The sequence below is a fragment of the Drosophila willistoni genome, unplaced genomic scaffold (genome assembly GCF_018902025.1).
Source record: "Drosophila willistoni isolate 14030-0811.24 unplaced genomic scaffold, UCI_dwil_1.1 Seg569, whole genome shotgun sequence".
NCBI classification, from domain to species: domain Eukaryota; kingdom Metazoa; phylum Arthropoda; class Insecta; order Diptera; family Drosophilidae; genus Drosophila; species Drosophila willistoni.
Window position 1 is genome coordinate 16,664 of NW_025814490.1, and position 72,089 is coordinate 88,752.

Genomic DNA, 72,089 nt, shown 5'->3' on the forward strand with positions numbered 1-72,089 from the left:
TCTGTTACAGTTGCCCCCTTTCGATTAGCCCCACAGTCCCATCAATTCTACAATTGAGCCATCGCTAGTGGCGGATGACCACACGCAGCCTGATGCTCATTTAAATCAACCGGATCCTGCAGAAACGACCGCTACGCCCAAGGATACCTCTGACTCTCAGCATAACAACAAACCAGTATGTCAGGCAGGCTTGGCAGTCTTGCCGCCTCCAACACCCGACGCTGTCCTTAAAAACCCATTACGCCAGCCCAGCGGCAAAAAGGAACCGGTAACCGAGATGGACGCCCGATTAGCCTCAGTAGAAGCTGAGATCCGTGACGAGGACTTGAAGCCAGAACAATCATCTAGTAAGGAACAGGAGACATTAGAGCCGGAACTTCAAGCTATTCTTGACGCGGAAATCACTAAGTTCGTTTCATTGTTTTGAAGACCGATCGAAACATGAAGCAGAGGTACTATCCCCGTAATCCGTCCCAACAACAAATTATCAACGAAACAGTAGACGCACTGCTGAAGGAAGACCGTATTGAACCATCTAAAAGCCCTCACGTGTCACCAATCGTGTTGGTAAGTAAGAAAACTTTTGATACTCGCATGTGTATAGACTTTCGGCAACTGAACGCTCAGTCAGTGCGTGACGCATACCCCTTGCCTCATATACACCATATCCTAGAGAAATTGAGGAACGCGAAATACATCTCTACTCTAGATTTAAAGAGTGGGTATTGGCAAATACCCTTAGAGGTCAAAAGTAGAGAGTGTATAGCTTTCACAGTGCCCGGACGCGGATTATTACAGTGGAAAGTCATGCACTTCGGCTTACACTCTATAGCGTGATTGGACCCGAAATGGAACCACATGCCTTCGATTATCCAGACGATATCATCGTAATCGGAAAGGCGCTCGAGGAACACCTCTCACACCTGCTTGAAGTCTTTCGGCGTCAAGCCAATTTAAGAATCAACCGAGACAAATGTCGTTTCTCGACGGTGCTGAAAGAGTCATTGCTTACGCTAGTCGACGTCTCTTGAAGGTGGAGGAAAACTACTCGACTACTGAGAAAGAATGCCTAGCAATAGTCTGGGCCATCAGGAAATATCGTTGCTATTTGAAAGGCTATTGCTTTGAGGTGATCACGGACCATTTGGCTCAAGTGTGGCCAGATGGGAGTTGGAGTTGGAATAATACGAGTTCGAGATACATTATAGACGAGGTAAGCTGAACGTGATTGCCGATGCCTTATCGCGACAACCTTTGGACAACTAGTAGAACCGGAGTGCAAATGGTGGCTAAAGATGCGGCAGCACGTCACGGAACACCCTGCGGATTTTTCAGATTATATATTCGAGAACGGCCAGATTTATCGCAGACGAGACCCCCATCCAGATGACCACGATTCTACACCTTGGCAACTATGCGTTTGGCCTAGAGTGTCGAGACCAAGTACTACAGGAATGTCACAATGTAGTGACGGCTGGCCACTTGGGGATCAGGAAAACCACTTTGCGAGTGACCCAAAGATACTTTTGGCCAGGCCTCTTTCGAGATGTCGCGCATTACGTTAGATGCTGCCTCACCTGCTTGCAATTTAGACCGGCGCAAATGAAACCAGCGGGCAAAATGCTCACCCGTCAAGTCGCGGAGTCTTTCGATACCGTGTGTACTGACTTTATCGGGCCTTTGCCACGTTCTAAGCAAGGTAATACGATGTTACTATTTTTCTTGGATTTATATAGTAAATGGGTCGAGATGGTACCACTTCGTAAGGCCACTTCAGTCGCTTTGGAGAAGGTATTTCGCGAAAGGATCTGGGCCCGATTCGGCAATCCTCGCACCCTCGTGAGCAATAATGGCACCCAGTTCACTAGCAAGGTTTTCAAAAACTTTTCCAAAACATCCGGAATTATACTACAGCATACCGCCCCATATTCTCCATAGCAGAATCCTACCGAGCGCGCAAATCGAGCCATCAAGACCATGATTGCACAATACCTGGAGAATGGGAAAAACACTTGGGATCAATGGCTTCCAGAAATAACACTAGCGATCAACTCAAGCGTCAACGACACCACCTGCTTCAGTCCAGCTTACATCATATTAGGTCGGGAACCCGTATGCCCGGCGCTCTTTATGACCAAGTAACGGATGTCTCCGGTAACGAACCCCCTAGCCCCGACGAGCGCGTCCGACGAATGGAAGATATTTTTAAGCTCGTACATGAGAATCAACTGAACGCTACCCAGAATCAAAAGAAATACTACGACCTGAGACGACGCGACTGGCGTCCAAACATCGGGAGCATGGTCGTGCTCAAGCATCATGTGCTGTCTAATGCCAACGAAGGGTTCAATGCCAAACTGGCGCCTAAGGGCCCGTATAAAATAATCAAGTTTCTTTCCAGCAACGTCGTTAGACTTCTTGTAGCCCAGAAGCGTGAGCGACGTACCGCCGGTCTGGCTGATATAAAGGCCTTTAATAGTGACGACAACGAACCACCAGAACTCGGTCTTTCTGAAGACATCGGCCTCGAGACACCTCACCTCACCTTACCCACGGCCCGCACGAGGCCACTGATTAACGATCTTTCAAGAGGGACCACTTGTTGGTGGGTGCGCCTGCCCAACGTCCCCCTTCCTTCTAACGAGGTGCTCTTCGCACCGATGCTAGGCAAAAATTATCTTAAACATTGTATCATAGCTTTAATCATAGCACTTTTGTAAACCGCACTCATAGGGCCTCGTTAGTACACTCAGAATTCAGGGTAGTTTTAACACTCTTTATATTTCACAGCAGTATGTCACAGCAAGGAGAAGACGACAGCGACCGCGAGGCCCACATAGCCCGGATCGTCGAACAAATGATTGCTGTATGTGAAAGGGAACACGGCCCTGTCATGCCCGGCCCACCACAAGCGGTAGTCCACCGGAAGACCCAGTCCTTCTCTGCCGCGTGGAGTTGGCCCCGACCGACATCCCGACCGAGCGACCTGCCGGGGGCAAGGATCTAGAGAGCGACAAGAAGCCACCCGACGAGGCTCAACGAGCTTCCGCCTCGACCCGACCTGAGCGCGCTGTGATACTGTCGGTGGTCGAACTCTCTCCCCCGGCACAAAACATCGGACCCTCGGAGTCTGCCGGCCCTGTTCGTTTGGAAGATTCGACGGTATCCACTGGTCCTGTGGGGCAAACCTGCCCGGAAGAGACAATCCAGAGTCACCGCCGCTGATGACTATGGATTCAAGTCCAACTCGCCGTCTCACCGTGTCTAAAGCCCGCCCAGACCCAGTTCCGCTCACACCGGACACCCCTCCGCGGCCCGTTTGTGAGTGTCTGGTGTCTCCAGAAGTCGTGGAAGCAGCCATGCCAGACACACCTCTGCGGCCCGTGTATAAGCCGATAAGCCCCCCAGCGAACACAGGTGTTCTCCTGACAACCGTCAGGGTCAGTGAGACACAATCTGACAACGAGGAGACGCTTAGACCTCTCCGGGACCGTCCTCGACCATCGCGCGCCCCGGCAAACGACACCGCTACTCTGCCAACTCACGCCAGCCCTAGACCAATGTCGCGAGGCCCTTTGCGCCGATCTACGCCAATTTATGTGCCGGAGGCCACCGCCGCGGCGTCCAATTATGTCCTCACACCACCAGAATGGCTCGTCGACACCCCGGGTAGACGAGTACCCGCTGAAGTCCGAGATCGGGTGGCGGTACTCCGTCACGATGGACCCCGCACAAACCACCGTTTCCTCATGTGGGCGGATGATCAACTGTTCCGTATCGACGTTAAAGTACACGGGCGAGTCACGATCCATTTCGTCCGTTCGAAATAAGGACACCGTGTGACGAGTCACATTATCATTGCAATTTAAACTACGCTCATGTAGGGCCCCTCTTCATTTTTACTTTTATTTTTTAATACGCCCATGGAGGGCACATTAAATATCCCAACATGAAAACTAACTGTAGTTCTTTTTTTTAACGTTTAACACACCCGGCATTATTTCTTTATTTGTCACCGAATCTATGTATACCCTTTCCCTTCCCTTTTCCTTGGCCACTTCACTATTTGAGTGGAGCCGAAGGATCAGCGGACTTCGTCAGGATGAGTTATTCTCCTGCAGACGAAGTCAGTCGCTGGTCTCTAGGCTCAGTCACAACTTTGCCAAGCGGGCTTCGCTTGGCAGACGAGATCAGTTGTTGCAGTTCCTCTTCACCATCCCTTTCTAATAACCACACTAACATTTCCTTTCACGCCTCCCTTTCCCAGTCCAACAGGCAACGGATCTTGGCCAAGCGGGCTTCGCTTGGCAGACGAGTGGAAATTGAGATCAGTCGTTGCTACTCCTCTTGGACTCTCCTCCTACTCCTTTCGCTTCCCTTTTCTCCCCTTCATGTGATCTCAGTCCCCTATCCTAATACTCATCAAGGTCTCCAGATCAAATAAATGTTCTGTAGACGGGACTCTGGACTGAGAACTGTACCCCAGCCAGAGCTTCCTTACAATTATCAATTTGTTGGTGGAATAATTGAGTGTGCAATTGAATTTTTTTATAAAGTCAAGCCCCAGGATTCCGTCACATGGGATGCCTATTCCACTAAGTTTTGTCCGTCTTTGTATGTCAACTGTATTGTCTTTTCTTAATATTTTTTTTTTGTTTGAGTGATACATCAGCTCCTGTGTCTAATAGTAATTTTGTTGTCCCTACATCGTCAAAGTTTAAAGTTATGTAGCTATTAAGGTTGAAATTTAAACTATATATTTTATTTGTTCGACTTTTTACATCAGAGGACTTTCGGAGTTTTCCGAATTTCCTTCTATGTTTGTAAATCTGACATTATTATTTTGTTGTGTTTTAGGAGGATAATTTGTATTTCTATTGTTATAATTTCTTCGATTATAATTATTACTATAGATTGTAATTCCTAGTATTGTTATAGTTAGTATTATCATTTGGGTTTCTATTTTGGTAATTGTTATTATAATTTCTATTATTATTGTACGAGTTCTTATTTGTGTAATTGTTCCTTTTTTGCGTTCTTGCCATTTTGTTTTAAATTCATTAATCTTGCCTCTGCTACCTGAACTGTTTCACCCTTAATTTCTTTCTTTAATGTTTGTATTATACCATTTATAGTATTTTCATTTGTTACTAGTAGTCTAACGTCCCCTTTTAGTTTTGTTTTTATGAGTTTAATAGTTGTTTCTTCATGTTCTGCTTTAATTTCATTGATTATTTCCAGTGAATCTATGAAACTTTGAAGTGTTTCTACTCCACCATAATACTCCTGAATCAGCTTAGAAGCTGTATTAAGAAATTTAATCTTTGTTTGCACCATCTTTGGTTTTGTATTATCTTGAATGTCTTGTGGGTTATCTTTTACAGCTGGTTCTTCTGTGTCTTTTGCTACTAGAGGTTCAAAAGTTGCTTCTATATAGTATCGTTGTGGCCCCTACGAAACCAGGACAAAGTTTGTTACGCGCGAGCCCAAGCAGACAACTGACCACCTCCCACCCGACCGACCGAGGGGTGCAGCCGTATAACGCACGGCACGAATCGCGTGGACAAAATACACAATAGAAAAGACAGACAAACAAATAATACTATAGCTATCTATTAACTAAATGGGATAGGATAGATGTTTTAAGCATATTAATAGAAAACTCTGAGCCGATTACAGGGGATAGAAGGTTGTAATCAGAGCAGATGACCCTAAAAGGTTCATGCATAGCCTAGTAAGAAGAACAACGACTCAGGGATAAAGGTATCAAAGGATGTCTACTCCGTCTACATGGTACCGACAGATTCACCTGAGCTAATAACTCAGGCGAGTCGATATCACCAATTAGGAGCTTGTGCATAAAAATGACACCAAGCATAATTCTACGGTTAGTTAGGGACGGAAGGTTAATCAAGAGAAGTCTACTAGAATACGAAGGCAAATTGACATTGCGATCCCAGCTTAAGCCACGAAGAGCAAATAGCAAGAACTGCTTTTGAACGGATTCTAGTCTAATCTGGTGCGACTCATATTGAGGTGACCAAATGCAAGATCCATACTCTAAAATAGGACGGACAAGCGAAGTAAAAAGAACTTTAGTTGTATAGGGGTCATCAAATTCTTTTGACCATCTTTTAATGAAACCCAGGACACTCATGGCCTTTGCGACCGTGGTGGAAATATGGGTGTTAAAATTTAACTTATGGTCCATAAGTACGCCCAAATCATTCATATTATTTAGACGTTCTGAAGGGCTGTTGTTTAGAATATAAGTGACCAGTTGAGGAGAGTTACGAAAAAAAGTCATTACCTTACATTTGGTAGTGTTAAGATTTAGTAGATTAAACTGGCACCAGGATTGAAAGTTTTCAAGATCAGCTTGTAGCCGACTAAATGAATCTGTATCTTTATAAGTAAGACAAAGCTTGACATCGTCAGCATACATAAGCACACGCGAATGAACAATGACTGATGGAAGATCGTTAATAAATAGTGTGAAGAGCAGAGGGCCAAGATGACTACCTTGAGGTACACCAGAAGTCACAGAAATGGAAACGGAAAAAGAAGACTTAAAAAGTACCTTCTGTTTTCTATTTGTTAAATATTCTCGAACCCAAGAAAGGAAAAGGGATGGAAACCCAATGTCGCTCAGCTTAGAAAGTAATAGGGTATGATAAACGGAATCAAAGGCTTTGCTGAAGTCAGTGTATATGACATCAGTTTGTTTACCATTTTTGAACCCCTTGATAATTATTGATGTAAATTCTAAAAGGTTAGTGGTTGTAGATCTACGTTTCACAAACCCATGTTGAGATGGCGAAATAATAGAGCTGCAAAAATGTTGCAAATGTTAAGCCGCTCCAGCCTACCAAGAGGCACACAAATATCAAAGAGTGAATTCAGAGTATCATAGAAAAAACGAACAGCCGAGTTCATATCACTACAATTGTACAGATAAGACCAATCGGTAGTAGCAATGTTTTAATTAAGGCTGACAAAGTCAGTCTTACGAAAACACCTGGTTAGAGGTAACTCATTTGAACCAAGTAATGGTGAAAGCAAGGGCAAATCAATTTTTAAATTTAATGTAGGATGAAATTTGTCTTCTGGAAGAACAAATGGTTCGATCCTAGAAACGTCACAATAAGAAGAATCCAATACAAAAATAAGATCTAACGATTTTCCATTAAAATTTAAGACAGGATTGACTTGGGATAAAGATAAGCCTAGAAGGCCATCAATAAAGTCATGTGACAAAGAGGGCAGCAACGTGGTAGATTCATCTGTTAGTGACCATGCTAAAGCGGGTAAATTAAAATCACCTACAACTATGAGCATGTCTTGACTCGAAACTAAAGAGGAGACAAACTGAATTGCCTCTAAATGATTTAAATATACCACCATGTCTGACAATGGTGGAATATAGGAACAAGTAATGAAAGCATTAAAAGATTTAAAATTTACTTTAACACCGACAAACTCAATCTCCTGGGTACTAGAAAATTGAATCATTTCAGATGAGAAAGCAGCATCAACAGCTATCAGAACGCCACCACCTATGCGAGAAATCCGGTCACGTCTGAAAATAGAAAAGTTTGTGGAAAAAACCGATGCATCAGCAATATCAGGTTTTAGCCACGTCTCTGTGAAAGCTAGAATGTTATGCTCAAAAGAAAGACTATCTACATAGAGATTAGGAAGTTTAGATTTCAGTCCTCTAACGTTCTGGTAACCCAGGTTAAGGGACGAAGCTAGTTTTTTGACACACCAGCAGATGCTGATGTGGCAGGAATAGTATTAGTTGTTGTTGTAGGCAAGCGAATCGGTTGCCGATTTTTCTTTTTTACAGTATATTCCTTAACTATTATATGTTTAGGCCAAAAATCTTCTCGACATATAGTGTCGAAGATATTGGCAGAAACACTAATTTAAAAGGACGAAATGTCCTAGAATAAGAAAATTTAAACTTCTCCACCGCAATATTCGAGACGTTAACTTTCTTCCGAATATAGGCTATTACATCATCAGATGTGACAACAGGGTCTAGCCTAGAAACAAATATATGTTTCTTTGGTGGTAACGTTGGACAAGTCACCCACTGCAGCAGTCAACTTGTTTACGGGGCCCTCGATACTTTTAGAACTATCGGCAATAAGGTAATACAGGTAATACCGGTAATTCATTACTAATAGCATTCACAACCGGGCTCTTAAACGATATCAATTGCTGTACATTCTCGAGTTAGGAGTGGACGGTGCATGAGACCGGTCGGGGACGATAAGAGAGCTGGCGGATCCGGATACAGATACAGAAACACCCCAAGGACTGGTCCTTTTACGTTTCGGAGACTCATTCATAAGGAGTTTATTAAAACGTGCCCTTAAAGTGTCAAAACTATCTCTAGTCCGCCTCATGAAAGAGCGCATCTCATTCTCGAACTTCCGGGCAAGCATCACATCCATATTTTAAGCCACCACCTTTAGCAGTAGACTCCTTGATTCTGCCTGTGTAACCTGCACACTTAACGTGAACCGCATTGTCACAAAACCAACAAAGAATATAATCATGGGAGTCAACCGCATTAGTGGCAACTATGCAATTATTTTTTGAGCAGACAACCATTTTATCAAAAAGTTTAATTTAATTACAAAAGGAAATACAAAAAAATAAAAAATAAAAGTTCTAAAGGTAAAAAATCTGTATATAAGAATATACTGACCAGTTCTGACACAAGGGTTAATGTGCAGAGTAAGGCCTTCATAACTAAAGAATAAAAAAAAATGAAAACACAAAAACAAAAACACGTATCACAGAGTCGCGGGTAGGCAAAAGACGAGAGCGCAAATCAATCAAGAATAGAAAAGAGCGGGAGAGCGCGTCAAATTGAACACATGCAACAACAATTTGTACGCAAGAGCGCGAGAGTTAGTTAAAACGGTAAAGACACAAAAGCAAAAGAGATAAACAAAACAACAACACCGCTAATGCAAGTATTGTTGTAAGTTTTGATTTATTTAAATTTAAACAAAAGCGATAGCAAGAATTCGCGAAATGAAAATAAAATTCGGATGTTGAAATTATTATTAATTAAACCAATAATTTAAGAGTTATGTAAAAGTATTTAATCGCGAGAAAAAATAAAAGTTGATAAGCGCAAAAAAAACACGTCCGTCCTCTGCAACGAGTGAAAGTAATTGATTATTAGTTGTTTATTTAAACTGTATATTAGCTCAGTGAAGATTTTACTACTTTGGCACTTGTACGCTTTCTGAAATTTTTTTTCAATATTTCCCTTAAAATAATTTTGTTCTCTTAGTATTTCATTTTTTTTTCTTCTTTATATTGTAATATATAAAAAATTTTGATTCTTTTTTTTTCTTTGTTATTTTTTTCAATTTGTTTAAAATTCTATTTTCTAATATTTAATTGTTTCCAAAAAAAAAAATGATGTAATTTTTCTTATAGGGTATTTAGACTTTGTTATTGGGCAATTTTGATCTTGTGGAGCTTGCTGCGATCAGAAAGCTTTATGTGTGCTTGCAAGCTTCGTGAAATTTAGTTGAGCTTTTTTTGAACTTTATTGAAGTTTTTTCAGAAGCTCGCTTTGATCGTGACAAGCTTTACACGTGTGTTTATGTTGTTTGTGCAATTTTGAGTGCACATGTTTGACATGCGCTCTTCGTTAGGGTATGTTGGGGTATATAATGCCGATTGGAATTTATTATTTAATTGTATATATATATATGTTTTTTTTTGTGCATTTTGTATTTTAGTGTATATATATACACACTTTTTTTATTTTCTTATTATTTTTTGTTAATATTTTTTTGTTTCTGCATCTGCTGCTGTTACTGGTCGCTGCATATGGCTCTGCCACCCCCCGGTTTGGTTCTCTGGTGCGCTTTTTCCAAGTCATCTATTTTGTACCACAGCCTGCATCCTTCTGCCCAGGGTGATGGAGGATCGTTGTTAATCTGGGCCAGTAGTGCCGCCCGGTGTTCTCGGAAACGGACCTGGTGGCCGCCTCGACGCTTCGGCCTTAGAACCAAGGGGATGGCCGCCTTCTATTAAATCGAATTGGGTGGGAAGGTTACTCAATAAATGTATGTGGGTATTAAAAAGGTTCCCTTGACGATAAGTTCAATGTTCTATAATTGACGGGCAACTAATTAATATTTTGTACAGCGAATCAAAAGTGAAATTGAAATACCAAAGAAAGCAACAGCAACAGCAACCATGCTGCAAGCAAGAGTATTTCGGTTTATCTATGCATATTGCACTGGACTTTGTAAGATTCATACATATATGTGTTTATATATATTTGTTTAGTAGAAAGCGAATCAACTACAGCGTCAACTACCATTTTTAGCACGCACGTAAGCGTTTTTTGAAATTGTTATTGTTATCATAAATTCAATTGTCGTGTCTCTCTCTCTCGCTTTGGGTTTGTGCTAGGGGCATGATCAGGGTTATAGTGGATGGAAAAAGGATCTAGATATTAGATCTTATATTGTTGCCGCAAAGTATGCAACAATAAACTTAACAGCAAAGCAAAGTAAATTTGTATCTTTCGTCTTAAGCAAAAGCATTTGAACATAAAACCGAAACAATGACAAACTAAGAAAAGAAAAGTTCCTGAAAACCGAAAATCTTTTTACGATCTAATAAACGGCCCCAAGAGAGAATTCGCCTACATAGCTATTTACAAAGTGAATAGGGAATTCCCGGAGAGAAGGAAAATAACCCAATCTTCATTCGTTGAATTCAAAATATGAACTGATTTTATTTACAAAAGTACGGAGTTTATATAGGAAATCTTAGGCTCTAGGAGGTAACAATTGTTCTTAAGGAGATCTTATTCTAGTACGACTCACACCCACGCATTCGGGGGTTGAAAAATTATTATTATTTTAGGCACGGCGTCGGCCACTTGACATCCTGCCGTTGTGATCGTTTGGGTTAGTTTACAATTACAAGTGTTTTTTCCCACAACGCGTGTGGCTGATTGTAATTCTAGTCATATGCTAGGTTAGTTGTTTGTGCCAAAGTACAGTTCTATTATATTTTCTTTAGTGCATCTGATTTGGTGAAGCCGCTTCAGATGGACACGGTGTTTATTCTTAAACATTCTGCGCGGGGCCACCAAATGGGGCGAGTGGGATTTATTTGTATAGTATGTAATTAGTTTTTTATTTAAGCGACCTTTAAATTGTTAGAAAACCATGCTTTGCCTCCGCTCGCCTCTCCTTAAACTCGTTCGAACTCCGCTCGCCTCTCCGATCTGCTCCTGCGGCCACCTGCCACCATCCTTTTCGTCTCTGAAACTATGTTGATGCTCTTCTGCTAACGTGTTGCCTCTTTGCAAATATTTCATTGCTCTTCTGCTGTCCTTTGTTGGCTAATTGCAACTGTTTCATTGCTCTGCTGCTGATCTTTGTTGCCTACTTGCAACTACATACAGCGTTTGCAACGATATTAGTGTACATACACACTGCCGAAATTACTACAGTTGCTCCACTAGCCAAACTGCCTTTAAGATTGGTTAAAAACTCTCCCGCCGCTGAAGATACTACAGTTGCTCCACTAGCCAAACTGCCTTTAGATTCAGACGCACGCATTTTTTATTTATTAAGCAATAATATTTTGCTTTAATTGTATACTCTGTCTCTTACCACTGGTGAGGGAAAACAAGAGTTATTTATTTTGCTACCTTTAGCTGATCTTATCATAAGAATTCAGACTTTAAGGAGCTGATTGAACCTCTGAGTCTCTTACCACTGGTGGGGGAAAACTACAGAGTTCTTTTTTATCGAAGGACCAAACATGATCCATCCGGCTCGAAGGACCAAAATGAATAGGGAATTCCCGGAGAGAAGGAAAATAACCCAATCTTCATTCGTTGAATTCAAAATATGAACTGATTTTATTTACTAAAGTACGGAGTTTATATAGGAAATCTTAGGCTCTAGGAGGTAACAATTGTTCTTAAGGAGATCTTATTCTAGTACGACTCACACCCACGCATTCGGGGTTTGAAAAATTATTATTATTTTAGGCACGGCGTCGGCCACTTGACATCCTGCCGTTGTGATCGTTTGGGTTAGTTTACAATTACAAGTGTTTTTTCCCACAACGCGTGTGGCTGATTGTAATTCTAGTCATATGCTAGATTAGTTGTTTGTGCCAAAGAACAGTTGTATTATATTTTCTTTAGTGCATCTGATTTGGTGAAACCGCTTCAGATGGACACGGTGTTTATTCTTAAACACAAAGTATAAGTATTTTTTTTTTGATACCCTTGAAAAAAGGGTATATTAATTTTGGTCAGAAGTGTGCAACGCATAGAAGGAAGCATTTCCGACCATATAAAGTATATATATTCTTGATCAGCATGACGAGACGAGGTCATATAGCCATGTCCGTCCGTCCGTCCGTCTGTCCGTCCGTCTGGATCAACGCGAACTCCTTCTAGACCGTAAGAGCTACAGAGCTGAAATTTGTAGGCTTGTATATACAGCAGGCGTTGTATATCTCGGATTCAGCCGGATCGGATCACTATATCGTATAGCTCCCATACAAATGACAAAGTCACGAACAGTGACTTTTCTTAATAACTTCGTTATTTTCTGAGCTATTGTCGTGAAATTTAATATTGGTGAGTTAATTACACATATAAACGACTATGCCAAATTTGATCAAGATCGGTTGACTATATCATATAGCTCCCATAGGAACGATCTCTCGAAAACAGTGACTTTTGCCAATAACTTCGTTACTTTTGACGCGATTGCTTTCAAATTAAACATTTGTTAGTTTAATATATCTGTTAATGACTGTGCCAAATTTGATAAAGATCGGGTAACTATATCATATAGCTCCCATAGGAACGATCGGTGGAAAACAGTGACTTTGATCAATATCTTCGTTATTTCCTATGCTAAGATTGTAGGCCGTTCTTTCGGACACATTAGCCCTTTTAGCTTAAGCGTTTTTCCACTTTGATGGCTATAGGTAAGGAAAAAGTTACCAATAATGTTGCAAGGGTATACAAACTTTGACGCGGTCGAAGTTAGCCCCGGCCCTCTGGTTTTTACATGTCGAATAGGAAATTCATCTTTAATGGTCACGCACGTTTGCTCTGCTTGGCCACTTATTGGGTGAGGGTGTTCAGTTTCTTACCAGCAGTCCGGACAATAAGCAGCGATCCAAGCTGCCATCGATCAGTAAACATGATATTGAGGCTGTACTGCCGCGTGGAGTACATGCCAAGGAACAGGTCCTGAATAGCATGATTGTGATGCGTGTTGGCAATTTTCTGCAAGATCACACTCTACAGTTATGGCGGATCAAGCTATAGTTAAAGGATTATTCAAATTTGCTTATTTTTTTGCAGATTAAATTCCGTGATCTACGCGACACGGATAGCAACTCTGTAGAGTTGGCCGTAAGAAGAAGGATAAAAAGGGCAGTGGCACATTTGTGCCAATTGCCTATGGAGCCTTGGCTATGCTGGCCGGTAAAGCCTTGATTGTCTTTAAATTGGCGCTGGTATTGGCATCCATAATTGGCATCAAGAAACTATTGAGTGGCGGCGGCGGAGGCAAGGAATCCTCTCATGAAGTTGTTGTCTCCTCTGTCGGCCATTCGGGCTGGGGTCGGGACTTTGATAAAAAGTCCTTTTTGGCCTACAGCGTCTGGAAGCCGGCAAAGGATTCGGCGGGCAAAGAGAAGAAGCCAAAAGAGGTTTAAGTAAGCGCTAAATTAAATATAGTTAATTCTGCTTTAAATCACAAATAGTCTCAATATCGTAAGAGCTAAAAAGGTTGAGGTTTTCAGGAAACAAAGGCCGTCTTGTGGGCAATCCATTTCCCTATACAAACGTTTTCTAACATAAAGGCTATGTCAATTTAAATAAAGTCAACTGTTGTATTAATGTCATTGTAGTGCTCTGTAATATACAATGTGAAAACTAAAGGAAAATTTGATGAACAAGGAGAAATTATATGAGAAGAGCGGCGCTTTAGTATTCAACGAGTAAGGGCATTAATTCGTGCTACGGTTAGGTTAGAAAGAATTAGGTTCAAGAATTGATTTGAATCGAGCAGACTTTCTATATGATTGCACCATCGACTACAGGTTGCATCGATTAGTTTTGTGGCATTGTGGCTTATTGAAGTTTGCTGATAAAATGACTGTTCTGTGCTGCCTTAGTGGTAAAGTTGGGGACATTGAATTGCAATGTGTGTGTGCCAAAGAAGTGAGCAACATGCTCCACCAGCAATGAATCGACCTCAGATTCACAAGCTTCCACCTCTTCTGGAATATCATCGGTTTTCACCAAGGCAATGCCCTCTGTCAGCCTCACATCTTCGTTTTCCCTATCAAAGTAATGCAGAGCACGTTCCTGTTCAAATATTATCATGTGACATCAGGAATGACAGAGTGAAAGAGAGAGAGAGAGGGAGAGATGGTGGCGTTTACCTTCATGCACAACACCATCGGTCGCCGTAATCCTTGACCATTTTGCGGGCACTCGTCAATAGACTGTCTGCCTCGGAGGCAGCTGCCGCCGTTGAGGCAATCAGCGCGAAAAGACACAAATTTAAACATGATTGTAATTTTTTTGATATTTGTTTTTGCTCAAACACTAATGACACAACGGAGAGATGCGAGTGGTATATTATCCTTTTAGATGTTTGCACTAGCTGAGCGTGCTTTTGGCTTGATTTGCTTCACTTGATTGAGTGGCACTGCGCTCGATTGGCTTGTTCGATCTGTCAGTCAGAAGACAATCCGTAAACTGTGAATAAAAGACTCCCGCGGATCCAAATTTTATTCCGCAGAGTTTTATTCCCCGCCAGCAGAGCAACGACAGCAGCAGCAGGAGCAGCAGCGACGACGCAAACAGAAACAGAAACGTTGGACAAAATAAAAATAAAAAAAAGACACCGGCATTGATGATGCGACACGATGCGAGTGCTTCACACTCTCCTACCAATCCCCCCACCAGAATTGAAACAGTAGCCGAGCTTAGAATTTAAATAAACAGCCCGAAGAAGACGTTAAGAGGAGGCGCATCGGCTGCAACCAACCTGGCCAAGAGCAAAAGACCGAAACCTCCTGATAGAGGCCGGTCGACAGTGCATATGCGTCGCAGTTGCCGTTGTCGTTGTCGTTGGCAGAGCCGTTATTTTGTTGTTTATCAAGACACTAAACCAACGGTTAACAACTATATGCCACACACACACTGACACACAGATTGACACACACATGCTAACAAAGTGTTAAGGGAGAAGGTAAGAGCCATTAATTGTTTTAAGCTTAGCTGGGCAATTTATTTCGATATTATTGGCATTCATTTGACAGCTTAAAAAGATATATGATGGCACTTATAGGCAAATGGTTTTTTGTTCTTTTTCTGCTAACATCATGGCATACTTTCAATGCTTTTCAATGTTAATCTCAGTCATAACCACAGCAGAAAGTGCTACTCCATTTACAATTGCAGGCACGTGACTTTGTGGTATAGGGGAAGGAGGGTGGCCACAGCGCAGAGAGATGGGTGGTGGCTAATGTGGAGAGGGTAATTATCAATTGAACCAGCACCAACCACACCATCCACACTAGCAGCACCACTTATGAATTTGGCTGTGTGTGTGTGTGTATATTGGTCGAAAGCAACCACAAGTGCGCAGCCATCGTATCTCGAATTGGAGTAAAATAGAAAATTAACTAGTTTGCAGGCGGTATGAAAAATAAAACAAAATACAAGATGAAAAAAAAAAATTTGATTTTAACTTTGCTCTTTATTTGTGTTTGTTTTTGCCTCACATCTCGCTCGAACTCGAACACTCATAATGTGTCGGTGTGTGTGTATCTGCAGTTTTGTATGCCAATCGCCATCAGTTGCACATGGATGGATGGATGGATAGATGGCTTGTTGGATGGTTGGATATACAACTTCAGTCGGACACGCAGATACAGATGCAGTGGAAAAGTATTTCATTGGCTTTAAATTGCCACACGTCTTTTGCGTCTGCTGCTGCTGCTCTCTAGACAATTGCCCCAAAAGAAGAAAGCGACAGATTTGCATGGCCACCAAACCAAACAGATGCAAAACACTCGAATCAACGACTTGTCGGAAACAAGAACTATGCAAATCACCTCCACGTGGCCTCAGATGGATGCGTGATGGTTAATTGTATTGTCACGAGAAATGGGCAAAGGGCGTGTGGTTTTTTTAATGAAAGTGAAATAAAAAGTAATTGTAAAAGACAAACGAAAAACTAACCATTGATTATGTTTTTTCTTATGCAATAGAAATTGCTTTGCTTAGCTCACATTATTTTGCAAATATCTTTTGTTTAGACATGTGCTTCAGTAATTTCTCTCAATATTATTACCTTCTATGCCCCTTGGCCCTGCCAGCGTGTGCGCAAAGTTGCTAATTGAGCAAAGCTTCAGTGCTGACCTGAATATTATTTGTGCGAAATATTTTTGGCAGTTCAGCAAAATGATTATTACTTAAAGCATCTCTCTTTTTCTCTCTCCCCCTCTCCGATTGGTCATCATCCCAGCCCCATAGTTTCGTCCCCTGTCTGCCCAACCCTTATCCACAGTGGCATCTTACCAAAGTGACACCTTTTGAAAGTTTCACTTTCATTCCGCATAGCTGGCAATCGCCCCGTCGACTCTAAATTCCGGCTAGCAGCTCTATCTCAGGTCCGTCATGTTAACAAGCCGCCCGTGATGTGCTTGAGTAATTTTCAATTAATGAAAGTGCTGCGTAAAAGTCTAACCAAGAGTAAGTCAGTTCCACTGATATTCCAGTGATGACATCAGTATTCGCAATTAAGTTGTCCCATTCCCCCAAAAAAAAACCAAAATGTGTAAAGGGCGCCTTGTATTAAATCGAATTGGGTGGGAAGGTTAGTCAATAAATGTATGTGGGTATTAAAAAGGTTCCCTTGACGATAAGTTCAATGTTCTATAATTGACGGGCAACTAATTAATATTTTGTACAGCGAATCAAAAGTGAAATTGTCGCATACCAAAGAAAGCAACAGCAACAGCAACCATGCTGCAAGCAAGAGTATTTCGGTTTATCTATGAATATTGCACTGGACTTTGTAAGATTCATACATATATGTGTTTATATATATTAGAAAGCGAAGCAGCGTTTTTTGAAATTGTTATTGTTATCATAAATTCAATTGTCGTGTCTCTCTCTCTCTCTCTACACCTGTATGGCTTTGGGTTTGGGCTAGGGGCATGATCAGTGTTATAGTGGATGGAAAAAAGATCTAGATATTACTAGGCTTCATGTGTTTTTTGCTCAGCCATTTTTTTAATGATCAATTTGAAATTTTATGAAATATGATAAAATATATGTAAATGAATTTGACTACCCAGAAATTGTATTTTAACTGGTAGCATCTGTTATTAATAGTCTCAATACTGTCAGCGTCCATTTATAGATCGATCGTTTCATTAACGCATACTTTCGTAATATTATCGTTGGAGCATGGATCCAAATCATTTCTATCGGTAACAGACCATTTGTATGTTTGAACATCATTATTTTGTCGTTCGAGCATTTCAGAGATTTTACTTAAGCAGTCTTCTACTTTAGGCAGTATGACTCGAGCTGGTAAGAGATGTAGAAATTCCGTAAGGGGAACAGCTTCGTAGTTATCTTTTTTGCAGATGACACCCAACACCCAATCCATCGTATTCTCGTCTGCTGCCGCAACGTATAGCACTATATTCTAGAATCGGTGTTTCACTATTGAACTTTAGGCAGCCGACGTTTCTGTATCCTTCAGCTTTAAGAAAATTCATTCAACAGATTGCAGAAGTCTCTGTTGTTGCAGGCGGACGCCGAGAATTTTAGCCATATCCCAGGCATTCTTAGATCTCAAAATTCTGGTATTATTTCTATAGTAGATAGATTCGAAACTGAACGAGCTAAACAGTAGGTAAGTGAAAAGCTTTCATACACTTTCGTCAAGTTGGCTTTAAGTTTGTGTCTTAACTCTTTTATTTCTTGGTTGCACTGCATACTATGCAAATGCCGCAAAGTATGCAACAATAAACTTAACAGCAAAGCAAAGTAAATTTGTATCTTTCGTCTTAAGCAAAAGCATTTGAACATAAAACCGAAACAATGACAAACTAAGAAAAGAAAAGTTCCTGAAAACCGAAAATCTTTTTACGATCTAATAAACGGCGCTAAGAGAGAATTCGCCTACATAGCTATTTACAAAGTATAAGTATATTTTTTTTTTTTTTACATAAAGGCTATGTCGAATAGGAAATTCGTCTTTAATGGTCACGCACGTTTGCTCTGCTTTGCCACTTATTGCATTTGTTTCAGGCCTGTGTGGATGCTGAACAAGTAAATGCAACAGCTTAGAACGAACTGCTAGTTTAGAAATAAAATTGCAGCTCTTTCAAGGTGGGGGCTATGGCTAAAACTGCGGCTGCTGCTTCAAAATATGTACATTTGTATATATGTATATGTGCTGGGATGTATGTACATACAATTGGTTGCTTTCATTGCTTTCACGAAAGCGCAGCTCTACTGGCCAGCCGTCTCACTAATTGGCGTGATAATTAGACTAAAACAAAGAAATGTTTTTCAATTTATCATCAGGCGCTTGACATGCAGCCATGCCAGGCGCAATAAAGCATCAAGAAACTTGGCTAGGAGGTATATAATGCCTAAGATGCAAATGCCAGCACTCAGTCGATCATCAAAGGTGCAGCCACAGGGCCAGTATCCACCCCAGCCGTAGTTTCATTCAACATTTTGGGCGCTGCATGCCATTCAGGATAGCCGTAGGAATCACTTCGATCGAATCCCACCAGCCCAGATATGATTAAATACGTGTGGCATGTGGCAGCCCTGATGATTGTCTTTTGATGGCTGTGAAGTGCGCGTAGTGCCAGTTATCAACAGCAGCAATTGAATAGCCTGGTCATGGATCAGAAGCCTCAACAGCAACAGAATCGGATACAGCAGGCATCGAGTGGTACTAGTCCGGTTAGCTTTTTGAAGGACATGTCGCTGATTTATCGCATATATCAGCAATGTACTGGTGAAAATATGTCCGTTTGTCTAAAGGTGAAACTACTAACTGGCCTGGAAGAGGCTTTCCGTTCGGTTCCTCTTCGAGGGTGTTCAGTTTCTTAGCAACAGTCCGGACAATAAGCAGCGATCCAAGCTGACATCGATCAGTGAACAGGATATTGAGGCTGTACTGCCGCGTGGAGTACATGCCAAGGAACAGGTCCTGAATAGCATGATTGTGAAGCGTGTTGGCAATTTTCTGCAAGATCACACTCTACAGGTATGGCGGATCAAGCTATAGTTAAAGGATTATTCAAATTTGCTCATTTTTTTGCAGATTAAATTCCCTGATCTACGCCACACGTATAGCAACTCTGTAGAGGGCCGTAAGAAGACGGATAAAAAGGGCAGTGGCACATTTGAGCCTAAAACGACTGGTTTGTGCTGTATTGCTGTATTTGTATTTCTAGTGTTTCGCCATAAAGCAGGAAACACAATGGCTCTTTTAGCGGGACCAATAATAACAATTTTACTTTACCACTAAGGCAGCACAAACCGTTTTACTACTACACAAACTAATCGATGCAAGCTGTAGTCGATGGTGCAATCATATAGAAAGGCTGCTCGATTCAAATCAATTCTTGAACCATTTCTTCTTGCACTTTGAATATTATTCCTCATTCATCTGTACGATAGGCTCGACGATTTCTCGTTTCTAACCTAACCGTTTGATAGGCTGTCCTCTGTGCTCTTGTGTTTGAGAAGCACGAATTAATGCCCTTACTCGTTGAATACTAAAGCGCCGCTCTTCTCATATAATTTCTCCTTGTTCATCAAATTTTCCTTTAGTTTTCACATTGTATATTACAGAGCACTACAATGACATTAATACAACAGTTGACTTTATTTAAATTGACATAGCCTTTATGTTAGAAAACGTTTGTATAGGGAAATGGATTGCCCACAAGACGGCCTTTGTTTCCTGAAAACCTCAACCTTTTTAGCTCTTACGATATTGAGACTATTTGTGATTTAAAGCAGAATTAACTATATTTAATTTAGCGCTCACTTAAACCTTACACACATTCAAGTCAGACAGTTTATGCGGCAATCGGTTCTTTGGTTGGCTTCTTCTCTTTGTCGTTTCCAAATGCAAATGCTCGGCTGGAATCATCATTGGATCACTATGCAGGGTCAGGCGGAGGGGGTTCGCGTGGTGCGTCTACAAGCTTTTGCCGCTGCCCGCCGAATCCTTTGCTTGCTTCCAGCTGCTGTAGGCCATATCAAAGTCCCGACACCAGCCCGAATGGCCGCCAGAGGAGACAACAACTTCATGAGAGGATTCCTTGCCTCCGCCGCCGCCACTCAATAGTTTTTTGATGCCCATTATGGATGCCAATACCAGCGCCAATTTAGAGACAATCAAGGCTTTAACGGACAGCATAGCCAAGGCTCCATAGGCAACTGGCACAAATGTGCCGCAAAGCAGCAAGGGAATCATTATATAAGATCCACGGCCCTTTTTATCCGTCTTCTTACGGCCCTCTACAGAGTTGCTATCCGTGTCGCGTAGATCAGGGAATTCAATCTGCAAAAAAATGAGCAAATTTGAATAATCCTTTAACTATAGCTTGATCCGCCATACCTGTAGAGTGTGATCTTGCAGAAAATTGCCAAGACGCTTCATAATCATGCTATTCAGGACCTGCTCCTACCTAATATACTGATTGTCCGGACTGCTGCTAACAAACTGAATACCCTCGAAGAGGGTCAAGGATTTTGCCCAACGGAAAGCCTTTTCCAGGCCAGTTAGTAGTTTCACCTTGAGACAAACGGACATATTTTTACCAGTACATTGCTGATATATGCGATAAATCAGCGACATGTCCTTCAAAAAGCTAACCGGACTAGTACCACTCGATGCCTGCTGTATCCGATTCTGTTGCTGTTGAGGCTTCTGATCCATGACCAGGCTATTCAACTGCTGCTGCTTATCAGCATAACTGGCACTACGCGCACTTCACAGCCATCAAAAGACAATCATCAGGGCTGCCACATGCCACGCTGTGCATTTGCATCTGGGCTGGTGGGATTCGATCGAATTGATTCCTACGGCTATCCTGAATGGCATGCAGCTCCCAAAATGTTGAATGAAACTACGGCTGGGGTTTGTACTGGCACTGTGGCTGCACTTTTGATGATCGACTGAGTGCTCGCAGTTGCATCTTAGGCATCCTAGCCAAGTTTCTTGATGCTTAATTGCGCCTGGCATGGCTGCATGTCAAGCGACTGATGATAAATTGAAAAACATCTCTTTGTTAGTGAGACGGCTGGCCAGTAGAGCTGCGCTTTCGTGAAAGCAATGAAAGCAACCAATTGTATGTACATACATCCCAGCACATATACATATATACAAATGTACATATTTTGAAGCAGCGGACCATTTTTAGCTACAGCATCCACCTTGAAAGAGCTACAATTTTATTTGTAAACTAGCAGTTCGTTCTAATCTGTTGCATTTACTTGTTCAGCATCCACACAGACATGAAATAAGTGGCAAAGCAGAGCGAACTTGCGTGACCATTAAAGATGAATTTCCTATTCGACATAGCCTTTATGTAAAAAATTTCAAAGAAGCTATGCCGAAGTTTATATACCCTTGCATTCCTTGGTAATAATAATTTTGCATGTTTATTTTCTGCAACTCAATTCATCAATATACAAACAAAACAATTTTACTCTCTATTTTACAATTTGTTCTTCTTCCCTCATTCCTAAAGCAAAGCAACGCACGAGTTGGGAGCAGAGCCGATTATTATGTTGACTGTAACTTGTGTTATATTTATCCGATCACATCAAATTTTGGGATCTGGGGTTTTATATCCAATATTGTCACATATGTAAATTTCATGGCATACTCCAATTTTTATGAAAATGTTTCTTCTAGTTCTTCAAGAGCTATATGATATAGTGGTGCAATCCTGATGGTTTTCATACTTTATTTTTCCCGGGTAATAAAAAACCCCGAAAAAAATTTTAGCCTGATAGCTCTTAAAATGGCTGAGTAAAACGCAAACGCACAGACGGACGGACGGTCGGACAGACGGACAGGCGGACATAGCTATATCAACTCTGCTTCTCATGCTGATTAAGAATATATAGTCATATATCCAACTCCAATACCCAATAACATATAAGTATTTCGCCCCCTAAAATTTATAACGGTTATTAAAAATCCGTTTTAATAAACAATTGTCCCCCTCAAAACCAGAGCGTATGAACGCTAACCCATAAAATGAACATAAACAATTAAACACTTGAAGTAATAATAGTCCCCCTAACAACCAAAAGCGTGAGAGCGCTAACTCAGCAATTAAATTCGGACCAATCAAATCATCCAAATATCAATCACGCCACCAAAGGGCTCCCAAATCTAGCTTATAAATATAACCATAAGACATTTTTGTAACTCAGTTCTAAGTTTTCATTCAAATAATAAAGTACGTTGCTTTTAAATCACAAAACATATCTTTATACCCTTGCAAAAAGGGTATATTAATTTTGGTCAGAAGTGTGCAACGCATAGAAGGAAGCATCTCCGACCATATAAAGTATATATATTCTTGATCAGCACGATGAGACGAGTTCAAATAGCCATGTCCGTCCGTCCGTCCGTCCGTCCGTCCGTCTGGATCAACGCAAACTCCTCCTAGACCGTAAGAGCTACAGAGCTGAAATTTTGCATGTAGGCTCGTATATCTCGGATTCAGCCGGATCGGATCACTATATCATATAGCTCCCATACAAACGCCAAAGTCACGAACAGTGACTTTTCTTAATAACTTCGTTATTTTTTGAGCTATTGTCGTGAAATTTAATATTGGTGAGTTAATTACACATATAAACGACTATGCCAAATTTGATCAAGATCGGGTGACTATATCATATAGCTCCCATAGGAACGATCTTTCGAAAACAGTGACTTTTGTCAATTACTTCGTTACTTTTGAAGCAATTGTCATAAAAATTTATATTTCTCAGTTTAGCATAACTATTTATAACTGTGCCAAATTTGATTAAGATCGGGCGACTATATCATATAGCTCCCATAGGAACAATCGGTGGAGAACAGTGACTTTGATCAATAACTTCGTTATTTCCTAAGCTGCTCTTTCGCAAATATTAGACCTTTTACTCAAAAAACTTGCAAGGGTATACAAACTTTGACGCGGTCAAAGTTAGCCCCGGCCCTCTGGTTTTATTCCTTATTGGGAAAATCGGATATTTAATTGGCGCAGTCGGTAGGATTTGAAAAAGTTATTCTATCGGTGTTACATATAGAATTGTTATCCGTGTGTTACATAGAATTAGTGAATAATCACTATAAAATTCCGATCCGACATCAAGAACTTACGGGTAGTGCTCAAAAGTCTACAAAAGTGAAAAATATTTTCTGCCAAGTGTGCGCGGAAATATCAACTGTGTGTTGCAACCAAAAAAAAACAAATATTTACGCCAACTGTGCGCGAAAATATCAACTGTGTGTTAGAACCATTAAATCCAATTGAGGAACAAAAACGCCAACTTGTGTGCGAACAAAAAAAACCAAAATCCAAAACAAAACATAACTAAAACCCAGAAAAATAACAAAACAAAACACCACAAAAATCCCAGAAAATCAACGAAAAAAAAACATCACTAAAACCCAGAAAATCAAAAAATCGGGGTAATAAAAAACCCCGAAAACAAATTCCAGCCCGATAGCTCTTAAGACGGCTGAGTAAAACGCATTCGCGCAGACGAACGGACGGACGGACGGACGGACGGACGGAAAGACGGACAGACGGACATGGCTATATCAACTCAGCTTCTCATGCTGATCAAGAATATATATACTTTATGGGGTCGGAAACGTCTCCTTCTGTGCGTTACAAACATCTGACCAATTTTATAATACCCTCTGCAAGGGTATAACAAAACACCACTAAAACAAAAAATAAAAGAAGAAACAAAATGGCTGTAGAACTCACCGAAGCCCACCTCAATCAAGCACTGTCTTCGTTAAGACAGGTGGAAAATTATGATGGAGCACCAGAGAATCTGACGTCATTCATAAGGAGGATAGATTTCATCATGCACCTATATCCAACCCATGACAAGGCAACATAACATATTGTTCAGGGCAATCGAGATGCAGCTCACTGGAGAAGCACAACCGCTCTCACAAATTGGACAAGCCAACACCTGGCCGGAACTAAGGACACTCCTCATCAATGAATTGAAGACGCAGACCCCCTGTGAGGAACTTCTTCGACGCCTCTACAACACCAACTATGCAGGAAATCTTCGTAAGTTTGTAACAGAATTCGAAGATATGTCCTATATTATCACAAACAAATTAAGTCTAGAAAACGATGCAAATAACACCGCTCTTTATACAAATGCTTTAAATAACACTATAAAAGATGTAATAAACAAAAAAATACCCGATAGATTATTTATGACTTTAGCTAGATACGATATAACCACAGTCAGCAAATTGAAGCAAGTAGCTCAAAGAGAAGGGTTATACGAGAATAGTATAACAGAAATCAGAAAATCGAATCAAAGCCAAAATAAAATCAAAAAGGTGGAAAATCTTTTGTACCCAATAGTACAACTCCGTCTCAAACAAAACAAAACCAAAAACTTTTTCAAGAATTTCAACAAAAATTAAATATTGACAGGGCTCAAAATCCAATGAATAATCAACAGCAAAATAACTATCCAAAAAATAATGTAGCAAAAACGCAAAGAGAAAGTAATAGTGGAATTAGCAAAATGGACACATCCGAAAATTTTCATCAGAATGCCACGGATCAATCGGAAGAAGAGATAGAGACAAGTCCTTCATCAGAATAATGATGAACAATAAACCTTTGAGATGTGTAGTCGACTCAGGCTCTTCAATTAATATAATGTCCGAAAACTTTTTTAATTTCAAAACCTATTTAGGAGATTTCAAAATTCACATGATTGAAGGAGCAGTAAAACTAAAAGAAATTATTTTCCTTGCACCCAGCAAACTTTGTCCAACAGAACAAAAATTTTATATCCATAAATTTTCAAATAAATACGACATGTTGATAGGCAGAACTTTCCTAAAAGCCTGCAAAGCACAAATAAATTATGAAGATTAATACGCAAAATTAGGAAACTATACATTTTATTTTAGAGATGTTGAAGAAATAGAAGAAGAACAAAACATAGAAGTTTTGGACCCACCCACAGAAAGGGACCAGGAAACAAATTTTGCGATTGAAAATGAGATAATAGAAAGCAATGAGTATAGACTCGACCATTTAAACAACGAAGAAACTCAAAAACTAAAAAAGGTCTTGTACGAATTCACTCTATTCATACAAAACATGAGGACCCAATCTATAAACGACCCCAAACATTTGATATGGAAGTCAACAAACAAATAAATGAAATGATTGAACAGGGTATCATTCGAAAATTGAATTCCCCCTACTGTTCACCCATTTGGATCGTTCCAAAAAAAGGAGATGCTTTCAACAAACAAAAATTCAGATTAGTCATTGACTATCGAAATCTAAATGAAGTCACAATAGATGACAAATTTCCAATTCCAGTCATGGACGAAATTCTCGACAAACTGGGAAAATGCCAATACTTCACCACCATTGATTTAGCTAAGGGATTTCATCAAATTCAAATGGATCCTGAATCTATTGCAAAAACAGCTTTCTCAACTAAATTACGAATACACACGTATGCCATTTGGTTAAAAATGCCCCGGCGACATTCCAAAGATGCATGAATAATCTTTTGGAAGACATTATTTATAAGGATTGCCTTGTTTATCTGGATGACATCATTGTGTACTCCACTTCATTGGAGGAACACATACTATCACTCAGAAGCTAATCTTAAACTCCAACTCGACATATGCGAATTTATGAAAAAGGAAACAGCATTCCTTGGTCATATAATAACAACAGAAGATATAAAACCTAACCCAGATAAAGTCAAAGCAATTCAAAAATTTCCGATACCTAAAACTCCAAAAAAAATTAAATCATTCTTAGGATTTGTTGAGATTTATTCAACTTCATGGGTTTTCAGAGTTATTGATGGATATATATATATTAGTAGTGAATATATTACTTTTGGTAGAACTATGAGAAACACGACCGGCACAGACGGTGCCATATACGAGAGTGCGACGGTATAGGGTTGCCAGATGGGCGGGTGACCAAGTAGGCTGCCAGATGTATTCGCAATACTTCCCCTCAGATGGCGCGTTATTTCTCTATTTTTTGTACTCCCAACAGTGTCACACAGGACTCATGCTTTGCTGTTCCTAGTCCTTTGGTTAAAACGTCTGCGGGCATTTCACTTGTTGAGATGTAATCAATGCGAAGGTCCCCTTTGTCCACCAGTTCCCTTATAAAGTGATGACGGATGTCGACATGCTTTGTCCTCTTGTGGAATAGAGGATTTCGTGTGAGTTGGCCAGCTCCTTGATTGTTGTTGTAGATTATGGTGGAACGGAGCGAGCCAAAAATCTCTTGCAAGAAAGATCTTAGATGTACAGCTTCTTTAGACGTCTCAGATAGGGCCATGTATTCCGCCTCTTTACTAGAAAGAGCGACAGTTCGCTGCTTACGGGATTCCCAACTTATTGGTGCGTTTGCCATCTTAAATGCGAAACCTGTAAAAGATCTACGATCCTCAATATTAGCAGCCCAGTCGGCATCAGCATAGCCAACCAAATCTTTTCCGGTTTTTCTATATATTAGTCCATGGTCTTGAGTACCCTTCAAATAACGAAGTACCCTTTTGGCTGCAACCCAGTGTTGTTTCCCGTAACAATTATTATACTGGCTAAGAAGACTTACGGTATGTGCAATGTCAGGGCGCATCGACACTGCAAGCCACATTAGAGCACCTATCAAGCTTTGATATGGGACGCCTGATACTTCATCCAGGTCCGGTTTTGTCTTTGGGCACATTTGATTTGAAATTTTCTCGCTGGCGTTCATAGGTGTGCTCACTGGTTTACAGTCCTCCATGTTGAATTTTTTTAGTATATCCTTTACATACCTTGATTGACCCAAAGAACATTCACCTTTGTTCTTATTTTGAAGAAATTCGATACCCAGGCAATAAGTCAGTTTTCCTAAATCCTTCATTTCAAAATTACGTGTTAATTCGGCTTTCAGCTGTGTTAGTAGCTTGTTATAATTCGTTGCGACTATGAGATCATCGACATACAGTGAAACGATAATAATCCCATTACCTTGTTTTTTCATATACACACAAGGATCAGCTGCAAGTGGCTTCAAGTTCATTTCCTTCAATTTGTAATCCAGTTTCTTATACCACTGGCGTCCACTCTGCTTTAAACCATACAAAGCTTTCTTTAATTTACATACTTTATCGTCGGTGTATATCTGCTTTTCCTTTTCCGTAAGTATTTCGGTGAATTCTGGTGGAACCTTTATATACAGTTCCTCCTCTATGTCTCCATTTAGATATGCGCTGTTAAAATCAAATTGATGGAGGTCGAGGTCGAGTTCCACGGCGATTGCTATCAGTGTTCGTATTGATCCTATACGAGCTACAGGGGAATAAGTTTCATTATAATCAATTCCCTCTCTTTGAGTGAAACCTTTTGCTACTAGACGAGCCTTGCGGCTATCCACTTCGCCGTTTGATTTATACTTTGTGCGGAGAACCCACTTGGTTTCTATGACTTTCTGATTCCTCTCTCGCTTTACTGTTTCCCAAGTCTTATTCTTTTGTAGCGCTTTATACTCACTTATCAAGGCGTTTTTCCACTCAATTGCATTTGGACCACTTAGAGCTGCGCGCGTTGACGATTCATCTCCGATGCTTATTAGTGACGATGCCTCATAAAATTCGTCTTCCTCATCAGATTCCGGTTCAGGCTCATTTCCGATGGTGACTGGATTTGGACTTCATTATAGATGTGCTTGGGACGACCAGGTTTTCCTGTATGCACTTTTCTGGGTCTTCCAGGTCCAAGTCTTTGCAGTACTGGTTCTTCTTGGATATTTTCTTCAATATCAGCATTCTCTTCTGGGGTATTTTCCTCGGGAACGACACGCTCTTCTTGAAAATCATCTTCCTGACTATGTTCCTCTTGATATTCCGAATTGACTGCACTCAGCTCTGAGAATTTTCAAATTCATGATCGTTGCCAAAATATTGTGAATATGACGTCACGACTTCTAATACCATTTTGGCTTCGGATCATATAGTCTGTAGGCTTTGGCATCATTACAGTAACCTATAAATATACAACGTTTAGATCTTGGACTGAATTTACTCTTTGCACGTTTGTCAAGCGAGTATACAATTTGACCAAATGTGCGCAAATGTTTGATAGATGCAATACGATGATTCCATAATGTAAAAGGGACTTCTCCCTGTAGACTTTTGGATGGGCATCTATTCCGTAAGTAATTTGCAGTGTTTATTGCCTCAGCCCAGTAGCTATTTGGTAGTACGGCTTGGATCATCATGCAGCGAGCCATTTCCACAAGAGTTCGATTCTTCCTTTCAGCCGTTCCATTTTGTTGTGGGGTGTATTCCACTGAATGCTCGTGCTTTATACCTGCGGCTTTTAAATACTTATTAAACTCATTATTGGTATATTCGGTTCCATTGTCTGATCTAAAACGTTTAATCTTTTTTCCAGTTTTGAGTTCGACGTATACCTTAAACTCCTTGAATTTGTTAAAAACTTCTGGTTTACTTTTGATAGTATACACCATTCGCACCATTTTGAAAAATCATCTATAAATGTAACAAAGTATCGACTACCTCCATGACTACTTACTCGCATTGGTCCACATACATCGCTATGGATTAGTTCTAGTAGTTCTTTTGATTTGGAGTCAGATGCAGGAAACGGTTTTCGTGATTGCTTCCCCTTAATGCATGCTTCGCAGATTGGTAGACTCTCATTTATATTTACGCATGCACCATGTACTCTTCCTTTTTGGATGACATCTTTTAAGTCCTTTTCGTTTAAGTGACCAAAACGTTCATGCCACTCCCTGATACTTGTTTTGTTTCCGACTGCTAAATGGCTTTCTTCAATCATTTCCTCGACATGATATAGGTCATGTTTTCGCTGTGCGACAAAAACTACTTGCCCATTGGATACCTGTATTATTTCTGCAAAATTCTTCTTAAATAACACATTAAAACCGTGGTCACATATCTTCGCTATTGACAGTAGATTTTCTCTAATATCTGGTACATACAGTGTGTTCAAAAGGTTTGCAGAAAACTTACAGTTTGGTTAAAAGTTACCGACCCGATTCCATTAATTGCTGTACTTTCGCCGTTTGCTAGTTTTAACTCTTGCGATTTTTCTGCGTACGTTTTATTAAACCTTTCCTTCTTTGAACACATATGTGACGTTGCTCCAGAGTCCAGGCACCATCCCTTTAGGCTTGTGCGTGTAAGATTTGCTTCTTGTATGTACATACTTGTATATGACTCACTGTTTTCTCCGGAGTTTTTCGGAAATTTCTTGGGACATTTCGCCGCCTTGTGCCCCACCTTTCCACAATTATAACATTTGTATTTAAAACCACCTGCCTTGGACGACCCTGGTGCACCATTATTGAATCTCTTATTTATCATCAGTGCCCCTGGTGATGATTTTCCTTTGTTTCGATTTCGCGCTTCGTATTCATCCAATAATTTTACCTTTAGTGCTTCAGGTGTAATTAAATTGTCCTGCGACTCGATTGCTATACGAAATGTTTCGTATTCTTCTGATATACTGTACAGTAGCAAGATCGAGATTAAATCATTTATGTTGATTACTTCAGTTTCATTTATTTTGTCTACAATGTCAAAAAACTTATCGACGTGATCTCGCATGTCGCCGCCGGGGCCTAATTTCAGCAAAATCAAAGACTTCAGTAGTGTGGCTTTGCGTGCGGGACCCGTGTACTGGTAGATGCTATGCAACTTTTTCCATACTTCGTTTGAAGTTTCACAGTTTTTTATTTGTTTTAATTCTGTTGTCGCCATGGCCAGAATTAAGTCAGATTTTGCCTTAGCATCTTCTTTCACCCACTGTGCAGCATTTTGTTCTGTCTTTACACATGTATTGTTCACATATTTCCACGTATCATTTTTGATCAAAAGTGCTTCCATTTGAATTTTCCAAGTATCAAAATTTTCTTTGCCTAACGGCTCTATACGTACACTTGCGACACTCATTTTTTATGTTCTGTTTCTCTTTATTTAACTCATTTCTATTGTGTTCTCTCTCGCACGTTTTTTCTTGACTTAGCTACACAAGCAAAAGCCGACCGCGAAGCTACACAAGCAACGGCAGTTCGGCGCCACACAGGCGAGACACAAAAATCTTTCTAGAACTTTTTCGCCACAACTTTTACACTTTTTACTTTATGTTCACTATTCTGAATCCATCGAATTATTGGCGCAGTGGAAGGTTGCTGGGCCCATAACCTGTTGAGATTTATTCAACTTCATGGGTTTACAGAGTTATTGATGGATATATATATATTAGTAGTGAATATATTATTTGTGGTAGAACTATGAGAAACACGACCGGCACAGACGGTGCCATATACGAGAGTGCGTCTTGACGCGTATAGGGTTGCCAGATGGGCGGGTGACCAAGTAGGCTGCCAGATGTATTCGCAATAGGATTATGCGGATTCTTCCGGAAATTTATACCCAACTTTGCACATATTGCAAAACCTTTAACTCTAGGATTAAAGAAAGGAGCTAAAATAAATATAAAGGACCCAAATTATATTTCATCCTTCGAAAAATTAAAATATCTCCTTATGAATGATCCTATACTTGCATATCCCGATTTCAAAAAACCATTTTTCCTAACCACAGATGCTAGCAACATAGCTTTGGGTGCGTTCCTCTCACAGGACCATAGACCTATTTCTTATGGTAGTAGAACACTTAACGAACACGAACTTAATTATTCAGCCATAGAAAAGGAATTACTATCTATTGTATGGGCAACCAAATATTTTAGGCCATACCTTTTCGGTAGAAAGTTCGAGATTCTAAGCGACCATAAGCCTTTAGTATGGCTCAACAATATAAAAGAACCAAATATGAAACTTCAAAGATGGAAAATAAGACTAAATGAGCTTGATTACAAAATTAAATATTTACCTGGCAAAGAAAATCATGTAGCAGATGCCCTTTCCAGAGTTAAAATAGATGAAAACTTTTTAGGATCAACAGAAAGCACAGCAGCTACAATACATAGTTCTCACGAGGATAATAAAAACTACATTCCAATAGTAGAAAGACCCATTAATTATTACAACAGACAAATAGAATTCATTAAAGGTTCAGAAGACAAAGCAGAAACAACAACTTACTTTTATAAAACAAACATAAAAATAACATACAAAGAAATAACCAATGCTTACGCAAGGGATATAATCATAAGATATCTTTGCAGTAAAAACACTGTACTATATTTTCATAATGAACAAGATTTTCCCATATTCCAACAAGCTTTTATCGAAATAATACAACCAAACGCAAATACAAAAACCTCGAAATCTAGTATTAAGTTAGAGGACCTTCAAACGTTTGCACAATTTAAAGAAATAATCCTAAAACAACATAAAGAATTATTACATCCAGGAATTGAAAAAACGATTAATTTGTTTAAAGAAAAATATTATTTTCCCGATTTTCAAAACCTAATTCAAAACATTATTAATGAATGCTCAGTATGCAATATCGCAAAGACAGAAAATAGAAATACAAAACTAACTTTTGAAATAACACCAGAACTTTTCAATATCAGAGAAAAATACGTCATGGACTTTTACATGATAGACAATTTACAATTCCTTTCATGAATTGACATTTACTCGAAATTTGCAACACTTGTAGAAGTAAAGTCTAGAGATTGGTTAGAAGCCAAGAGAGCAATTATGAAAGTATTCACTGAAATGGGCAAACCAATAGAAATAAAATCAGACAAAGATTCAGCATTTCTGTGTATAGCACTAAAAAATTGGCTACAAGAAGAAAATGTAAAGTTAGAAATCACATCAAGTAAAAACAGCATCTCAGACGTAGAAAGATTCCATAAAACGAAGATAAATTACTTAAATTTGAAAAAATTCTCTACGTATACAACCATAAGACGAGACATAAAACAACTAACCGAACACCAGCGGACATTTTTATCTATGCAGGATCCCCCGACTATAATACCCAAACAAAAAAAATACATCAAATAAACAATTTAAATGAAGATAGACACGACTTCGAAATCGACACTAGATTTAAACAAGCACCATTAGTAAAGTTAAAAAAGACAAATCCATTCAAAAAGACAGGAGAAATAAATCAGTTAGACGAGAAACATTTTGAAGAAAGAAATAGAGGACAAAAAGTTACACACTACAAATCAAAATTCAAGAAGAAAAAGAAAGTTAATAAAAGCAAATACGACAATTAATTAATTACAGGTCAACAACTCAAGATGACTTTTTTATGCATCATGCTATTCTTAACATTAAAATCAACTTGCAGTCAATCCATTGGCATAAACCCAGTAAAAGCACCAAACGGTTACTTAATATTTAAAACAGGAACCATGGACTTACCGACAAACTTTGAATATCATTATTTAAAAGTGAATTTAACTCTAATAGACATTACATATAATAATTTAATGCAACAAGCACAAGAATTTAAAAACCTAATCCATATTCAATACTTAACAGAAAAACTAAGTAGGGAAATTAATGGAATACACATTGTAAAACGTTATAAACGAGGACTAATTAACGGAATTGGTTCAAAATACAAATATCTTTTTGGTACTCTTGATCAGGAAGATAAAGATGAATTGGAAGAAAAAATAAATAATCTTGAAAGCAATGTCGTACAACAAACGAACTAAATTACGTAATAGACACTGTTAATAAAGGTTTAGAAGTAATAAACAACCTAAGGGAAGAAAAAGAAAAATCAGTTAAATTAGAAGTTCTAATCTTTAATTTTGAGCATTTCACAGAATACATTGAAGACATAGAAATGGGCATGCAGCTCACTAGACTAGGAATTTTCAACCCAAAACTTCTAAAACATAATCACTTAAGTCATGTTAATTCGGAAAAACTATTGAATACAATAACTTCCACCTGGCTTAAACCAAGTTCAAACGAGATATTTATCATTTCAAACATTCCTCAAGAAATAATAAAAACCCCTATCTTTGAGATACTTCCTTATCCAGACGAGAATAAAAATATTTTGACAGCAAACACATACGATAAATACTATTTTAATAACAACACTTTGTTCAATAAAAACACAAAACAAATAGAAACTAACAAATGTATAATAGGCATTTTAAATCAAATCCCAACCACTTGTAAATACACTAAGACATATAAGAATTTTCAAACTAATTACATTGAACCAAACATAATTGTAACATGGAATTTACCAAAAACTAAACTTAATCAAAATAACATAATAAAAATTTACGATTGTGCCTTACAACTAAACGAAATATCAATAATAAATTCATTGCTTGACTATAGCCAAAGCATTTATGTAACAAACAATATCACCAGGCTAGAACCTATTTCCTTTATCCAAACAAAAGAGATAATTAACGAACATACGAAATATTATTCTGCATTTCAAACTATTACATTAACCACTTTTATACTTACTATAATAAGTTTGATTACATACTTAATCTATAAGTTTAAGGCAATGCCACAAAAATTATTAATTAAGCATTTTCGATCAAATAACAATCGTGGTCCCACAGACATAATCGAAACCCCAATTGTTGAAAAAACTGAGTCCCAAATTATAAACAAAATTGATACTCCAATATTTACAGCTGAGAAAAACTCCTCGCTATATCCCAATGTATCCGCCTGAGGACAGGCTATTTTCTTTAGGATGGGGAGTCATATATCCAACTCCAATACCCAATAACATATAAATATTTCGCCCCCTAAAATTCATAACGTTAAAGTAAACATCCGTTTTTATAAACAATTGTCCCCCTCAAAACCAAAGCGTATGAACGCAAACCCATAAAATTAACATAAACAATTAAACACTTGAAATAATAATTGTCCCCCTAACAACCAAAAGCGTGAGAACGCTAACTCAGCAATTATATTCGGACCAATCAAATCATCCAAATATCAATCACGCCACCAAAGGGCTCCCAAATTTAGCTTATAAATATAACCATAAGACATTTTTGTAACTCAGTTCTAAGTTTTCATTCAAATAATAAAGTACGTTGCATTTAACTCACAAAACATATCTTTTTTTTCCTTATTGGGAAAATCGGATATTTAATTATATATACTTTATGTGGTCGGAAACGTCTCCTTCTGTGCGTTACAAACATCTGACCAATTTTATAATAAACTCTGCAAGGGTATAAAAAAAAAAATACTTATACTTTGTAAATAGCTACGTAGGCGAATTCTCTCTTGGCGCCGTTTATTAGACCGCAAAAAGGTTTTCGGTTTTCCATGCTGTAGCAGATTCACTACATTCGACCAATTTTCAGGAACTTTTCTTTTCTTAGTTTGTCATTGTTTCGGTTCTATGTTCAAATGGTTTTGCTTAAGGCGAAATATACAAATTTACTTTGCTTTGCTGTTAAGTTTATTGTTGATACATTGCGGCATTTGCATAGTATGCAGTGCAACCAAGAAATAAAAGAGTTAAAAAGCCAACTTGACGAAAGTGTCTGAAAGCTTTTCACTTGCCTACTGTTTAGCTCGTTGAGTTTCGAATCTATCTACGATAGAAATAATTCCAGAATTTTGAGATCTAAGAATGCCTGGGATTTGGCTAAAATTCGATATGCCCTGTGTGCACAGCATTTGAATCATTCGACATCGTGTGCTCGCAGTTCACAGTTCATACTAAAAATAATACAGTCACGTTCATAATATTAATGTTGATAATTATTATTAAACAACAATCGAAGAGAGTAAGTATTCGTAAGGATATAAATAAATGGTCTTATATAACCAAGTGAGCTTTTTCTGCCTAAGTAGAATGTGGAATTCAGCGTTTCCAATTATGACACCATTTTTAGTTTGAAAAAAAAGATTGAAAAACGTTTGGGAATTCCTGCCGGACAATGTGAAATTTCGTTAACAGACGTAAATGTCGCAGACGCCGATCTAATCTAATTTCCACAAATGTCAGGAGTTCAGGACAATGAAACCAACGACAGTCGACCGGTTATATCAGTCTATAACGGTAATCATCGACAAGGGATTGTATTTCTGCCGAAACCCAGTTACCACAATTATTTATATTTTGCCGACCTGCCTGCGTGCATGCGACAAGAGAGAGAGAACCTCGACCGCGTCAAAGTTTGTATACCCTTGCAACTTTTTTGGTAACTTTTTCCTTACCTATAGCCATCAAAGTGGAAAAACATTTTATCTAAAAAGGCTAATGTTTGCGAAAGAACGGCCAACAATCATTGCATAGGAAATAACGAAGATATTGATCAAAGTCACTGTTTTCCACCGATCGTTCCTATGGGAGCTATATCATATAGTAACCCGACATTTATCAAATGCGGCACAAATATTAACAGATATACTAAACTAACTTTAATTTGAAAGCAATCGCGTCAAAAGTAACGAAGTTATTGAAAAAAGTCACTGTTTTCGACCTATCGTTCCTATGGAGCTATATGATATAGTCACCCGATCTTGATAAAATTTGGCATAGTCGTTTATATGTATAATAAACTCACCAATATTTAATTTCACGACAATAGCTCAAAAAATAACGAAGTTATTGACAAAAGTCACTGTTTGTGACTTTGCGGTTTGTATGGGAGCTATATGATATAGTGGTCCGATCCGGCTGAATCCGAAATATACAACACCTGCAGTATATACAAGCCTACATGCAAAATTTCAACTCTGTACCTTCAACGGTCTAGGAGGAGTTTGCGTTGATCCAGACGGACGGAGAGACGGACAGACGGTCAGACGGACAGACGGACGGACGGACGGACATGGCTATATGAACTCGTCTCGTCATGCTGATCAAGAATATATATACTTTATATGGTCGGAGATGCTTCCTTCTATGCGTTGCACACTTCTGACCAAAATTAATATACCCTTTTTGCAAGGGTATAAAAATCAAAGATAGAAATGGGAAGTATCTCTTTGCTCGTTGTTGGGGGGTTTTTTTTTCTTTTTCTTTTTTTTTTCTTTTTTGCAAAAATAGTATATTAATTTTGGTCAAAAGTGTGCATATAAAGTATATATATTCTTGATCAGCACGACGAGACGAGTTCAAATAGCCATAGTCCGTCCGTCCGTCCGTTTGTCTGGATCGACGCGATCTCCTCCTAGACCGTAAGAACTAAAGAGCTGAATTTTGCTTGTAGGCTTGTATATACTGCAGGCGTTGTATATCTCGGATTCAGCCGGATCGGATCACTATATCATATAGCTCCCATACAAACGTCAAAGTCACGAACAGTGACTTTTCTTAATAACTTCGTTATTTTCTGAGCTATTGTCGTGAAATTTAATATTTATGAATTTATTACTTTAACAAACTACTGTGCCGAATTTAATCAAGATCGGGTGACTATATCATATAGCTTCCATAGGACCGATCGGTCGAAAACAGTGAATTTGGTCAATAACGTCTTTTGAAGAAATTGGCATACAAATTTATATTTCTCAGTTTTACTTAAGTATTAATGACTGTACCAAATTTGATTAAGATCGGGCGACTATATCATATAGCTCCCATAGGAACAATCGGTGGTGAACAGTGAATTTGATCAATAACTTCGTTATTTCCTAAGCCGTTTTTTCGCAAACATAAGACCTTTTAAACAAAAAACTTGCAAGGGTATACAAACTTTGACGCGGTCAAAGTTAGCCCGGCCCTCTGTTTTTGTTTTATGTTGGGAGTATTACTTTATTGATTTTAAAGAAAAAGGGCTGAAGAAGGAGCAGGGCAGGGGTGAAGAATATTTTTCGTACATAAATGTGGGAATGGGTCGAGAGACGAGAAGCGGTCGATTGTATTGAACCAGTGATTTTTTTCAGATATGATGAACCATATATTGGAGTTTTATGGCGTCAAGTTGTGTCGACGGATTGTGTTCCTCGTGGCTGCTCGAAAAAAGAGTATAGCAATGTAATAATTAATAATAAATGTATAAAGAAATAATGTTGAATAAAACTGTAAGATTGATTGAGTAAAAAGGGCCTAGAAATTCGGGAGGAAAAAGTGGGATTGCATTAACGTGTCCCAAAAATTGTCGTCAGAAGTGAGATATGTATGTACATTTACATTTTGCAAAAATTTACGTGGCGATGAGGCTGGTATAGCGTAATTTTTGTAAATGTGTTGGAGTATCGTCGTGGGAACTATTCACTGAGATGGTAGATTTATGTGGCAAATGGCCTGGAACATGGAATCTATGTGGTGAGCAGCTGTACCTAGAGTGGGAAATTCTTGAGAAATTGCCGGCAAGCGACTCATGTAAAAATTGGCGGCAATAGAAGCTACCAGAAAGCATTAGACGCACAATTTTGGCGGCAGCAGTGGAAAAATTTGTACAAGAGGGAGACATACGGCATTGGCGTCACGAGCGAGACATCGGCATTGGCGTCACGAGCGCGACAGCGTTAGTGAGAGCATTCGTGGAAGATCGACATATCAACAAAATTGGCACGAATAAACGGCGTTGATGAGACAACGAGCGAGAACAACTTAGTGGTGAGCCAGATGTTTATGTTAATTAACATTATGTTTACAGAACGAAAGATGTTATAATTTAAATTGAGTTGACGCAATCATTAAATTAAATCAATATAAATTTATGTCAAAATTATAACTAATAACTAAAAAATTGGCTTGAATAAAAGTAAAGTAAATTGATGTTAATTCAAAAGTAAAGTAAATTATTGTTGATTCAAAAGTAAAGTAAATAAATTTTATATTCAAAAGTAAAGTAAATAAATTTGGAATTAAAAGAAAAGTAAATATTGAAAGAGAAATAATTATATTTTGTAATTGCTAAAAGAAGAGAAAATTAAATTACTAACACAGTTAGAAATAATTTTCTTTGCGCGACATTGAGGATTCTCTTTCTTCGTTTAGTGGGTCAGGTCAACAGTCTATAGAAAATTGGTTACGGGATTTTGAAGATAATGGAGAAGCAGTTCAATGGAACACGCTACAGAAATTTATTTATGCGAAGCAATTATTAAAAGGTGCAGCAAAAGTTTTTGTGCGTAGTGAGCGAGGAGTGACTGATTGGATATCATTAAAAAGAATTTTGTTTAGCGAGTTCGGCTCAGAAGTATCAGCAATTGAAGTACCTAAATTGTTGCAAAATAGACGTAAACGCCCAAATGAAGATTTTCGTGAGTACCTTTAGAGTCTGAGGGAAATAGGCAGTTTCATAAATTTAGATGAAGCTAGTCTTATAGAATATTTCATAGAAGGAATACCTGATTCAAATGCTAACAAAAGTAACTTGTATCAGGCAAAGACAGTCATTCAGCTGAAGGATCAGATTACAATTTACGAAAAGGTTTACTTTGGTCGCCCTCAAGTGGTAAATAGAAACAGAAATCATAATGAGAAGGATAATAGAAAAGCGGAATATCTAAACAACCGAGAAATGCTTTAAGTGTGGCGAAGTATCTCATTTTATGAGTCAGTGTCCGAAGATTAAGTGCTTTAAGTGTGATCAGATAGGGCATATAGCATCAGTATGCCCGACACGTAAATTATATACTAAAAAGGAATACAGTAGGGCTAGTACCATGTCAAAGGAAATCAATGTAAAAGGAAAAGCTATTTTCAAAACAATATCATGTGGAAACGTTGAGCTGTCTGCACTCATAGATACAGGATGTGATCTATGTTTAATAAGAGATGATATTATCAGAAAACTTCATGGTATAGAATTAAACGATGAACGAGACCGTTTATTGGGAGTGTGTAAAAGTGAGTACCGAAGGGTATGTTACAGGAATTTGAAAGTTTGTGCTTATTAGCTGAAGAAGAAAAGAGTGAAATAGATTTGTGCCATTTAACTAAATCGGACGTCAAAGAAGTCAAGCAGCTTATTCACAGTTATATACAGTTATGTACGAATGCCCAGTATACGAACGGCCGAGGCGTTTATCTTTCGTTGATAAAGGTATCGTGGACTCAACAGTAGAAAAATGGTTAGCCGAGGGTATCATTCAACCAAGTATTTTTTGTTCCAAAAAAGGATGGAGGAAAAAGACTTTGCTGTGATTATAGACGTTTGAATGCTAAGATTGTAAGAGAACATTTCCCAATGCCACTTATAGATAATGTAATTGAGAGATTGCAGGGTAATACAGTGTTTACAACCTTGGATCTTGAAAATGGATATTTTCATGTTCCTGTGGAGCCCAACTCAAGGAAGCATACTGCTTTTGTGACACATAGCGGTCAGTTCGAATTTTTGTATGTCCTATTTGGAATTTCAAATTCCCCTCATGTGTTTTCTCGCTACATCTTTGCAACATTTATTGATTTGATTCGAGATGGCACAGTCGTTACATATATGGGTGATCTAATTATTCCTTCAAAGGATACTAAAGAAGGAATTTACAAGCTATTTCAGCTTGTGTGTTAAATTGGGCATCGGATATTGGTTTGCGCATTAAATGGCAGAAGTGTCAGTTCATAAAATATAAAGTTATGGATACATTGTCGAAAAGGGTTCTATAAGGCCTACTAAAGCAAAAACACAGGCGGTGAAAAATTATCCAAAACCACAGAATTACAAGAGTGTACAAAGGTTTCTTGGACTAACTTCTAATTTTCGTCGTTTCATAGAGGCTTACGCATTGATAGCGAAACCATTGTCAGACTTGTTAAGAAAAGATGCAACGTTTGTGTTCGGTGACGATCATCAAATCGCATTTGAACAGCTAAATGCAGCGTTGATTAGCGCACCAGTTTTAATCTGCGATCTAACTAAATATCTTGTAATAATACCAATAAAAGACAAAAGTGCAAAAACAGTAGCGAAAGCTACATTTGAAGATTTCATTCTGCAGTACGGTCCAATGAAGACGTTCATTTCGGACATGGGAACAGAATATAGAAACTCAATAATTGAAGATTTATGCAAAAACTTGCAAATTAAAAAGATAACTTCATCTGCACATCATCACCAAACTGTAGGCACTGTGGAGCGAAGCCACCGAACACTCAATGAACATTTACGATCATACATTTCAGTTGACAAAACTGACTGGACGTATGGATACGATACTTCGCATATTGTTTTAATACAACACCCTCAATGGCAAATGATTATTGTCCATATGAGTTGGTATTTAGTAAAACTGCGAACTTACCCAAACATTTTAATAGTGTTGATAATATAAATCCACTATATAACATAGAAGATTATGCTAAGGAATCAAAATTTAGATTAGAACAGGCTTATAAAAGAGCCAGAATTATGTTATAACAGCATAAAGCAAAGAATAAGGAAATATATGATAGAAAGGTAAAAGATATCGAATTAGAAATAGGAGGTAAATTTTTATTACTTAATTATACGGGTCATAAGTTAGAACCTAAGTATTTAGGCCCATACATTATAGAAGAAATGGAAAGGGATAACATTTTAATTAAGGATACAAAGAATAAGAAACAATTAGTGCATAAAGATAGGTTAAAAATTTTTATCAATTAATATATATGAAAAAAAAACAATAATAATAAAACAAGACAAAAATTTTTATCTGCATTTAATGACACTACATATACAATACAAAATATATATCATCAAACAGAAAATCAAACATTCAAATTGAAAAAAAAAACCACAAAAAAAAAATTCTTTTTAACAATAATACATAAATAAATTTCCATTAGAAAATAACTCCATATAATTACGTTATTTTTCTAAAGAGGGGGGATGTGGCATGTTCTAGAATAACAACATTACAATGTATACAAATATATTGTATCAATTAGTAACAATATTTATGTGCGTAACATTCAAGTACATTTGCCTCTTAAGGAACATAACCACCCATGAGTGCATGGTGCTGCTGTGTCGGCAAATATAACACGCGCGGCCAATATGCAATATGATACATCCTCACTCTCTCGCAGCGGCGACATATATACATACATACTCTTATGTAAACATTATACATTTATACATTCATACATTCATACATAAGATCAAGAGAAGTAAAGCGAACTGCTGGAAGAAGATGTGCGCAGATGCAGATGCGCAGCCACATGGGACTGCTTATAAACTGGTTATGGGCAAACTCGCCAGGCGCATAATGCCAACGGATCCAACCAAGTTGGGTCACATTGTAGCAACGCTATTCCCTTTAAGGCCGACGAGGAACTTAGCAGCGAGCGGAACACCATGTGCACCGATATTCACAGATGTTGGTGAAGTCGTGGAAGCAGGAAAGAGGATAAACGTACATAAGGCCCCGGGCCCGGACGGGGTCCCGGCTCTTGTAATCAAACTGCTAGTTTGCAAACACGCGTCGACGTTTGTGGAACTTTTCAACACATGCATGCTGCAACGGGAGTTCCCTACGAGGTGGAAGCTACAAAGGTTGGTCCTGCTTCCCAAAGGCGATAAAATAGATGACCCATCTGCATACAGACCCCTGTGTATGCTTGATGTGATTGGGAAACTTTTTGAGCGCATCATTTGCAACAGACTGGAGAAGGAACTGGAGCAACGTCATGGACTGTCGGACTGGCAGTTCGGATTCAGGAGGAAACGCAGCACCATCAACGCCATCAGTTCGGTGGTAGAGATAGCCGCTAAAGCCATCGAAGGGCAACGCTGGAAAGGCGGCAACAAAAAATACTGCCTTATATCAACGTTGGATGTACGGAATGCTTTTAATTCGGCCAGCTGGGACTCCATTATCGCGTCCCTAGAGCGATTAAACATATCTGAGTACATCATTAACCTGATATGCAGCTATTTCCGGGATCGGGTGCTACTCTACGACACAGCAGCTGGTCCACGGAAACACACCATCACAGGCGGAGTACCCCAAGGATCAGTGATCGGGCCAACATTGTGGAATGTCATGTATGACACTGTCCTGCGATTGGACATGCCAACTGACACTCGCATAGTGGGATTCGCGGACGACATTGCCATCGTCACTGTGGCCAAGGATATCCAGCAAGCGGAAGAAAACACCAATGCAGCAGTGTTCAGGATTCTGGAATGGATGGAGGCAAACTCACTATCCATAGCCGCACACAAAACCGAGGCCGTGCTCATAAGCAGCAGGAAAAAAGTGGAAACAGCCAGGATCGAAGTCGCCGGATGCTCAATAACATCAAAGCCTGCCATTAAATACCTTGGAGTCATGATGGACCATAGGCTAACATTCAAAGCCCACCTGCAGTATACCGCAGATAAAGCTGCGAAGGCCACGTCAGCTATAACTCGGCTCATGGCTAACGTCGGCGGCCCCAAGCAACGGAGCAGATGGCTCATCTCGACGGTGGTAAGGTCCATCATCCTCTATGCCGCCGCCATATGGGCACCAGCGATGTCATCCCCCACCTACAGCCGGGACTGCAGATCGTCGTACCGAACATGCGCGCTCAGGACCATATGCGCGTTTAGGACAGTCTCCGAAGATGCCGCCTTGGTGCTGTCTGATATGGCCCCACTAGACCTCTTGGCTAACGAGGCTAGAAATAGAGATCCGCCGCCAGTTAGAAGAGAGACCACTCTGACTAACTGGCAACACAGATGGCGTGACTCAAACCATGGGAGCTGGACAAGGCGCCTTCTCCCCGACATTCGGCCATGGCTTAATCGCAAACATGGCCAGACTGACTTCTATCTGACACAGTTACTGACGGGACATGGATGCTTTAAATCCTACTTGCATAGGTTTAAACATGAGACGGATCCCTTTTGCACACACTGTGCGGGGAATATAGAAGACGCAGAACACGTCCTGTTTGTCTGTCCTAGATATTCTGCTGAACGGGAAGAGCTAAGCCTAGGCATTGGGAGGCCATTTATAGTCAACGACTTTATGGATATCCTACTTAGCTCGCAAAACAATTGGCTAGCTGTTAGCCACATGGCAGCAGTCATCATGCAATCCTTGCGTCGCGCTGAACGTCAGCGTAACCAAAACTTCAGCTCTAGGTAAACTCTAGACGAGGCATACGTGCCATCTCCCCCTCGTGAAGTAGTACTTCAGCGTTGGTTCCGCGAGAGGGAATCGGAGCATAGGGTAGGTTTTAGTGCGGTGCGGTGACCACTAACCAAGGTCGATACCAAGTCCCACACTTCGGCTTTCAATGCTTTCCCCCCTATTTATAAAAAAAAAAAAAAAAAAACATTCATACATAAATATGTTTATACATAAGCATACCGCTCCTCTGCCTGCATTGCCAGCACGGACCTAGAACATAAATGGCAACAACGACCGCTGGAGCTGCTGGGCAGAATATTATTTACGTGTTGTAGCCGTTCACTGCAACGTTGGGCAGCGTCATGAGAATGAATGAGAAAAATACATATAAACAAAAGTAAGTAGAGTAATGGGAAAAAAAAAATCCGTTGAATGGGAGCTATATGATATAGTGGTCCGATCCGGCTGAATCCGAAATATACAACACAAAAAGTAGTGACCTTGCGAATAACTGATTCTTTAACCACATTCAAACATGGCAAGAAAGTTATAGCAAGAATTGACATTTGCGATATGTATACCAAGGGAATTCTCGACTTAGGTCAAGTCAAAGTGGCACCGAGCGAAAAGATCTTTGAAACTATCTCAATAGAATCTTTTAAAAATATGGGCAATAAGATTTTACAATTATTAAGAGTAGCGCTACTTAAGCCGGTGACCTTATTATCAAATAACGATAAAGAAAAAGAAGCAATACTGCTTGCGTTCAACGATGATCCCATACAAGTAGGTCATACTGGAATATTAAGAACTATGGCCAAAATCAAAAGGCATATATCTCAATATATAAAAAAATGTAATAAGTGTCAACAAGCAAAAATAACAAAGCACACAAAAACTCCATTAATCATAACTGAAACGCCACAACTGGCTTTCGACAGGGTAATTGTGGATACGATCGGTCCACTCCCAAAATCAGAACACGGAAATGAATACGCAGTAAACTTAATCTGCGGTCTAACTAAATATCTTGTAATAATACCAATAAAAGACAAAAGTGCAAAAACAGTAGCGAAAGCTATATTTGAAGATTTCAAATACGGTCCAATGAAGACGTTCATTTCGGACATGGGAACAGAATATAGAAACTCAATAATTGAAGATTTATGCAAAAACTTGCAAATTAAAAAGATAACTTCAACTGCACATCATCACCAAACTGTAGGCACTGTGGGGCGAAGCCACCGAACACTCAATGAATATTTACGATCATACATTTCAGTTCACAAAACTGACTGGGACGTATGGATACGATACTTCGCATATTGTTTTAATACAACACCCTCAATGGCACATGATTATTGTCCATATGAGTTGGTATTTAGTAAAACTGCGAACTTACCCAAACATTTTAATAGTGTTGATAATATAAATCCACTATATAACATAGAAGATTAAGCTAAGGAATCAAAATTTAGATTAGAACAGGCTTATAAAAGAGCCAGAATTATGTTAGAACAGCATAAAGCAAAGAATAAGGAAATATATGATAGAAAGGTAAAAGATATCGAATTAGAAATAGGAGGTAAAGTTTTATTACTTAATGATACGGGTCATAAGTTAGAACCTAAGTATTTAGGCCCATACATGATAGAAGAAATAGAGGATAGGGATAACATTTTAATTAAGGATTCAAAGAATAAGAAACAATTAGTGCATAAAGATAGGTTAAAAATTTTTATCAATTAATATATATGAAAAAATACCAAATAACTGGTAATACATTTCAAGTTATACATTCATACATTTATACATAAATATGTTTATACATAAGCATACCGCTCCTCTGCCTGCATTGCCAGCAGCGCAGCTACGCGGTTTTAGCTATAGAGAACAATTGTAATAGAATTAAGAATTATTCAATAAACCATACTCAAACTGAAAAGACCTGCTTGTGTCTTACTTTTAAAACCCAAAATACTACATCTCAAAGGATACAACACCGAACCTATTACATGGCGACCGTGACAGTGGTCACTAACTTATAAAAAGTGACCGGAAGGCAAAGCGGACCTAGAACATAAACGGCAACAACGACCGCTGGAGCTGCTGAGCAGAATATTATTTACGTGTGGTAGTCAATCCGCCCACTACACGAAAGTTGGGCAGCGTCATGAGAATGAATGGGAAAAATACATATAAACAAACGTAAGTAGAGTGATGGAAAAAAAAATCCGGTGTAAAAAAAAAAAAAAAAATATCAAACAAGAAATATCAAAGCTAACATCGGCTATGCCGAAGTTTATATACCCTTGCAGTCCTAGGTAATAATAATTTCACATGTTTGTTTTCTGCAACTCAATTCATCAATATACAAACAAAACAATTTTACTCTCTTTTTACAATTTGTTCTTCTTCCCTCATTCCCAAAGCAAAGCAACGCACGCATACACATACACTTTATGTAGCGTTGCGTCTGTGTGTGTATGCATGTACTCTGTTGATGACGAAAGACGTAGTAGACAGCAAGCAGCGCTGCCGGCAGAGCTGGGAGCAGAGCCGATTATTATATTGACTGTAACTTGTGTTAAATTTATCCGATCACATTCAAATTTTGGGTTCTGGGGTTTTATATCACATAAGTAGATTTCATGGCATACTCAAATTTTTATAAAAATGTTTCTTCTAGTTCTTCTAGAGCTATATGATATAGTGGTCCAATCCTGATGGTTTTCATACTTTATTTTTCCCGGGTAAGAAAAAACACCGAAAACAAATTTCAGCCCGATAGCTCTTAAGACGGCTGAGTAAAACGCATACGCACAGACGGACGGACGGACGGACGGACAGACGGAAAGACGGACATGGCTATATCAACTCAGCTTCTCATGCTGATCAAGAATATATATACTTTATGGGGTCGGAAACATCTCCTTCTGTGCGTTACAAACATCTGACCAATTTTATAATACCCTCTGCAAGGGTATAAAAAACTACGAGAAATGTGTAAAAAAAAAATTGCAATTAGAAAAAGGTAGACAAAAGAATAAATATATATTAAACAAAAAAAAAACTACCAGAAATGTCTATAAAAAAAAAGAAATTGCAAATAGAAAAAGGTAGACAAAAGAAAAATAAAGCCACAACCGAAATCCCATACTCTACAATACACAACGTGGCAAAGACGAAATCAAAAATAACGCCACAACCGGAGAAGGAATTACCAAAAGTGAAAATAGTCTGCCCAAACGACTGCGAGGGACCACTATATTCGTCGTATTGCGAATATACCTGTAGCCACTGCTACGTGACCCCAAAAGGAAAATCTGGTGCGAAGACCGGCACCGGTACCGCCTGAGCCCATAGGCCCCGGACATCAGCAGCTGAACTTGAGATTGAACGTGTCCTAAAAGTGAACCGATAGCGCTACAAAGAGCGCCCACCAAAACTTAATTATAAAACTATGCGCTGCGTCGCACAATTTTTTTTAATGCACTGCGATGCATATTTTTTTTATAAATTGTAAAACAAACTTCGTGCAAATGTGCGGCATTAAAGCTGTCCAATTAGAGTGTGGCCTGAAAACCACTCGCAAAAATAGGCAGGTATATATGTAAAAAGATAAATTAAACAAAAACAATTAAGAAAAATAAACTATCTCTAAATAAGACAAGAACAAGACAAGCAACAACAAAAGAAAATTAACAATTATTAAGCAAAATAATAAAAAAAAAAAGAGAAACAATTTTTAAAATTTGAATGTTTGATAATAGAATAAGCAAGTTTGATGACATATTTAATGAACCCAATATGGGGTTAATAGATACCAAGACAGTGCACACCACTGCTAACGTTATCAATAAAATAGAGTCATCGAATGTAGATTTAAAACCAACAAATGCACTTTTATTAGTAATTGTAATAATAATGAGCGCATATGTGTTATATAAAGCATACAAACTACACAATAAATGTGTAACAAAAAGAGCCTTAAGCCATGCTAATGATCTTGATAAGATCTAAATAACATATGCATCAATTGTAATAAAAGTGCATTTCAAAAAATTATTATCAAAAGAAAAAAAAAAAATATATATATCAATTTCCAAAATTAAGAAAAAAAAATAAAAATAAATAAATCGAACAAGCATGAATAAAACAGAAACAAAAAGGCTACAAAAATATTTACCCTTCCTTGATTTCCTGACACAATCAGGCGAAACAAATCGCAAATATAAGGATAAGATATTGGATAGCCCAAAACTACAAATTTGAAAAAAAAATTGTAGAGCTTATGGAAAAAACCATAAAAGTAGGTTACGGTAGATTGTTAGCCAAGACTCCTTTAAGAAAAGACTTGCCGGATGGGTACACGAACTTTTCAAGGACTCAATCGACCTGATAAATATATCAGAACCGAATAATGAACCCATAGATTTAACAGACTCAGATGTAGAAATAGTAGATATAGAGTAGCAAACTATGAACATTTTTTAAAAGAGAAAAATTTTGTCAATTAAATACAGGTCTAAGCGACCAAATCAATAATAAGTCATAGCAAACCAGCCATTCCAAAAGAAAACACAATGACACAAACGAGGGTAGAATTCATACTTCGATGGTGATATTAAAAGTCTACCGGGTTTCATTGGAGCGCTTCGCGTTCTTGACACCATAAAAGAACCGCACGAAGCGGTAGCCATCGAACTCATAATATCAAAATTAAGCGGCTAATACCCTAAGCTCGGAAAAAACGATTGATGAAGGGTGAATCAGTAGATCTCTTAACAGCAAAAATTAAAAATCTGCAGAGAAACCCCAATAACTGTGTTTCATACACAAACGAAATTACTGAGTTGACCGACGCCCTTAAAGGCGCATATATTTCCGATGGTCTTCCAAGTGAGGAAGCAATAAAATATACTACCAAAGTGGCAGTAAATGCCATGGTAGGTCATACCAAAAGTCCAAGAGTCCAATTATTAATAGAATCGGGACACTTTCAATCAGCTAAAGAAGCAATCACTAGATTTACCACTCTTTCAGTAGAGTCGGGATCCACAGAAAGCTTCCAAAATAATACCATCTATTATGCTCAAAGAAACCGTGGTAATTATAATATCAAATATAATTATCGCGGTAGAGGCAATGGTCGTGGTTATTATAATAACTAAAAAGGGAAAAGATAATTTCGTAGCCGACGCGCTATCGAGAATAACTATACAGGACTTACAAAATATACCAACCAGTCACAAAATTCTGAGAGTCACTACCAGAAATCAAAGTAAACAGTCAAATTCCTGCGCAGGAAAAGAAAAAGAAAATAATATAAAAGAGTTGCAAAAGCAATCTCTTAATGCTTCTAAGCCCAATGTGTATGACGTCATTGTAAACGACGAAGTACAAAAAGTAGTGACCTTGCGAATAACTGATTCTTTAACCACATTCAAACATGGCAAGAAAGTTATAGCAAGAATTGACATTTGCGATATGTATACCAATGGAATTCTCGACTTAGGTCAAGTCAAAGTGGCACCGAGCGAAAAGATCTTTGAAACTATCTCAATAGAATCTTTTAAAAATATGGGCAATAAGATTTTACAATTATTAAGAGTAGCGCTACTTAAGCCGGTGATCTTATTATCAAATAACGATAAAGAAAAAGAAGCAATGCTGCTTACGTTCAACGATGATCCCATACAAGGAGGTCATACTGGAATATTAAGAACTATGGCCAAAATGAAAAGGCATATATCTCAATATATAAAAAAATGGAATAAGTGTCAACAAACAAAAATAACAAAGCACACAAAAACTCCATTAATCATAACTGAAACGCCACAACTGGCTTTCGACAGGGTAATTGTGGATACGATCGGTCCACTCCCAAAATCAGAACACGGAAATGAATACGCAGTAACCTTAATCTGCGGTCTAACTAAATATCTTGTAATAATACCAATAAAAGACAAAAGTGCAAAAACAGTAGCGAAAGCTATATTTGAAGATTTCAAATACGGTCCAATGAAGACGTTCATTTCGGACATGGGAACAGAATATGGAAACTCAATAATTGAAGATTTATGCAAAAACTTGCAAATTAAAAAGATAACTTCAACTGCACATCATCACCAAACTGTAGGCACTGTGGGGCGAAGCCACCGAACACTCAATGAATATTTACGATCATACATTTCAGTTCACAAAACTGACTGGGACGTATGGATACGATACTTCGCATATTGTTTTAATACAACACCCTCAATGGCACATGACATTTTAATTAAGGATTCAAAGAATAAGAAACAATTAGTGCATAAAGATAGGTTAAAAATTTTTATCAATTAATATATATGAAAAAATACCAAATAACTGGTAATACATTTCAAGTTATACATTCATACATTTATACATAAATATGTTTATACATAAGCATACCGCTCCTCTGCCTGCATTGCCAGCAGCGCAGCTACGCGGTTTTAGCTATAGAGAACAATTGTAATAGAATTAAGAATTATTCAATAAACCATACTCAAACTGAAAAGACCTGCTTGTGTCTTACTTTTAAAACCCAAAATACTACATCTCAAAGGATACAACACAGAACCTATTACATGGCGACCGTGACAGTGGTCACTAACTTATAAAAAGTGACCGGAAGGCAAAGCGGACCTAGAACATAAACGGCAACAACGACCGCTGGAGCTGCTGAGCAGAATATTATTTACGTGTGGTAGTCAATCCGCCCACTACACGAAAGTTGGGCAGCGTCATGAGAATGAATGGGAAAAATACATATAAACAAACGTAAGTCGAGTGATGGAAAAAAAAATCCGGTGTAAAAAAAAAAAAAATATCAAACAAGAAATATCAAAGCTAACATCGGCTATGCCGAAGTTTATATACCCTTGCAGTCCTAGGTAATAATAATTTACATGTTTGTTTTCTGCAACTCAATTCATCAATATACAAACAAAACAAAGTAACGCACGCATACACATACACTTTATGTAGCGTTGCGTCTGTGTGTGTATGCATGTACTCTGTTGATGACGAAAGACGTAGTAGACAGCAAGCAGCGCTGCCGGCAGAGCTGGGAGCAGAGCCGATTATTATATTGACTGTAACTTGTGTTATATTTATCCGATCACATTCAAATTTTGGGTTCTGGGGTTTTATATCACATAAGTAGATTTCATGGCATACTCAAATTTTTATAAAAATGTTTCTTCTAGTTCTTCTAGAGCTATATGATATAGTGGTCCAATCCTGATGGTTTTCATACTTTATTTGTCCCGGGTAATAAAAAACACCGAAAACAAATTTCAGCCCGATAGCTCTTAAGACGGCTGAGTAAAACGCATACGCACAGACGGACGGACGGACGGACAGACGGACAGACGGACATGGCTATATCAACTCAGCTTCTCATGCTGATCAAGAATAAATATACTTTATGGGGTCGGAAACATCTCCTTCTGTGCGTTACAAACATGTGACCAATTTTATAATACCCTCTGCAAGGGTATAAAAAACTACGAGAAATGTGTAAAAAAAAAAAATTGCAATTAGAAAAAGGTAGACAAAAGAATAAATATATATTAAACAAAAAAATATCAAAGAAGCTAACTTCGGCTATGCCGAAGTTTATATACCCTTGCAGTATACTTGGCAATAATATTTTTCCTTTTCGAAATTTCTTTCCCTGCAACTCAATTCATCAATACACAAACAAAATATTATTTCTCTTTTTACCACAAGTTTTTCTTCTTCCTTCATTTTCTAAGCAAAGCACGGCACGCATACACATACAGTTCATGTAGCGTTGCGTCTGTGTGTGTATGCGTGTGCTCTGTTGATTTGATGATGGCAGTAGTAGGCAGCAAGCAGCGCTGCCGGCAGCGTTTGAACCGATTTATATTGACTGTAACTTGTGTTCTACTTATCGAATCAGATTCAAATTTTGGGATCTGAGATTTTATATCTATTACTATCATATTGGTAAATTTCATGGGGATACTCCAATTTTTGCAAAAATGTTTCTTCTAGAGCTATATGATATAGTGGTCCGATCCCAAAGATTTTCATACTTTATCTCACCCGGGTAAAAAAAAGCTCCCAAAAAAAATTTCATCCCGATAGCTCTTAAGATGGCTGAGTAAAACGCGTACGCACCGACGGACAGACGGACAGACGGACATGGCTATATCGACTTAGCTTCTCATGCTGATCAAGAATATATATACTTTATGGGGTCGGAAACGTCTCCTTCTGTGCGTTACAAACATCTGACCAATTTTATAATACCCTCTGCAAGGGTATAAAAAGGTAGACAAAAGAAAAATAAAGCCACAACCGAAATCCCATACTCTACAATACACAACGTGGCAAAGACGAAATCAAAAATAACGCCACAACCGGAGAAGGAATTACCAAAAGTGAAAATAGTCTGCCCAAACGACTGCGAGGGACCACTATATTCGTCGTATTGCGAATATACCTGTAGCCACTGCTACGTGACCCCAAAAGGAAAATCTGGTGCGAAGACCGGCACCGGTACCGCCTGAGCCCATAGGCCCCGGACATCAGCAGCTGAACTTGAGATTGAACGCGTCCTAAAAGTGAACCGATAGCGCTACAAAGAGCGCCCACCAAAACTTAATTATAAAACTATGCGCTGCGTCGCACAATTTTTTTTAATGCACTGCGATGCATATTTTTTTTATAAATTGTAAAACAAACTTCGTGCAATTGTGCGGCATTAAAGCTGTCCAATTAGAGTGTAGCCTGAAAACCACTCGCAAAAATAGGCAGGGATATATGTAAAAAGATAAATTAAACAAAAACAATTAAGAAAAATAAACTATCTCTAAATAAGACAAGAACAAGACAAGCAACAACAAAAGAAAATTCACAATTATTAAGCAAAGAAATAAAAAAAAAAGAGAAACAATTTTTTAAATTTGAATGTTTGATAATAGAATAAGCAAGTTTGATGACATATTTAATGAACCCAATATGGGGTTAATAGATACCAAGACAGTGGACACCACTGCTAACGTTATCAATAAAATAGAGTCATCGAATGTAGATTTAAAACCAACAAATGCACTTTTATTAGTAATTGTAATAATAATGAGCGCATATGTGTTATATAAAGCATACAAACTACACAATAAATGTGTAACAAAAAGAGCCTTAAGCCATGCTAATGATCTTGATAAGATCTAAATAACATATGCATCAATTGTAATAAAAGTGCATTTCAAAAAATTATTATCAAAAGAAAAAAAAATATATATATCAATTTCCAAAATTAAGAAAAAAATAAAAATAAATAAATCGAACAAGCACGAATAAAACAGAAACAAAAAGGCTACAAAAATATTTACCCTTCCTTGATTTCCTGATACAATCAGGCGAAACAAATCGCAAATATAAGGATAAGATATTGGATAGCCCAAAACTACAAATTTGAAAAAAAATTGTAGAGCTTATGGAAAAAACCATAAAAGTAGCTTACGGTAGATTGTTAGCCAAGACTCCTTTAAGAAAAGACTTGCCGGATGGGTACACGAACTTTTCAAGGACTCAATCGAGCTGATAAATATATCAGAACCGAATAATGAACCCATTGAAATAGGCGAAGGTTTGACTTGAAGTGATTTATTGGGGCCGCAAGCCCGGTATTTATAGGAGAACGTTTACATTGGTCTTATGGCTAGTGTCCTTAACGGTACTTAAAGCTAGACATTATGCTTAAGTTCTAATTACTTATAATCTATCCCTAAAAGTATGTGCCCTAATCTTATCCCTAAAAGTATACTACACCTCCTTTTTTTAAAAAGAAAAATTTATATTTTTCTAACATCCTTTTTATGTTATTTTTATTCTATCTAAATGTACTGTTTGCTTTTTGTTTTTATCATCCGCTATTACTATATTATTGTTAGGACCTATGCTCTGTATTGTATATTTGCCTGTGTATTTGTTATCTAATTTATGTCCTGTATCATTTTTTAAAAGTATTTCTTGTCCTTCAGTTAGCTATACTTTTTTTGTGTTTTTATCATATGTTTCTTTTTGTAATGCTTTAATTTTTTCGATAAGCAGTTACGCTCTATTTTGTGCTATTTGTAATTTAAATTTTATTTCTTTATTGAAATCATCAATGTTGTAAATGGGTTCTACCGTTTCAGACGAGAATGGGATAGTTTTAGGATGTTTTGCAAAGACTAGTTCAAAAGGTGCATAACCATGTACCGTGGATGGAGTGGTGTTAAAGCAATATGTGAAGTATGCTAGATATTCATCCCAATCGTCTTTTTTTATGGATATATATGACCTGATGTATTCATTGAAAGTTCTATGGCTTCTTTCTACTGTTCCAAGAGTTTGATGATGGTGCGCCGTGGAATTAATTTTAGTTATGTTAAAATTTTTGCAAAGTTCTATTAGTATTAAATTCATATATTCTGTTCCCATGTCTGTTAGAATTGTTTTCACTGAACCGTAAATTAAAATGAATTTTTCGAATATTGCCTTTGCAACCGCTTTTGCACTTTTGTTTGGTATTGGTATTGATATGAGATATTTGGACAGATCGCAGATAATAGTAACTGCGTATTCATTACCGTTCATTGTTTTTGGTAATGGTCCAATTGTATCTATTATTATTGTACGAGTTCTTATTTGTGTAATTGTTTCTTTTAGTATAAAACACGCTGTGATCTTGTTCTATATTTGTAGATGTATTTACAAATTTAGCTATAACATCATTCATTTCAGTAAAATTGCCTGCTTCTATTATTGTTCTGACCTTTTCGTTATCGCAGTTCTTTATGATTGATTTCACTGCTGTTTGAGTGGCATATTTCTTTGCTGTTTCAGGGTTTACGTTGTCTGTTATGAATGCGCGTTTCAATGATTTAGTAAGATTTTCTATTTCTGACATAAATGAATTTGCGTTCTTGCCATTTTGTTTTAAATTCATTAATCTTGCCTCTGCTACCTGAACTGTTTCACCCTTAATTTCTTTCTTTAATGTTTGGATTATACCATTTATAGTGTTTTCATTAGTAACTAGTAATCTAACGTCCCCTTTTAGTTTTGTTTTTATGACTTTAATAGCTGTTTCTTCATGTTCTGCTTTTATTTCGTTGATTAATTCCAGTGAATCTATGAAACTTTGAATTGTTTCTACTCCACCATCATACTCTTGAATCAGCTTAGAGGCTGTATTAAGAAATTCAATCTTTGTTTGCACCATCTTTGGTTTTGTATTATCTTGAATGTTTTCTGGGTTATCTTTTACACCTGATGTATCTTGAATGTCTCCTGGGTTATCTTTTACAGCTGGTTCTTCTGTGTCTTTTGCTATTAGAGGTTCAAAAGTTGCTTCTAGATTCGAATCTACCGGTATTGTGAATTTTATATTATGTTTTGTTGCTATACTTATTAGTTGTTTATTTAAACTATATATTAGCTCAGTAAAGTTTTTACTGCTAGATTCATTGCATATGTCTGTACTGCTACTCTTTATTCTATTATAACTGTCGAAGATAGTTTCAAGGTGCTTGTTTATGGTTTGAGGGTGTATATAAATTGTTTTATTTAGGCACTTGTATGCTTTCTGAAATTTTTCTTTCAATATTTCTATGTTCTGGTCCATTGAAATTACGTTAAAATAATTTTGTTCTTTTAATTATTTCATTTTCTGATTCTCCTATATTTTTTTTTGTTATTGTTTTTTTTTTTTCAAATTGTTTATAATTCTATTTTCTAATATTTAATTATTTCTAAAAAAAAATGTTGTAATTTTTCTTATAGGGTATTTAGACTTCGTTATTGGGCAGTTTTGATATTGTGGAGCTTGCTGCGATCAGAAAGCTTTATGTGTGCTTGCAAGCTTTGTGAAATTTTCTTGAGCTTTTTTTTAGAAGCTCGCTTTGATCGTGGCGAGCTTTACAACTGTGCTTATGTTGTTTGTGCAATTTTGAGTGCACATGGTTGACATGTGCTCTTTGTTAGGGTATGTTGGGGTATATACGGCTGATTGGAATTTTATATTTAATTGTATAAATATATGTTTTTTTTTTTTCTTTTTGTGTATTTTTCAATTATGCATATGTATGTATATGTATATATGTGTATATATGTATTTTTTCCTTGCTTTCTTCTTTTTTTTTTCTAGGGTATTTTTGGCAATAATAGACTTGTTCAAAAAAAAAATTTTCGGACAATATATTATTATTTTTTTTTCATTTTATTTTTTCTCTATTTTGTTAGTAATTAATTAATTAATTATTTATAGTGGCAGCGCAAAAATCGCCTCTTGCCACAAAGGTGCCTTCATATAGCACACTTTTTGTTTTTTGTTAAAGTTTTTATGTTGTTTCTGCATCTGCTGCTGTTGCTGGTTGCTGCATCTGACTCTGTGACTGTTGTTGTCTCGCCTGTTTGGTCCTCTGGTGCACCTTTTCCAGCTCGTCTACTTTATTCCACAGCTTGCATGCTTCCGCCCAGGGTGGTGGCGGATCGTTGTTGATTTGGGCCAGTAGGGCCGCACGTTGCTTCCTAAAGCGGACCAGGTGGCCGCCTCGGCGCTTTGGCCTTAGGACAAGGGGGATTGCCGTCAGCGCGTCCTCCTCTCGCCTCCTTCTTGCCAGCTCCGCTCGTACTGCAGGTTGCCTGGCTCGGTATTCCTCAATAGTCAGCGGCCGTGGTCCGTCCAGCGGGCAGTCCTCCAACGCCTTTTGTAGCGCTTCGTTGTCCTTTGGCATTGATACTTCAGCTAATCCTTTTTGTGTTTTTTCTTTTTTTTTTTTACTTTTGCCTTTTTTGTATGGCAAGGATTTATTTTATTTTGCCTTTATTTTATTTGTTGCCGATAGTAGGCAGGATCGCCATGAAATAGGCGAAGGCAAGGTTTGACTTGAAGTGATTTATTGGGGCCGCAAGCCCGGTATTTATAGGAGAACGTTTACATTGGTCTTATGGCTAGTGTCCTTAACGGTACTTAAAGCTAGACATTATGCTTAAGTTCTAATTACTTATAATCTATCCCTAAAAGTATGTGCCCTAATCTTATCCCTAAAAGTATACTACACCATAGATTTAACAGACTCAGATGTAGAAATAGTAGATATAGAGTAGCAAACTATGAACATTTTTTAAAAGAGAAAAATTTTGTCAATTAAATACAGGTCTAAGCGACCAAATCAATAATAAATCATAGCAAACCAGCCATTCCAAAAGAAAACACAATGACACAAACGAGGGTAGAATTCATACTTCGATGGTGATATTAAAAGTCTACCGGGTTTCATTGGAGCGCTTCGCTTTCTTGACACCATAAAAGAACCGCACGAAGCGGTAGCCATCGAACTCATAAAATCAAAATTAAGCGGCTAATATCCTAAGCTCGGAAAAAACGATTGATGAAGTAATACGAAGAGTATCAACAATCTTCAAGGGTGAATCAGTAGATCTCTTAACAGCAAAAATTAAAAATCTGCAGAGAAACCCCAATAACTGTGTTTTATACACAAACGAAATTACTGAGTTGACCGACGCCCTTAAAGGCGAATATATTTCCGATGGTCTTCCAAGTGAGGAAGCAATAAAATATACTACCAAAGTGGCAGTAAATGCCATGGTAGGTCATACCAAAAGTCCAAGAGTCCAATTATTAATAGAATCGGGACACTTTCAATCAGCTAAAGAAGCAATCACTAGATTTACCACTCTTTCAGTAGAGTCGGGATCCACAGAAAGCTTCCAAAATAATACCATCTATTATGCCCAAAGAAACCGTGGTAATTATAATATCAAATATAATTATCGCGGTAGAGGCAATGGTCGTGGTTATTACAATAACTAAAAAGGGAAAAGATAATTTCGTAGCCGACGCGCTATCGAGAATAACTATACAGGACTTACAAAATATACCAACCAGTCACAAAATTCTGAGAGTCACTACCAGAAATCAAAGTAAACAGTCAAATTCCTGCGCAGGAAAAGAAAAAGAAAATAATATAAAAGAGTTGCAAAAGCAATCTCTTAATGCTTCTAAGCCCAATGTGTATGACGACAACGACGAAGTACAAAAAGTAGTGACCATGCGAATAACTGATTCTTTAACCACATTTAAACATGGCAAGAAAGTTATAGCAAGAATTGACATTTGCGATATGTATACCAATGGAATTCTCGACTTAGGTCAAGTCAAAGTGGCACCGAGCGAAAAGATCTTTGAAACTATCTCAATAGAATCTTTTAAAAATATGGGCAATAAGATTTTACAATTATTAAGAGTAGCGCTACTTAAGCCGGTGACCTTATTATCAAATAACGATAAAGAAAAAGAAGCAATGCTGCTTACGTTCAACGATGATCCCATACAAGGAGGTCATACTGGAATATTAAGAACTATGGCCAAAATCAAAAGGCATATATCTCAATATATAAAAAAATGGAATAAGTGTCAACAAGCAAATGTAACAAAGCACACAAAAACTCCATTAATCATAACTGAAACGCCACAACTGGCTTTCGACAGGGTAATTGTGGATACGATCGGTCCACTCCCAAAATCAGAACACGGAACGGAATACGCAGTAACCTTAATCTGCGGTCTAACTAAATATCTTGTAATAATACCAATAAAAGACAAAAGTGCAAAAACAGTAGCGAAAGCTATATTTGAAGATTCCATTCTGCAGTACGGTCCAATGAAGACGTTCATTTCGGACATGGGAACAGAATATAGAAACTCAATAATTGAATATTTATGCAAAAATTTGTGACGAGTCACAATACTTGGCATCGTCTGACACCGCATTACTGTTCCCCTTCTGATGTATATATTTAAGTAAACTACGCCCATGCAGGGCCCCTTTGTTGGTTATCTTTCGTTACGCCCATGGAGGGCATATCTAAATGTTCCAACATGGAATTAATTGTAGTTCTTTTCGACAGACGATGCTCATGTTCTAAATCTATCTCTTTCTGACTAACGACTTGGCGTGGCAGCGGCATCGACGCGTCGCTGAGTGGGCAATCTCTCAGCATCGGTCGCTGCGCCGCGAGCTGATAAGTAGGCAGAGCAAGGGTGGGTTGCGTATTCATTACTATATATATCGGAGTCCACTCAGAATTAAACATTCTTTTATATATATATGTATATATGCATATTTGTGGTTAGGGTATTTAAAGGTCGCATATACGTTGTCGATGTGCCACGCGCTTTTAGTTTTCTTTGCAAGCGACAGTTACATGCGAGAAAGAGACAGGGACACACGAGCGGCCAGTAAGAATGAGAATAGACAATTCACCGTTTGATTCGCGGCGTGTGTGTGAGCTACGAGCATTCTCTTGCCATTTATGTAGGAACCGGTGATGAGGTACCGATAGACAACAAAAGAACCAGAAGCGGTCATCGTTTCTGAAGCCAGTTCGTGGGGCTAGGCCGGCATAACCTAATAATAAATGACGGTCACACTGGACTTGGAAGTTTGCAACGAAAGCGAGCACACGCTTCGGGACAGACCTGGAGCCAATTTCTTTTCTTTTTTATATCAAAGCCATAATATTCAATTGTCAAACTAACCGCCAATAAAAACCCGTAAAATAAATACCACAAATTGGGGGCTCAACCGGGATGGCAGCTTAAAAGTGAAACAATTGATATTGGCTATTGAATTTTACAAATTCGTTAAAACTTGTAAAATTCTAAGAAGGAGGGAGACAGCAAGTGACGCTGCCTCGAAGAAACGTTCACGTGAGAGGAAGAGAGATAGCTGCAGTAAAAGCGCGGTATCGGCGAGCAACAAGAACTAGAAAATTTGGCCGACGAGGGAGACAGCAAGTGACGCTGACATAAGGAAACTGCAGAAGGAGTGAGAAAGCTGATCAGAAAGGTGGTTCTGGAATTTTCGCAGCACGTGACGAAATATTCGTGAAGTTTGGCCGAAGAAGGTACCATTGAGGTACACCAGCAATAATAAGGCAAGGCAGGAACGGATCGAAGGGCAACAACGATTCCGGTTGCAAGATTGATTCAAGGTTGCAAAGGCGATACGAGGCTGCCACAACGGAGGCTGTGTAGATTGCTGGAGAAGTGTACAGTAGTTTACCAGTGTTGGTGGCAACAACGTTTCAAGGTTGTGATAACTGCTGGAGAAGTGTACAGCGGTTAGCCAGGGCTGGACGCAACGAATTTGAAATTCTACAGAGACTAGCGTTGAGTTCTAGGAGTGAACTGCGTTAGTAGTGGACAAAATCTGGTGGTGACGGCGTGAACAACGGAGACTAGCGTTGAGTTCTAGGAGTGAACTGCGTTAGTAGTGGACAAAATCTGGTGGTGACGGCGTGAACAACGGAGACTAGCGTTGAGTTCTAGGAGTGAACTGCGTTGGTGGCGGTGGTGTGATCAACTTCTGGTGGCGGCGGCGTGAGAAAATTTTGGCAGCGGCAACAACTCAAAGGTTGGCGAGAAACTTCAATATTGTTGCTGAGAGAGGATTTGTGAAGGAATTTGGCGATAAGACTAATCAACATCGAAGACGACGACAAAGCAGGACGACGTGGGACCAACGAAAGACGGGAAAAGCGTATGTTATTCAGATCTAGCGAAAACTGATAACAATTTTCAAAGCTAGAAAATAATACTAACATAGTATAAGAAGAATTGTACGTTATTTTAAGTTCTTGTAATTGAGATGGAGCTTGCAGAGATTCTGTCTCTAAGCGTGGTGGCTTTGCGATCGAAATTATCCGAACTAGGGCTACCTACGACTGGCAGGAAACGGGATTTGCAGAATAGGTTACTCACCCATTATGGTGTGCAGGAGGAAGATGAGGAATCAGACGATCAGTCAGTGGTAACAGCGAATGGGGGACTAGAGATTGCAGCAGAAAACGTAGTTAGACCCGAGAGATCATGGTTTACTTTGAAAGATGTGGAGGACAGTGTGTCACAGTATTCTGGTTCAGATATTCCTAACATTGCTCAATGGATTGAAGAACTAGAAGAATGTGCAGCCACGGTACAGTGGAATGAATTACAGTTATTTGTGTATGGAAAACAGTTATTGTGTGGGGCGGCAAAATCTTTCATAAGGAGTCAGAGAAATATTAAAAACTGGAGTTCTTTGAAAACAGCTCTTCAGGCTGAGTTTAGTGTAAAAATATCTTCAGCTGCAGTACATAAAAAGTTAAATCAGCGCCAACAGAAGAAAGGCGAAACTCTAAATGAATACTTATATGCATTGATGGAAATTGCGAAGCCGGTAAACGTAGATGAGGAGAGTCTGATAGAGTACTTCGTTAAAGGTATTCCGGATACAAAAACCAACAAAATGATGTTATTCCAAGCTCGCAATATTTCAGAGTTAAAGTTTCAAATCGAAGTTTATAAGAAGGGGCGTGATTCATACAGGGCAACGAACAGATTTGAAAGTAAGGCATATGGTTCAAGTGAAGCACAGGCAGTACAGGCTCGAGAGAGAAAATGTTTTGGTTGCGGAGAGGCGACTCATTTAAGAAAAGATTGTCCTAAGTTCGATCGAAAGTGTTTTAAGTGCGGTCAGCCAGGTCATCGTGCAGCTCAGTGTAGTATCGAAACGCAGATTAAACGAGAAAAGCACGCGAATGTTGTTCAACATGACAAAGTTGAAGTTAGTTCGAGTACGTTCACTCCGTCTGGGTTAGAGCTAAAGAAGGTTAGCTATGAGAATATTGAATTTAAAGGGCTCATAGATACAGGAGCAGATATGTGCTTGATTCGTCGAAGTATTTTTTGGAAGCTAGGAGTTAAACAACTAACAGGTCCTGGAAAGTGTTTGGTAGGAATAGGAGATGCGAAAATTTTAACGTTTGGTAGTTTCTCTTTAATGGTGATCATCGACAAAATCAAAATAGTAGTTGAGTTTCATGTAGTTCCCGATGAGGACATGGGGTTTGACGCTATTTTGGGAAGAACGATTCTTGATAGTGTTGACATGAAGGTAACAAAAAATGGCACTCAGTTTTTGATTAGCAGTAAGCAGAAGTTAGAAGAAGAAAATACTGAATCTGTTGAGGATTGGATGAAACAATTTGAAGATGTCTGCACAGTTTTTGAAGGGAAGGACGAAATCGGTTTAGAGTTGTCTCATTTAAGCCAAGAACAGGCTAAAGAGGTCGAAATGATAGTTGAGCGATACAAGCCAAAACGCAATCCTGATGCGAAGATTGAAATGAGAATTATTTTGAAAGATGATATTCCCGTATACCAACACCCAAGACGGTTGGCCTACTGCGATCAGCAGATTGTAGATAATCAGATACAAGAATGGCTTGAGGAAGGAATTATTCGAGATAGTACATCAGTGTATGCATCCCCTATAGTATTGGTAGCAAAGTCAAACGGAGCTAAAAGGTTGTGCTGCGATTATAGAAAATTGAATGAAAAGATAATTCGCGATAATTTTCCGATAGTATTGATGGACAGTGTAATTGATCAATTGCAAGGAGGAAAGGTTTTTACTACACTGGACTTGAAGAACGGATATTTTCATGTACCAGTAGAAGCAAGTTCGCAAAAGTTCACGGCATTTGTTACCCAGAAAGGACAGTACGAATTCTTATATGTACCGTTTGGTATCTCAAACTCTCCAGCGGTCTTTACGAGATTCATGATGGCAGCAATGCAGGAGTTGATTCAGAAAGGTATAGCGATCGTATATATGGATGATATCATCATTCCAAGCAGGGACATTGAAGAAGGTATGTCAAGAATTAAATTAGTTTTGGGGGTAGCCGAGAAGAACGGATTACAGCTTAACTGGAAAAAGTGTCAGATTCTACAAAATCAAGTCAATTTTCTAGGATACGTGATTAGTGAAGGGATAATAAAACCGAGTGAAGAGAAAATTTCGTCGGTACACAATTTCCCAAGACCGCATGATAAGAAAGCAGTGCAAAGGTTTCTCGGTTTAACATCGTATTTTCGAAAATTCATTGAGGGATATGCCTTGATGGCGAAGCCACTTTCCGATATGCTAAGAAAGGATAGTAAATTTGTGTTCAGCGAGATTGAGGAGTTATCATTTGAACGATTGAAGGCATCGTTAACTAGTGAGTCGGTATTGAGGTTATATAATCCGAAAGCGCAAACAGAGGTCCATGCTGACGCATCAAAATACGGTTACGGAGCAATTCTAATGCAGAAAGATACGGAGGATAATTTGTTCCATCCCATTCAGTACATGAGCCGGAAAACAAAGCCATGTGAGCAGAATTATCATTCATACGAACTAGAAGTTTTAGCCATAATTGAGGCTCTAAAGAAGTGGCGAGTTTACATTCTTGGCTTGCAGTTCACTATAGTTACAGACTGTAATGCATTTACTATGACCATGAAAAAACAGGAAGTTCCATTAAGAGTAGCCCGGTGGGCCATGTTTTTGCAGGATTTTAGTTACAGTCTAGAACATCGGTCAGGATCAAGGATGAGGCATGTAGATGCTTTGAGTCGTGTCGCCTGTTATTCGATATCGGATAGTATTATTCATCGTCTGAAAGAAGCTCAATTGGTTGATGATTGGATAAATGCTATAAGAAGTTTAGTTGAAAAGGGCGGGTATGAGGATTTCTATATTTTGAATGAGGTCTTGTTCAAAGATGCCAATAAGCAGTTAATCGTAGTACCCGAGCAGATGGAGAATGAAATTATCTTGCTTGCCCATAAACAAGGACATTTCTCAGCAAAGAAAACGCAGTTATTGGTCGGAAAATCATATTTCATTCGCAAATTGAAAGGAAAAGTTACACGATTAGTTGAGAGTTGCGTACAGTGTATTATAACAAATGCGAAATTGGGTAGAAAAGAAGGGTATCTGACAGCGATCGATAAGGGAGATCAACCTCTAGTTACATATCATATTGACCATGTGGGTCCGATGGATCTCACTAAGAAGAGGTACAATCATTTGCTAGTAGTCGTCGATGGTTTTAGTAAGTTCGTATGGTTATATCCTACCCGAAGTACCGGAGCAGAAGAAGTCGTAAATCATTTGGAAAAACAAGCAATAATATTTGGTAACCCAGTGAGAGTAGTGACCGATAGGGGAACGGCGTTTACGTCACATTTGTTTGAACAGTATTGTAAGGACAATAACATACAACATTTATTAATTACAGCTGGTGTTCCGCGGGGAAACGGACAGGTCGAACGAATGCACAAGATCATTGTACCCATGTTAACGAAATTGAGTTTGGAAAGTCCAGTAACCTGGTATAGGCATGTAGGCAAGGTGCAACAAATGATAAACAACACTGAGCCAAGAAGTACAAAAGTGAGTTCGTTTAAGATACTAACAGGTTTAGATATGAGAGTTCCTGAAGATGCAGAGCTAAGAGAGCGTATTTTAGAATGCATAGTGAACGAGTTGGATGAGGAGCGAAAGGAGATCCGAGATAGGGCGATTGAAAATATTAAAGTCCTACAGGACGAAAATCGAAAGTCCTATGATGCAAAACGAAAGATCGAAAGGAAATACAGACTTAACGATTTAGTAGCGATAAAGCGGACACAGTACGGGGTAGGTCTTAAGCTTAAAGGAAAATATTTGGGGCCGTACAAGGTAGTATCAGTCCAGAAACACGGAAGATATAAGGTTGAAAGGATAGGAGATACGGAAGGGCCCACTACAACATCCACTGTGGCCGAGTTCATGAAACCTTGGGGATCTTCATTCGAGTCGAATGAAACGTCAGGAGGGCCGAATGTAGGAACCGGTGATGAGGTACCGATAGACAACAAAAGAACCAGAAGCGGTCATCGTTTCTGAAGCCAGTTCGTGGGGCTAGGCCGGCATAACCTAATAATAAATGACGGTCACACTGGACTTGGAAGTTTGCAACGAAAGCGAGCACACGCTTCGGGACAGACCTGGAGCCAATTTCTTTTCTTTTTTATATCAAAGCCATAATATTCAATTGTCAAACTAACCGCCAATAAAAACCCGTAAAATAAATACCACATTTATCTCTCACTCTTACACACAGCTTTGATTCAACCGTTTTTTTTTTGTCATTCCTTCATTCACACTGATTTGCAAGTACAGTCGCGCGTTGGGTTTCGTTGCAATGAGAGCAACAAATTTAAAAAAAAATTTTATATATACATATATAACACGCACACAGTCATGCCATGCTAGGTGAGAAAATCGGCAGAGTCTCTGGCAGGGTTTCGACAGAGTCATCAGCAGAGTCATCAACAGAGTTTTCGACAGGATTAATAGTATCCTCAACAGCATAGTTCGGAGAGAATTATTAATGAAGTCAACTACTGAGTTACCGACAGAGCTAACGATAGAGTCATCAACAGAGCCATCGACAGAGTCACACATGGAAATCAGTTTAAAAAAAAAAATATATATAATAATACATATATATTTAGAACACGCTCAAAGCCATGTCATGCTAAGGAAGAATATCGGCACAGTCTCCGGCAGGGTTGCTACAGAATTATCAGCAGAGTCATCAACAGAGTTTCCGACAGGATTAATAATCTCATCAACAGTATATTTCGGAGAGAATTATTAATGTAGTCAGCTACTGAGTTACCGACAGAGCTAGCAATAGGGTCATCAACGGAGCCATCGACAGAGTCGCATTAGTCTTATTGAAATAAAATTTTACAAGAAAAAAAAAGAGCTAAAGTTACCAGAAGCAGATAGAACGAGTCTAGGAGCCTCTCTCAGAGAGCCATTAGTGAGGTTGTAACCTACCGCATTACGAGTTGAACGGGACCTGGGCATGGGTAACCTAAAAATCCATCACTTTCACCCAAAGAAGCAGCAGTAGAGTAAAGGAGACAGAAGAATAAAGCACAAGGGGCCGTTTAAAACCAAGCATACGCACTGGCAAGGTCAGTCAGTGTTTGGAACTCAACAAAAAAAACATCGGAAGGAAAATTGCTTCAATCCGGAAGGATAGCAACTGGACAAGGATCATTATCAGGACTACTCACCAATACAAGGATTAACAACTGGACAAGGACCAACGACTGGACAAGGATCAACAAGGACATAGGACAAGGACATTCATCGTCAGGCTGAACTAAGCTTCAAGGACACAACGCAGATTAATGCAAAGGACATCAGGAAATTCGGCAGCAAGGACCACTATTTTCTCAAGGATATTCTAAACAGTAATCGGAGTAACCTTTTACTTTCTTTGGACAACATCGAGGGAGACTCAATCACGTCCCCAATAACTATATTCTACATTCAAGGATTTACCTATTTCAAATAAACAAACTGGATCTAATTCTATCAACGGGCAAGATCTTTCTTATATATTCGAACCATTGCAAAGATTTTGTTCAAAATAGTTAAACCAAAAACCACCTCGAAAGTTCCCCGGCGGCGATAATCCTCCTTTACCCGTCACCGTTTCTTACTCTTCTTTGAAGAAACATATATACATTTTTTATATTTTCTGACCCCTCCCTAGCAGAATTTATTAAAAATTAAATAAAATATATACATATACGCATTGGTCAAATCGCATATCCACATCATAGTCTATCGGTTTACCGTAGCCATCTTCAATCAGTATCGCGTAGCCTACTGGGCGAACTCCGAGATCCTTTAGCGGTTTATCACTTATACTACGACTCCGAGTCTTTACTAACATACTAGCAATGGGCGTTCATTGGATAAATCATCGTCGCAAAGCCGAATTGGAAGTCCTTTGTGACGAATTCGCATAAGACACCGGTGGAATAGTGGAAGACTTAGGAAATCGGTTCCGTGAGTTCGCCTCAAGGGAGGATCATCATCCTGAGGTATTGAGTCGACTCGCAGAAATCGAAGCCCAATTTAGTGCCGGGGACAAGAAATTAGATGTAAAGCCACAGTCCAGAAGGGATCATTTCTCAAGTACCGGTGCCACAAGACACCAACTATCGTTCGGAATCGCATTCTGGTTCTCGTTCCGGTTCTCCGACGCCTTTCGGCATGCCTGGCTCAAAGATTAACATCGAACCCAGTGAGCGGAGTCGAGTCCATGAATCTATGGTGGGCCGTATTACTGGGAGCTATGCCTCGATCGTGGAACGTATAACTAAATGGGGAATTGCCTTTAGCGGATCTACCGACCCTATCTATTTCATAGAGCAAATAGAGGCTCAAGCCGCGACTTACCGTCTGAGTTTGGAGACACTGCCTCCCATGATAGCCATCCTATTGACCGGACGGGCCGAAAGCTGGTGGCAACCCAGCGGCTATCCGGAGATGACATGGGTCGACTTCAAGTCCGAATTCTTAGAGTTCTTTCTACCCCCACGCTATTTTGAGAAACTAGAGGATAGCATACGCGCTCGAAAGCAACGCCATCAGGAACCATACAAGGAGTATCTAGTAGACCTTCGATTAATAATGAAGAGAGCTCATTACTCGACGTTACAGGAACTCAACAGGATCTACGAAAATCTATTACCAGACTACAAGCTGTATACCCGACGAAATAATTTACAAACGTTACCCGGCTTAACCAAGTTGGTGGTAAATTATGAGACAATTCGATTGGAGCAAGGTAGCGATGACCCCGCGCAACGCCGTTCAAAATAAGCCCTTTGATCATATAACTTCCAGCTTAAACGGGACTGCTATATGTCAACTCTTCGAAGCACCCGTGGATACCGGCACAGCTTGCGGCAAATGTGCGGAAGCTGGTCACATCGCACGAGAATGTACGAAGCCCCGTGTGTTGTTTTGTTGGCAATGCGGACGAAGGGGGGTACGTACTATCGAATGTTGCCGTCGTTCGGGAAACGGGCCAAACCTCCGTCTCAATCTGGGCCAGACGGAGGGACCAGACCAGGACTTCAGCCCAGTAACCCCCTCCTCCTAAAGAAAGACCGCATCCAGCTTCATGTCTTCGTCAATAGAAAACCAATGGTGGCTACCTTGGATTCAGGAGCGAACAAGAGTTTCATAAACGAGGAAGTGGCTCTTCAGCACTTCGCTTCGTCCCTGCCGGAGACATTCATACTAATATTAACCTTGCCGATATTACTCGTGCAGCGATCAAAAGTTCTCTCAGGGCAAGCATCAGTCTCGGGGCACAGACCGTACATATGACGTTGTTAGCGATGCCATCGATGATGGACCCTCTTATTCTATGCGTGGATTTCCTTCGGAAAATAGGAACTTCTATACGTTGTGGAGGTTATCTGTTACAGTTGCCCCCTTTCGATAAGCCCCACAGTCCCGTCAAGTCTATAATTCAGCCATCGCTAGTGGCGGATGACCACACGCAGCCTAACGCTCTTATAGATCAATTGGTTCCTGCAGAAACGCCCGCTACGCCCAAGGATACTTCTGACTCTCAGCATAGCAACAAACCAGTATGTCAGTCGGGCTCAGTCTTGCCGCCTTCAGCACCTGACGCTGTCCTTAAGAACCTATTCCGCCAGCCTGGTGAAGAAAAAGAACCAGCACCTAAGATGGACACCCGATTGGCTTCGGTGGAAGCCGAGGTTTGTGAGGAGGATTTGAAGCCAAAGGAATCACCCAGCATGGTACATGAGAGCCAACGCAATACCCCTAGGATCAGCAGAAATACTACGATCTAAGACGACAGGACTGGTTATCCGATGCCAACGAAGGATTCAACGCAAAACTGGCGCCTAAGTATAAAGGCCCTTATAAAATAATCAAGTTTCTTTCCAGCAATGTCGTTAGACTACAAAAAGCCCACGGGCGTGAGCGACGTACCGCAGGCCTAGCTGACTTGAAGGCCTTCAATGGTGATGACAACGAACCCCCAGAACTCAGTCCTTCTGAAGACATCGGCGTCGGGACACCTCGTACCCACGGCCCGCACGAGGCCACTGACTAAGGATTTTTCAAGGAGGACCACTTGTTGGTGGGTGCGCCTGCCCAACGTCTCCCTCCCTCCTAAAGAGGGGCTTCGCGCCGATACTCGGCGTAAATTACCTAAACATTGTATCTTAGTTTTAATGGTAGCATGTTTGTAAATCGCACTCGTAGGGTCTCGTTAGGGCAACTCAGAGTACAGGGTAGTTTTAAAATATCTTATTTTTCACAGCATGTCGAAACCAAGTAAAGAAAATGATGATTATGAGGCAAATATAGCCCAGATTGCTGACGAGATGGTCTCCATATGTGAGAAGGAACAAGAAGCAGTAGTACTCATCGTACCTGGTGCACAGCAGGAGATGAACCAACCCGACACCCCGATCCAGCCCCGCAGACCCCGCGGACAAACCCTACAAACAGGGGAAAACAATCGGATTACGTACCATCGACGCTGGGCGCGACACGAACGGAGTGGTCAGTTATCATGTCAGTGGTCATACTTCCGCCTGTCCTACGGAGGATCCACGCAGGCAGGACTTGTATCACACTGGACACCCCTCCGCGGTCCGAGTACGAACCGGTCAACCCGGGGTCGACACTAGGTGCTCACCCGATGGTCACCAGCCAGAAAGAGACCGACCCAGCCCCAACGACGAAGAGGCCCAACCTCGTCTATCGACACGCACTCCCAACATCAGTATTACCCAACAATCCAGTAGGAGCGCCGACCCGAGCTCACGTGGCGAGGTGAGGCTGTATCACCGGTTTTTCAGAATCCAACTGAAGCCGCACGGACGGGTCACGGGCCACTTCGTCCACGCGAAGAAAGGACATCGTGTGACGAGTCACAATACTTGGCAGCGTCTGACACCCCATTACCGTTCCCCTTCTGATGTATATATTTAAGTAAACTACGCCCATGCAGGGCCTGTTGGTTATCTTTCGTTACGCCCATGGAGGGCATATCTAAATGTTCCAACATGGAATTAACTGTAGTTCTTTTCGACAGACGATGCTCATGTTCTAAATCTATCTCTTTCTGACTAACGACTTGGCGTGGGAGCGGCATCGACGCGTCGCTGAGTGGGCAATCTCTCAGCATCGGTCGCTGCGCCGCGAGCTGATGCCAAATGGAAAAGCAAAGAATCGAAAGTAAAAAAAGAGAGACGGCGATCGTCACGCGTGCCAAAGCACAAGACGCATCGTATGTTTTCACCGTTAGGACATAAGTAGGCAAAGCAAGGGTGGGTTTCGACAGCGAGTTAGAATTAGGAGAAAATCACTTCGCCAGTAGCCATGAGAGTAATCAGTCACATTGTGAAACAGTGAGTGCAAAGCAACAAGTGTAACCAAGTAAAACCAAGACTAGAGACCGAGTACCAACGAGAGATCCTTCAGGATTAACAGGTGAGCCCATGACCAAAGTTCCCCTTTATTTTTACTTGAGTGCGGTAGGAACCCAGATTTCCAAATATGTTTAGGATTAATTAATTATTAATAAAACGTTATAATATGATCATTTAACCCACCCGGCATTATTTCTTTATTCGGCACTGAATCTAGGTATACCCTATCCCTTCCATTCTCCTTGGCCACTTAACCATTTGAGTGGAGCCGAAGGACCAGCGGACTTCGACAGGATGGGTTATTCTCCTGCAGACGAAGTCAGTCGCTGGTCCCTAGGCTCAGTCACTCAATGTGAGGAGGTAACGGATCTTGGCCAAGCGGGCTTCGCTTGGCAGACGAGATCAGTCGTTGCAGTTCCTCTTCACCATCCCTTTCCCATAACCACACTAACATTCCCTTTCCTGCTTCCCTCTCCCGTCCAAGAGGCAACGGATCTTGGTCAAGCGGGCTTCGCTTGGCAGACGAGATCAGTCGTTGCTACTCCTCTTGGACTCTCCTCCTACTCCTTTCCCTTCCCTTTTCCCCCTTCATGTGGTCTCAGTCACCAATCCTAATACTCATCGGGGTCTCCAGATCAAATAAATGTTCTGTAGACTGGACTCTGGGACTGAGAATTGTACCGCAGCCAGAGCTTCCTTACAAACTTGCAAATCAAAGAGATAACTTCAACTGCACATCATCACCAAACTGTAGGCACTGTGCAGCGAAGCCACCGAACACTCAATGAATATTTACGATCATACATTTCAGTTGACAAAACTGACTGGGATGTATGGATACGATACTTCGCATATTGTTTTAATACAACACCCTCTATGGCACATGATTATTGTCCATTTATTGGTATTTAGTAAAACTGCGAACTTACCCAAACATTTTAATAGTGTTGATAATGTAAATCCACTATATAACATAGAAGATTATGCTAAGGAATCAAAATTTAGATTAGAACAGGCTTATAAAAGAGCCAGTGTTTGTGGCGGGGCGGAAGGACCCGATATAGTAGCAAGTGGTTGGCGGGTGCCAATATCTTCAGGGTCTCGTACGTGAGTAGAATGATTAAAACGCGCGAAAAACTTCGTTTTAATTCTATGTTTGATTTATTTAATTCACAAGGTATACCGACACACACACGAAATGGTTCGGTTTTAAAAAGTGACAAATCGCAAAATAAAAGCTAAAAGAGATGAACGGGTGTTCGGGTGAAAATCTCGATTCTGAATAATGGCGATGCCCATTGGAAAAAACCCAGTCACCCCTCCTGGTGTGACCGTAGATGCCGAGGATCAAAAAACCCTCCTCACTCTTTACTGCTCTTCGCCGCTCACTGCTGTTCACCCGGTGGCGTGAACATACCGCCCCCCTTGCAACATGTTGCAATTGCCACCCTGGACATATAAAGGACGGGGGACGGCAACGTTCTGGAGCGCCTAGATCCCACAGGAGCCGGAGACGACCCATCCGAACACGGTGCTCTGGGCTGCGGGAGTACCGCTATGACCGGGCACACAGCCTGGTTGGATGACCTCCGGATAGAGGTCTGCCCCGAGTACCACGGACACCGACGCCGGCCGATAGAAATAGGGGTCGGCCAGGATCAGGGTGGCGAATTTCTCCCGAACCGGCGCCGGATGGGAGTGCGGATGAGCAAGTCCTCTTCGACCCGGAATATAACGTTCCGTCGGAACGTCTCGTCGGACCTCGACTCGAGGACGGCCGCACAGGCTTGGTCGACCCCGACCTTGGTCACAGCTAACCCCAGGGACCGGGCAAAGGAGCGATTGATGCGGCTCTCAGCCGCACACGCATCGAGAAGGACGCGGGTCTCGAAGGATTTCGAGCCATTGCCCAACCGGAGAACTGCGGTTGGCAGGACAGTCGTCGTACTGGCGTGGAGCAGGGAGGATAGAGAGATTTCGGGTGCGCCTTCTGGGGAAGCGGAGCGGTCGGACGATGATCGGGAACAGGGTTGTAGCGGGGGTGCAGCACGCCCGGAGGGGGGTGATTGGCTGCGCCGCCGGGCGGAGGCACGTTGTCTCGGCGTTTGGTCGGCCATGTGGAGCAGGGTATGGTGCCTTTGCCCGCATCGTCGGCAACCATGGCGAGTCCGGCACGCGTCGGATGAATGCTCGTGTGCCAAGCAATTGGGACAATACTTGTTGATCAGCACCGCCCGGAGCCGCTTTTCCCCTCGGAGGTTCAGGAAGCGCTGACACTGCCGGAGTGCATGAACCCCCGACAGACCCGGCATCGGTACACGTTCGTGCCCTGCGGAGCAGCTCGTTTGCTGCGGTGGTGCGGCAGACGTGTGGGGGCCATGTCGCTATGAAGGGGGGAGCTGCACGAACTGTAACGAAAGAAATTACGTAGGGGGGAGTGGATTAGTCTATGCGCGGGAACGAACAACATGCACGGAGACGAGGACATTCGGAGGGAACATAGAGGGATTGGGAGTCACGATAC

General features: G+C 39.6%; 2 protein-coding genes across 2 annotated transcripts; one reads left to right on the top strand and one right to left on the bottom strand.

The window, feature by feature from the left end:
• Positions 1-18,798: 18,798 nt before the first annotated feature.
• Positions 18,799-19,983, top strand: LOC6653529. The gene is given in 4 exon segments (XM_047013129.1): positions 18,799-19,167; positions 19,169-19,352; positions 19,410-19,509; positions 19,943-19,983. Coding segments are annotated over 4 exon segments (615 nt in total). The 5' UTR covers positions 18,799-18,877.
• Positions 19,984-20,096: 113 nt separating this feature from the next.
• Positions 20,097-20,776, bottom strand: LOC124461624. Its single transcript, XM_047013133.1, has 2 exons — positions 20,718-20,776; positions 20,097-20,660 (listed from the first exon to the last, which is right to left on the bottom strand). The coding sequence occupies exons 1-2, from the start codon at positions 20,763-20,765 to the stop codon at positions 20,295-20,297; spliced, it is 414 nt and encodes a 137-aa protein (XP_046869089.1). The 5' UTR covers positions 20,766-20,776; the 3' UTR covers positions 20,097-20,294.
• Between the last annotated feature and the right edge of the window lie 51,313 nt (positions 20,777-72,089).

What these genes read in the sequence shown, in the direction of transcription:
- LOC124461624 (XM_047013133.1), bottom strand. Translation starts at nt 20,765, where the DNA reads ATGATTATGAAGCGTCTTGGCAATTTTCTGCAAGATCACACTCTACAG. An exon ending in TGCAAGATCACACTCTACAG is followed by an intron (nt 20,661 to 20,717) that starts GTATGGCGGATC and finishes ATTTTTTTGCAG; the next exon opens with ATTGAATTCCCTGATCTACG.